The 72,089-nt window shown below is 42.0% G+C and overlaps 1 protein-coding gene and 1 pseudogene across 2 annotated transcripts; both read right to left on the reverse strand.

The window, feature by feature from the left end:
* Nucleotides 1–7,608: 7,608 nt before the first annotated feature.
* LOC123430519 (peroxygenase-like) lies at nt 7,609–9,346 on the reverse strand. Of its 2 annotated transcripts, none has more exons than XM_045114385.1 (6): nt 9,079–9,346; nt 8,820–8,975; nt 8,642–8,727; nt 8,428–8,522; nt 8,068–8,193; nt 7,609–7,924 (listed from the first exon to the last, which is right to left on the reverse strand). In XM_045114385.1, exons 1-6 carry the CDS (start codon nt 9,191–9,193, stop codon nt 7,771–7,773), a joined length of 732 nt encoding a protein of 243 aa, XP_044970320.1. In that variant the 5' UTR covers nt 9,194–9,346; the 3' UTR covers nt 7,609–7,770. The 2 variants fall into 2 exon arrangements, with proteins under 2 accessions (XP_044970320.1, XP_044970321.1); XM_045114386.1 differs by having other exon boundaries at nt 7,855–7,946.
* A 5,395-nt stretch (nt 9,347–14,741) lies between these two features.
* Nucleotides 14,742–49,373, reverse strand: LOC123428643 (annotated as a pseudogene).
* Between the last annotated feature and the right edge of the window lie 22,716 nt (nt 49,374–72,089).

Here is a 72,089-nt window from a genome sequence, read left to right on the forward strand (position 1 = left end):
ACTTTTCCAAGTTCACATATACGCAAACATTTCACATAGTTGGTTCTCTACACAAATTCAGGTTCACAACATGTCACATATAACACGTACAGGATTCCAGGTCCACACATGTATCAGGCAAATATCTTTAAAGTTCCCAAAATGAAACATGATATGGAAAGTTATCGCATGAGAATCACAAACTAAGCCTTCTTTTGCTTCATGTGCTCATTGCGGGGCTAGTAGGGTTGATTTTTTTGCTGCGTGTGCTTATTGCAAGGCTGTCAAGTGGCACCATAGGAAGGTCCGGAGTAATTTTAGCAACCTCTTTACTTTTTATTTTGGCATTTACCTTCACAGCAGGATGTGTTTTCTTATTGGAGACAGCATGTTTGCCACAAATGGGTTGTGTTCTTGATCTAGACATCCACATACATCAAATACAATAGCCCAAGTTAACAATAGAACAATGCCTAACATGGCAATAGGCCAGTTTAACAATAGAACGATGCCTAAGAGGACATACACAAAGCTTTTTGCTCCTCCGGATCTAGATTTACCACCTTTCCCTTTTTCCCTTAGTTGTTATCTCCAAGATTTGGCTATTGTGAGAAGAATACAACTAGAAAAAAATCAAACTGAGTGTAAAATTTCTCATTGATTTCATTTACATGAGTGTAAAATTGCAAACCTTGGTGGAAAACACATGGCTGATGGAGCATTATCCTCGCAAAGCACCATTGACGATTGAGCTGATTTGGTGGTCTTTGTCCTCTTCTTCCCTGGTCCTCTACATGAGCAACACAAAAGTAGTTAACATGTATGGTTTTTACAAAAAATAATGCAAGTGAAGCAAGTTATACAATTAAATTTATTACCTCACTGCTAAAATAGAAGTAATGTCATTTGGGTTACCCTTCTTGCATTTCTGCCAATGATGCCCATTGTCCTTACAAATAGGGCATAAGTGTTGGCCGCTTTTTCTTTTGTTCTCACCGCAACCTTTATACCTCTCGGTTATAGGCCTACTCGATGTGGCTTTTAGTAGTGGTGGAAACATGAATAATCCATGGTCAGATTTAGGCCACTGGTTCTTGTCAACCATGGCAGGGATTAGTTGGTCATAAGCCGCTCTAAATTTGTCAATGGAATAACACGAGTCCACATAGTTCTATATATGTGCATCCGTAAGAGATGTGCTAAATGATATAGCATGTTTGCAAGGAAGGCCAAAAACTTGCCATTGTCTACAAAAACATTCCCTTTCAAGCAAGTCGACCACAAACCTAAAGCCGTTGCCTCCCAATACGGTCACTTTAGCAATTTCTTGTGAGCTTTCTACCACCTCCAAGTTTAAGCCTCTCGTCTTTGCATTCAACTTCTTAATTATGTGGAGAAGAATCAGCCCAACTAACTTTTTTGCTACTTTCCTCCTTCGGTTCCACATGATCATAACCAACTGCCTAAGCTTATCAAAGAAGTCATCCAAGTTCAAGGACTTGTGGTGCTTAATCCAATTATTGAAGCACTTAGCCAAGTTGTTTGTAACATAATCCACCTTGGAAATTGTTGCGAATTGACTCCTAGAACACAATCTAGTGTGCCACCTTGGAAAAGCATTTGATATCCTTCCTAGCTTTTTTTGGGTTGCCAAGCAATTTGATTTTTAGCAAATAAGTTGAATTTGGATCCATCCTACAAAAATACAAGATCAATTATGTATGAACATAGTGTTGCATTTGACGTTGCTGCACCATCCGAGGATAAGAGTGGTACTTACCCTTCTAGCCATGTCGGTGAAGATGCATCTCGGGCTGCTGCACCATCCGAGGCCGCTGCACCATCGTCGCTGCCCTCTAGTGCCGCAACTTGACCGTCCTCCGCCGCCCCGTCATGCCTGCTGCCCTACAGTGGTACATCTTGACCATCCTCCGCCGCCCCGCGATGGCTGCTGCCCTCCAGCACCGCAGCTTCACTGTCGGGACCCCGATCCTAAGCCATAGGAATCCAGCCTGTAACACATTGCATTCCTTTGTGGTCTCACGCACGGTTAACCCCACGGCTGCCACCTTACCTTAGCCGGGACCGTGTGCGCCTTTTGACTCACGTATGCATTAGTGTCGCTAGCATTCCAATGTAAAGAACCCGGGTCGACATATCTAGTCATAAACTCAAGTGGCATCGTCTGTACAGAGACAGGCATACATAACCCAACAAAGCAGGTGTCGGTCATCAGCGAGTGTAGACGAGTCGTAGCAAGCTACAAGGACTCCATTACACCGCGTGACATTTCCTCGTAGGGACAGACACAACAGCTAAGAAGGATACATGCCGGTCAACCAATGTGTCCGGAGCAGTAGCGAACTACCAAGGCTCGGTGGAATCACAAAGAGGCATTTCTCTGTATAGAGAGCTACTAAGGCATACAACTAGGTGTCGAATCCCATACATATCACAGTGCATCACACGTACGCATGACATACTAGATATGCATAGATACAACAATGGCATCACAACATAACCATACAACATCACGACATTTATTTAGAAGACTCGGAGGAGTCTTGCATAATATGTTCATACAAGCAGGGGTCACACGACCCAACACTCAAAGTCATACAAACAAAGTCTTACAAACCAACGGAAGCATAAAAGATGTCTGAGTACAGACAGTTGAAAGGGTAAGGCGTAAAGCCTGACTATCTACAGATCCCTTCTGAAAGGGGCCAGGTCGTAGTTGGGACACCAGCTACTCGTCATCATCGATGTCTAGAAAGAACCCACTTGTTGGCTCGTGGGTATCCTCTGCAACAATTATTAAGCAAACATGAGTACAAGAGTACTCAGCAAGACTTTGGAACACATCTATCTACTCATGCTCAGGTATCAATAAAGGGGGTTGCGGTGTTTCATGCAGCAAGCCAGCTTTGACTCTTGGCTAGACTAAACTACAATTTTAAATAGTTTTAACAACTTTGATAAGGCGTACACGAGTCCACTACCACCACGTCAATACACCATCATGAACTCCTTCCCGTCTCCCTACGGAAACGCCAAACATGATACTCACGCTTATCTTGATACTTTTATGAGTAGTCATTAAAGTTATCTATGAACAAAATATGTCTCCAAGTAGTCCATATCTGCGGACGCGGCTATTCGAATAGATCATAACCCTGCATGGGTGTACTTCTTCACACACGTTCTCGCCACTTATCGCCATGTACACGTCATGCACCTCGGCAACCTTCAAGCGGAAGCCCGGCGAGGGAGTCGGCCACGACTGTTAACCACGCTAATACCTAGTCCAGGTTTATCGCCTATTTGAGAGTGAACCCGCACGGAAGTCCGGCCGAGATTTCCGCCACGGCCTCAAACGATGTGCGCAGGGTTCCCAAGCCCACCATCCGGGTTCCACTTGGTACACCGTGCCACTGCCAACCGCATCATAGCCCACCTCTAAGGTCAGCACCATGCACGGCCTCCAGCATGACTATAAACACCAGAAACTACTTGCAACTCCTAGACCGAGTACTAGGCTATTAATAAGTCGAGCGGGTCATATTTCAGGGCCCAGCATGTGGTAGTAACTAGTATTGGATTACATACACAGAACTCAGTTCCTAAGGACGGTTCCAATGAAACAACCCACCATGTACTCCTACATAGCCTTTCACCGGTACCTTTACCAAATCAGGTTCAACACACAACCTTTATTAGTAGAACACATTCTCACGATCATGTTCATCACCCAGATGACAGACCAAACACAACTCTAAGCATAGCATGCATAGCAGGATAAGACGCATCATGGCTCCAGCAACTACCTGGTATGCTAGGTTGCAAGGTTTAGCTATTTACTGTGACAAGGACATGTCATGCAAAGGAATGGGTTCAGCTAACGCGGTAAAAGCATTTGAAGCATTTTGACCTAATGCAATAAATAAGAGCAGGAGCGAGAACATGGGATTTTATCGGAATGATCAAAATTGTTGCTTGCCTTGTTGCTCAGCCGAGGGGTAATATCCGTCAGTCGGATATTCGGACGTATCCGGAGGGGCAGAGCCTACCGAAATAATAACAATCAATCAATAACATTCATATGCAAAAATATGATGCATGATCATGGCATGAACTCAATTGTAGCATGGGTTAAAGTGGCTATCAAACTTATAGGATGATGTTGATTTAAATTTAAATTCAAATACTATTTAAATTGGAATATTTATCAAATTCCTTTAATTAATTTGACCTGATGCTGTTTCATAACTTTGTTTTTCATGCATGAAAGTAGCACCATTGTGTTCATTGAATTTTTCTGTTCATTTTGCATATATTATTTTTCAAATTTGGAGGTATAATCAATTTTCTATGAATTTTCAAAGTTTTTCACTTATTTTGGAATTATATTAAATCAGAGATAGTATTTACTGTGTCATAATGACATCATCATGGTCAACAGGTGCCAGCCATGTCAAAACTGACCAGAAGGGCCCACTGGTCAGTGTCTCGGGGCTAATCTCGCGCTGACCAGAGGCTAAGTGGGGTTTGACCACTCTGGGGCCCACTGGTCAGTGGCACTTAGGGAGGATTAGGCCCTAATGATCCCTCCATGTCGGCCCCCACCGGAATCTCGCCGGCGGCGACCAAAACCGCGGCGGATCCCCGCCGGAGTTGCTCTATATTGCGCTGCAGGCCTCAGACTCGGGATCTGAGAGCACTAGGACGAGCCCCAGGCTCGACAGCATCTAACAGAAGCATCGGGAGGGGCTAAGGGTGGCCGGAGGGCACCGGCGACGAGTCATGGCAGCGGCCGGAGCTCCGTTTGATGACCACGGGGCTAGAGCGTAGGAAAGAGAGGGGTAGATGGGGGAAACACTCCGGAGCTCACTGCGGTGTCGAAGGGAGGCTCAGGCTGCTCGGGGAGGCGCTGGATCCGACGAATCCACGGCGACTTGCTAGCGGCCGAAGGTGGAAGACGACGGTGACCAGGGTGAAGCAGGGCTCGGGGGCTCTTCTCCTTTAGCGGGGACGTCGTACTCGTCAAGGCGGAGCGGATGGCGCGCTCAGAGGCGAGGGAGGACGGCCGGAGCGATGGCTAGCTCAAGCTCGAGCTCGCTCCAATGGCGGCCGAGAGAGAGACACACAGGGGGCGAGTGAGGAGGGGGAGAGGATGGGAACGGGTCTGGGGAGGCTTATCTAACCTCCCCAGCGCATCAGAGGGAACCAGGCACGCACGTAGGTGCGTGGTCGCGCCGGGAGAAGCAGCAGCCACCTCCTGCTCCGACTCGCGAAGGAGGAAGAAGACAACGGCGTTCCTGTGCTGGGCCAAGGTGAGCGACAGGTAAGCTTTTCTCTTTTTCTTTCTTTTCTGTTTTATGTTTTATTCTTTCTGGCATTTGTTTCATTTATCTTTGGCTCCAAAATATTCTCAAATTAGTTTAAATAATGATGGGGTATTATTTGGAATATTTCCAACCCTAGATAAAGTTTTCAACATTTTATGAGAATCTGAAATATTTGAAATCAAATATATAATTGATTTCAGTGACTTTTATATTTAAAATAAAATGCAAAAAGCATTTTGAAAATATATTTCACCCCTCATATTTTGTTTCTAATACTTATCAGAAAAGATGAACTTTTATGAAGGCCATTTTGGGTTTATTGATTTGTCACCTAGTTTGAATTGTTTTGAATATACAGTTGCTAGGGTTTTCTCTTGTTTTCATTTCTTTCTTTTGATTTGATTTCATTTTTTTGGATGCAATGAATAAAACATGAGCACAATCTTGCTAAACTCTATTAAGGATTCAGGGATGTGACATTCATCGTCCTTCGTCGCCTGGCCATGGCCGCTGCCCTCCAGCGCTGTAGCTTGACCATCAGTCGTCATCCTGCCATGGTCGCCGCTCGCCTCCACGCCATGGCCGCCCGACCTGGAGACCGGTGTCGCGCCGTCCACAGCCTCCTCCACCGCGTCGTCCACACTCTCATCCACTGCGCCGTCCATCCCACCAGCTGTAGCAGGGTCAGTCGCGCCCTCCACCACCGCGTCGTCCATCCCAGCAGTCGTAGCAGGGGCGGCCGGAACCTAGGTTAGGACAAGGTGAAGGGGATCGGGAGAGGGAATCAAGTTCGGGAGATGTGGATCGGTATCGAGAGAAGTTAAGAGGATATTTCTTAACCGAGGGATAAAAGGACTTTCAAGCCGCAGTTAACGGTGGAACCAGCAAAAATGACGAAAATGTTAAGGAAGGAAGAAAATAAAGTTATGGTGTTAAAAAAGAAAAAATGAAAAAAATATGGTCGAAAAGGGAACAGATTTTAAGAAAGGGACAAAAAAGAATTATCTCTAGCAACAGGGCCCAACAACAGGCTTGTGTCGTGGCAGAATTTGTTCTGGGCGTGATGTTGGGTGCGGCAAAGACAAAATGGACTTAAAAAATGAAAGAAAAAAATACAAAGACACAAGAGAAGGAAGTTTTCAACGGGAGGGTCCACAATGTCGGATGATGCATGTTAGATGTGACGTATCACATCTAAATGTGACATACTCGGACCTTATAATCTCTTCTTCTTAATAATAAAGCGTCCACTGCTTCTGTCGTCCATCGTGTCACTTTTACAAAAAAAAATCCCCTGACATTTTCTAAAATCAACCCGCAGTTCGGATTTAAGTCAGAAAACGAACCGTTTTTTACATCTTACATAAAACCCCCTATATTTAATCGAAACTAACCTGCAGTCTCGGTCCGGTGCAGTCCAAAATATAAGTTGGTTTTAAGTTACCCCTAAAATTAACTAAAATTACCCACCAATACCACCTTTAAGTCATAGAAAACGTTTCAAACAGGAAACTCTCCGGACTGGGTCGGCCCATGTATGCACCTCTTATATTACGCTCTGGGCATTGGAAAAAGATGCACACCTGTTTGGGCTGGCCCATGCGTGGGCGCCTATTTTTTTGTTTTTTTATATATATTTTTATTTTCAGTTTCATTTGCTTTTTGTACTTTAAATGATTCAGAACTTCAAATAACTTTTTTCAATTTTAAGAAACTGAGTATTTCGAAATAAAATATTCAAAAAAGCCATAAATTTTTTGAGAATTCAAAAACTACTCAGGAGTTTTAAAACATGTTTGCATATACAAAAAAATGTTTAAATTTTGAGAAAACGTCCATAAAATAAAAAAAACTCAATGATTTTAAACAAAAGTCCGTGTAAAAATCTTAAAAACAGTTTGTGCCTCTGTTTTTAGTTTCGTTTTTTATTTTCATTTTTCTGTTCCATTTTTTAATTTAAATAATTTAGAACTTTGAAAAACTTTTGCAATTTATAAAACTGAGAATTTTGAAATAAAAGTTTTAAGAAAACATAAAATGTTTGTGAATTCAAAAAATGCTCGGGATTTTTGCAAAAATATTCGCATATTCAGAAAAATGTTCATAATTTGGAGAACAATGTTGGTGAAAACAATAAAGTCCATGATTCTCAAAAAAAAGTTTATGTATTATTTTTCGATGGCAATTGAAAAAAAGTTTGCTAATTCAAAAAATGGTCATGCATTTTAAAAATGTCCTAAAATTTTAAAGACATAATATGACCAGCATCATTAGTGATTTGAATTGTTTTTCTCCCGTCGCAACGCATGAACCCTTTTGCTATTGATTAAAAAGCGTACAACTTTATTCTCTTAACTTCGTATCAGTTCCCTCTTATTTCATAGACATACATTAGGTAATTCATCAATCTGATCGTACTCATGAAGACGACAATGTTGCACCTCTAGTGCTGCTTCTCGTGGGCTTTCCTCCTTTGCTGGGCGACGAACTCGAACAGGCTACCATCGAAGCAACGGCGAACAGCTTCTCTGGAGACGAAGCCCTCCTCGTCCTTGGCAAGCACGTACAACAGTATCCACTCTCCCTTGCTCACTAACCTGAACACGCATCAGTTCACATCTAAAAATAAGAAGAATAAAAAGAGTGGAACAGCGTCTTCAGTTGAGGAATCTTTTGCCTCCGTTTAAGGAGAAAATAGCGAGTGCAGATGGAACAGAAATGGGAGTTCCTAAGTGCTCACCATCCAAAGAAATCGTACTGCAGCCGGTTGCCTTCAGTCATCCTCCAGATGTCGCCGAAGCTGAGCTTGTCCGGCGCCGTGCGGGCATACTTGCTGAAGATGCTCTCGAAATTTACCGGCATGAACCTATATTTCTTTCACAGTCGTAATTAACGTACAATTCCTCTTTTAGAACTGAAATATGGTGCAACAACGTTTTGAACTACTCCCTCCGTCCCAAAATTCTTGTCTTAAATTTATCTAGATTTGAATGTATCTAAATACTAAAACGTGACTAGATACATATCTAATTAAATCTAAGACAAAAAATTTGGGACTGAGGGAGTACTAGTAAGCAAGTTTGGAGTGTGGGTTAATCACCTTCCCTCCGTGTCGTAAGTGGAGGAGTCGCTGCCATGCTTATCCCTGTGGATGTTCTTGATGTGTATGGGGAACAAGGGAGATGGTATCCAGCTCTGTGTACACCAAATCATGAAAAGCAAAGATGAATAAGAGGTCGGTGAAATTTTTAAAGAACAAAAATGATGCCCGATCTGTAAACTTTTATAAGATGTTTTAGGCCCTTTGTACTTACAGGTAGAGTTGGGAAGCTCAGACCGATATTTATGCCAATTGCCGCTATAAAACACAGGACCATGTTGAAGCCCAGCGACCGCATTCCTAGAATTCGTGCAGACCTCCATAAGCTACACATATCCAGTTAAACCATCAACGGGTAAGTGCACATGGTGATGGTACGCATGCGTCGTTACCTCTGTAAGTCTCCCAGGGATAAACGATGCCGTCGCCGTCCAGGTCGAAGAAGGACACATGCTGCTGCAGCACGCTCTTGTGCCCGTGCTCGTGCCCGTCCCCGCTCTCTCCTTCAGGATGGTACACATCGGGCACGACCAGAGCTCGAGCCAAGTCTGCATCACATGGATCCATGCCCTGTTGGTTATGCTTTCTGTCTTGCTGGTGAAACCAGTGCAGAACGCACGTACGGACGGAAGAAACGGGGCAGGCACTCACAGGGTTTTGGAACGTGGGTCTCCAGGTCTGCCCGGACCGGCCGCTCGGCCGTCACCGGCGCGGCCTCCGCCACCGTCGACATTGCATCGCTGGGCGCCTTGGCTTCCTCCGCCATGACCCACTCTGCGCGTGCGTACCACACTTTGCTGCTCAATCTCGCGAGTCGAGATCGAAGGTGGCAAATCCTCCGCGCGGCCTGCACTTCTTGTATAGACGCCAAGGAAGGAGAAGCACCCACGGTGCGAGCGTGTGAAGGGAGCGAGAAGTGAAAGGTGTGTACGATTGTCATAGCAGTGAGGTGTCACCTTATGATTTGGCACCGAGAACCTTCCCCGTGGCGGCTTGTGCAGCGAGATCGCTCTCAGGATCCGTTGTCCGTCCATGTCATATCATTGTCCATTGAACCATACGGTCCCATCTCCGTCGTGCTGTGCCACATATAGTTTGCGGTTAATCTGCTTGATACGGAAACGTTAAGCGCCTCTGGTTTTCGCCCGCGTGCGCTTTGTAAACATTTGTGTTTTCTTTTTCGGAACTAGGACATGACCTGTGCGTTGCAACGGGACAAAGAAAGATTACTTCCTCTGTCTCATAATATAAAAATGGGATGAAGTAGAATCACGCACTCTTTCTCATTCCTTCCTCTAGCAGATCCTTATCTATGATTTTTGTGGACATGTAGAAATAGAACATTAGGTCAAGTGGTGTATATTAGTCTACTACACTTATTTTAGCTGCCAGTTTCTTGGAAGATTATTGAAAAAAAGGTTTTCTTACGAATGGCAATTTTATTTTGATCTTATTTAGAATTTATAAGATAGAGTTGTCATATTTGTTTGCATGTTTGCCTATTAAAATTATATTTATAATGGAGCGAAATATCTTAGTTATCTAAACATCTTAATAACCTCGACGAGCCAAAACAATCACGTAGATATTTTAGCTTACAAGCGATTTTGTTATATCTGATATTCATTAAAGACAATGTATCCACCGAACAGGCTTCTTCCCACGGGCTCTGGGCTCCCTCCAGCCATCTCGGCTGACTCCCTTTCCGATGCGACGACGACAGCTTCGTCCCGTCGGCATAGGTGGCCATATCTCTCTCCCTTTCCGATGTGACGACGACCATGGGTTGCGCCTAGCAGCAGCTTCGTCCGCCGGCGACATCCCTTTGCTGTCCGCGCCGGACTGCCCCCGCCTCTGGCCGGGAGCGACATATTTTTGACTTCATTTGCCTTTCGCATTTGCCTTTTGCATCGGACAGGCCTCCCTCTTCCGGTTTCCTTCTCTTCCTTGTACAATTCCCCTTCCTTCTCGTTATGTGTTTGTTGGGCTAGTTGTTGATATTACAGATAATTTTCGTAGGTATATAAATTGGTAGGATTTCATGTAAGTAATCGAGGTGGGATTATTGTGAGGACGCGTGCGAAACTGGGTAAGGTAAAAAATGTGTTTTTTAACTTATAAAAGGAATGTGGGTTGATTGTCAAGAAACAGAGGGGCCTTTTTGCAAAAACGTCGATGACGTACGGCAGAAGCGATTGGCGATTTATTATTAGGGAGAGATTAGATGTGCTTTTGTAAATGGAAGTTTTTCTGGTTCTTTGTTACTCTTTGTCTATCTTTTTTTTTCCTTTTCTTTGAAACGGGACGTTTTATTACTTAAAAGATTTAAGCATTACATCCGGCCTCTGCATAGTTAAAATGCACACAGACAAACAATGTCCTCTCCCTTTAAAACGAAAAATAAAAAGGCGGAATACAATGAAACATGTAGAATCTGTATAATGCCTAAAGCGGAGGGGGGCGCAGTCCTAAGATCATGCCGCCACCCATGTTGGATAAAAGTATCCCTCGTCGTATCCTCCAATCATGTACACACCTCCGTAAACAGGTCTCGATTCTCCACCGTTGTAGAGAGGACCATAAACGAAGAGTCCCAATACATCTGTAGATAACCTGCATAAGAGAATTACTTTTATCGTTAAAAACATTATCATTTCTACATAGCCAAAGCGACCAAATAACGGCAAGCGCTCCCACCCTGAGAAGAGTTCTAAACCTGTGATCAACCTCATGTAGCCAATTACCAAATACATTAGAAAAGTTTGAAGGATACAAACCAGAAGCTATTTGGATGACTGACCATATAGAATGAGCAAATTTGCAATGGAAGAATAAATGTTTTATTGTCTCATCATGGTGACAAAAAACACACTGCGGATTTCCATGCCAATTCCTCTTCATAAGATTATCCTTAGTAAGAATGACTCCGCCACAAAGATAGCATGCAAAGATTTTATTCTTAAGTGGTATCTTCATCTTCCAGATCTTCTTGTTATTATCAACTAGCACATCAAGTTGGATTAACACTTTATACATAGACTCCACCGAGAATTGACCATTCTCATGTAGGATCCATCAAAAAACATCGGACCCATATGCCAATTGACTCTCTGTCTATCTATATCTAGTACTCATTGTGTAAACAAATATAAGACGTTTTAGTTCATTAATTTGTTGATCTAAAACGTCTTGTATTTTTATAGCGGGAGTAGAGTGTGAATTGCAAAAAAGCACCACATTTGGGGCATCGATTGCAGAGAACCACGAGGTGACTAATCATTTGCAAAAAACATCGTGTATTCAGTAAACATTTTGCAGTATGCACTGATTGGACGATTTGCTGATTTTGACCATTTTTTCGACAGTTGGGGCCCGTTTTCACCCTACGTGGCCTAACGGCTGGGCAACGGCGTCGTCAGGTGGAAATCACTTGGCCGCCTCTTGTCGGACAGACCGACCGACCGCGTTACGCCACTCCACACTCCTCTCCCTCGGGCTCCCTTAATGGCGAAACCTGGCGACGCCCGCGGCGGAGGCACTTCCGCTGGCGATGCTCCAGGCGGTGGTGATGGAGATCCACCAGAGTTCTGCAGGATCTCGAATCCTTCGGCGGTGTGGTGTAAGACATCCATCCTCTCTCCCTCCATTCTCTTTTCCCCGATTTGATTTCTAGGGCTAGGAATTAATTGTTCAAGAGTTGTTGGTATTAGGTTTACTGAATGTTTAACACTGGTTTTAACTAAATATAGGTTGGATGATGAAGAATGGGAAGCGAGGTTCCATTTCTTGGACAGAGATAATTTGGAAAGAACAATTTTCTTATGTGACATAACCCATTGGAATCTGATTGCACTAATAGAGATAACATGTTGTAGCTCAAGAGATTTCATGTATTATGTCAGAGATCGAGGAGTTGGGGTGTCACGAATGGAAGAATTAACTGATGATGACAAGGTGGAAGAAATGTTGGATGACAGAACTAGTAAAGAAAATAATGTGGTTAACATTACAGTTATGAGAAGTGATGCACCAACAACAGCTGACATGAACATTCATCATCTTTATGAAGAGCAGGTCCCTTTGTCTGAATTTGGTGTACCACTTTTCTATGAGGTAGATACTAGAGGAGTTCTTTTCCCTAGTCCAGTGAAGCCCCAACCACAGCCGGTCCAGGTCACGAACACCCAGGAGAGTTCATGTTTGTTGAAGCTTAAGGGTCCAAGTGAACAGAGTTTGCATTGGACTATGGATCTGAGAGGCATGAGTACTTCATGGAGATAGGCCAAGAGCAAGAGAAGATTGAGCAGATGATGGAGAAGAAGAGGAATGAAGAGATTCAGAACTTCAAGACCAATCAGAAACAAAAATAGAAGTACAAGGCAGCAAAAAAGAAAAACTCCACATGTGCTTGCTGAAGAATTAACTAACAGTGATAGTGAGAATGAAATTTTAGCAGATGATGACATAATAGCTAGGCTCGAGGCAATGAAGAGGCAAGGAGTGGACCCTCTTAATCACTATGAAGGAGACACTAATGTAGAAGAGCTTTATGAACTAGATGAGGAGGAGGGGGAGGATGAAGCATGAGAGAAGGAGTCAGGACAGGAGGAGCAAGCAGAAGAGGGCAGGAGAGGAGGAAGCATTGTAGGAGGAAGTAGTGCAGGAGGAAGCAACAACACAGGAGGAAGTCAGAAGAAGGGTCCAACAACCAGATCACATGGATGTGTGGATCAAATCATAGAGAAAGATTGGATACCTTCATCTGATGAGGAGAGCAACCCATGTGACTTATGTCGGGATGATAATGATGGTGCTCAACTTCCAACATTTAGGCAACCAAATGGTAGAATGAGTAGGGCCAGAAAGCAGAAGACTAGGATTTGGTATGATGAGAATAGGGAGAACCCACAAGAACAATTCATGGAGAATATTTGTTTCCTAGATGTCCAACAATTCAGGAGGGCACTTCTTAGATGTCACAACTCACAAAATAGGAACTACTCTTTTCATAAAAATTGCTCAGATAGAGTCATTGTAGTTTGTAGTACAGAAGATTGTCCTTTTTTCATTGTTGATTCTCAAATTGCACATGAGAGAACATTTTGCATAAAGAAGATGAACTTGTACCACAATTGTGCTACCATTGGACCCTGTGCCAGGGCGTGGTCTATGGCAAAAGACTGGGACCCCTGACATAGAGCCACCTGTTTTAAAACACAAGCTAGGAAAGAAGCTGACAAAGAGGAGAAGGAATCAGTATGAGAAGCCAGCTCCCAAGGACACTTCTAGCATGACATCAATCACTTGTAGTAATTGCAATTTGAGTGGGCATAGGCACACTAGCTGCCACAAAAATCTTAAGCCAGCCCTTGCAATGAGAAGGAACTAACACGAGGTAAATTTTCCAAAGACCCAAAACATGAGTTTATGCTAACATTTCTTATACTATGTTCTAATCTTTGTATGTTGTGACTACAGGAAAGCAGAAGAGTTGATGCATCAGTCTCAAGGCCATCTCCATCAGCTCCAGCACCATCCAGGGCAAGAAGTACAACTCCACCAGCAACTAGGGCAGCTCCATCAGCTCCTGCTACAACCAGGAGAGCAAGTACTTATACTGCTCCCGCTACTTCTAGGCCAACTCCATCTACTGTTGCTGCTTCTAGGCCAACTGCATCTACTGCTGCTGCTTCTACTCGAGGATCATCTATTGCTGCTGCTTCTAGGCCAACCGCATCTACTGCTACTACTTCTACTCCAGGATCATCTAGTGCTGCTGCTCAGCAATGGGCAAAGAAAAGCTTCATACGACAAAGAGCTTTAGGTACTGGAAGGCTAAGAAAACCATCTTATAAGATGTCTGAGTGGTTCAATTGTTCTCTGGACAACAAGAAGAAGTAATTCATGATGGTGATGTTGAAAACAACTTTGAGTTTGTGATGTTCAAAACAACTTTGAGTTTGTGTTGTTGATACTAGTTTAATTCAGCCTATTTTGGCTAGTTTGTGATGGCACTATGTGAGTTACCTAATTATTGCAGATGATCAAGACTATGATGATGATTTATGTTGTTTATGATTCTAGTTATAATGATGATGATGATGTCATTTAGACTTTCCAGCGCAAATTTCATCACACACAAACAATAAAATAACACTACAAGGAGACCTTAGTTTAACAGATTCGAAGTTAACACATTACAAGCCATAGTTCAATGCTACAAAAGTAACCTAGTTCAACACATTACAAGGAGTACTTCATTACAAATTTAACAACTAAAGATAATGAATCACATGGTCATATGACAGCACAAATTATTCTTCATCACAAATACCCTTGATATCCTTCAGCTTCCTCTTGTTATTTTCACCTGCTTTCTTCAGGTCAGTAATGCAACACTCCATAACACTCTTCTCAATGCTCCACTTCTCCTTCTCTTTCATCAACTCAGCAATGCAAACATCTAGCTTCTCCTTCTCTCTCTTCAGGTTAGCCCAACACCACTTCAGGGTCCTGTTATCAGTGCTCATATTTTCCTTATCTTTAATATGATTGTGCTTCATATTTCTAATGCAATTTTCTTGAGCAACATGAATGAACTTCAACTGGTCAAAAACTACCTTCAGTTTGTTGATCTTAGCATCCTTTTCCATGCTTCTCTCACCATCATTTTTGTGATTTACCTCTGGCCTCTTAGAATCATTGTGGCGATTTACCTGTGGGAGATTATCTTGGGAATCCAAGAGGTTGTTCACATCTTAAACAAGCTTGTCATAAGTCTCCTGCAACTCATTTTGTTGCTCTATAATATTGTACAAAGCAGCTAAATGTTCTAGGCATGCAATCCTATTTTCATGCTTGCTATCCCTCATACATAAACCGCAATTTATGGAGAGCATTCTGCATATGATCTGGCCACTCCTCATCTACCCACTGCACTAATACACAATTCTTAACTCCCTTCAATACAAAATAAATAGTTCAAACAAGCTGTCACAGGTTAAAGATTCGGTTAAGTTAAAGTTACAGTTAAGTTAAAGAAAAAAATTAAGGTGCAGATTCAGTTAGATCAAGTCAACTAAACAACAGATGATCTGAGCATCTTCATTCTTAGAATAAACAACAATTATTGTTGGCATTTCCATTTCATCCCTAAAATGAACAATGAACAGTAACTAGGAACAATGAACAGATTAGTGGTGATCATTGTAATGATGATAGTGGGCTTATTGTTGATGATCCTTCATCACTATCTTATTGCAATGCTTCATCTTTGGACTTTAACACTTCGAGCACTCTATGTTTCACATGGTTGTGTTAATAGTCCATGCATATCATGTAGAAATTGCTTGACCAAATCTCATGATGATATGCTTGCTATATCTTGTTGCCATGATAAAATTTATATATCTCCGCGAGTTGTTATGTTAACAATTTAGAGGAAATCCATCACTCCATGGAAAAAGATGTGGCCTTGAATGATGCTTCAAGGGATCCTACAACATCGTCTATTGTTTCTCACTTTTGCCTTATGGCTAAGTCTTCAAAGATATCTCCTACATTAAATCCCAATATATCTCATGATGATGATGTTGATGATAATATGGGTGAGGATAATGATGAAGATAGCGATAATATTACTTCCTTCAAAATTAAGGGGGAAATGATTTTTAAAGATCTTCATAAGAATAAAATTTCTCGTTCCAACTTCATGGAAATCATGTCTATTTCCATTGAGGGCAAGAAATATATTGAGGAGTTGGAAGCTCATCTCGAGGAGCATGAGGCCACCATTGAGGAAATGGAAGGTCATGAGCATGACTACACTAATGAGATAGCAAAGCTATCCCAAGCTCTTGAAAATTAACAAACCACCAAGGAATCTCTTGAGGAGACATTTGCTTTAGAATTATCAGTTGCACATGCTAAACTCTTTGAGAACTTTGAGCACCTCGAAAATGGCTCAAGGGCCATTAAGAGTTCGCTCATCAAACTTACCGAGTATCATGCTCAACTTGAAGCTTCATATGTAAAAGAACATGCCAAATTGCCTTCTCCTCTTGTTGTTAATAATGATGATTGTGCTACTAACTCTATTTCTTGTGAAGCATCCATATTAAAGCAGAATGTTGAGTTGACAGCTCAACTTGAGTTGCTATCTAGCAATTATGGGAAATTGGAAGAAAGTCATGTAATCCTCACAAGCTCTCATGATGATCTTCTAGTATCCCATAATGTGCTACAACTAGCTCATGAGGATATTAGCACTACATTTAGTCAAAATGCTTTCTTGACATGTGTTAGTCCTTGTAATTTATCTACTCATAATGTTGCTACAGCGTGTGATGAATTACTTTCCTTGCCTTGTTGCTCTAACGATGAAGCTTATACTTCCTATAGTACTTGTGTTAACACTAACCATGTAGAGGAAATGAAAGAGCTCAAGGCCCAAGTCACTTCGTTGAAGAAAGACTTGGAAAAGAGTCATGAAGGGATGTCCACACTCACAACATCTTGTGTGGGAAAAATTACCAAATGACAAACGTGGACTTGGATTCAACTCCAATAAGAAGAAAAGTCCAAGAGCAACACGAAGGAGGGCCAAGAACAAATCAAGAACTCGGTCAAGATTGTTTGCTTCAAGTGCAAGATTGAAGGACACCGTGTTAGATCTTGCCCATTAAAGAACAAGCCCCATAGTCACACGCAACAAGGGAAGCGGCCACAAGTTCAATCTCATGATCAAGTACAAGTTGAAGAAAGTCCTCTTCCAAAGAAGACTCAAGTTAATGCTTCTCATGTTGAGAAATCAGTTGAGAAGAAAGTAAAGGGTAAATTTTGCTACTTATGTCGTGAGAAGGGTCACTTTTCTTATTCCTGCACGAAAGGTAACTTGTCCAACCCAATCATTATTGATGATATCTACTCTCTTGGGAAGGATAAGGTTGGCGATGTGTTTGCCAAGTTTGTTGGTACTCAAAGTGATGTCAAGAAAAGTACCATTTGGACTGTCAATCCTATTATGACTCACCTCTTAGGACCCAACTTGGTTGGGTACCAACAAGCTCAAACTTGATCAATAGGTGATGTTGGAGGGCATTGGAGACTTGGCTACATTATGAAGAATTAAGGGGTCTTCATCATTCATCTTGTCTCAAACCAAGTCATTTTGGACTATCAAGTTTCTATCTTATAACCAATGTGCCTCCTTGCGGTAACTTGTACTTAAATTGTTTACATTGTTAGTTACTTGCCCCTTTACATGTTGTGGTTTTGTACCTTGCATGCGTTTGTATATGTTGTGCTTCCAACTTGCTTATCTTGAATAATCAATTATGTGTATGTTGGTTTGCACATCATGCACATTTGAGTCTTGTGTTGACCCTTGTTGCATCTTGTTTGTATCTTTGATGGCTCTTTTGAGAGATTAATGGATTGTCCCAGTTTGGGGGAGTGATGTGCTTTGTGCACTTCACAATCCTAAAAATATGTGTACATGAGGAATACTGAAAGGACGTGGATGTCGCCTAGAGGGGGTGAATAGGTGCTTTAAAATAATTACGGTTTAGGCTTGAACAAATACAGAATAAAACTAACGTTTAATTTTTCAAGCACAAAACCTAAAACAACTAGGCTCAACTATGTGCACCAACAACTTATGCTAAGTAAGATAAACAATTAAGTGATAGCAAGACATATAACAGGAAATGATATGGATATCACAAAGTAAAGTACATAAGTAAATGGTTCGGGTAAGACATAACCGAGGCACGCGGAGATGATGATGTATCCTGAAGTTCACACCCTTGCGGATGCTAATCTCCGTTGGAGCGGTGTGGAGGTACAATGCTCCCCAAGAATCCACTAAGGCCACCATAATTTCCTCACACCCTCGCACAATGCAAGATGTCGTGATTCCACTAAGGGACCCTTGAGGGCGGTCACTGAACCCGTACAAACAAGGTTGGGGCAATCTCCACAACTTAATTGGAGGCTCCCAACAACACCATGAAGCTTCACCACAATGGAATATGGCTTCGAGGTGACCACAAATGCTCGGGGCAACCTTCATAACTTAATTGGAGACCCCGACTCTTGCCCGGAGCTTTACACCACAATGATTGAGCTCCGAGGCACCATCAAGCTTCTAGGGGTACCAAGTACCCAAGGGTAATAAGCTTCTCAACTTCTCACTTCCACGTACCACCGTGGAGAACTGAAACCAATGCACCAAATGCAATGGCAAGAACACACGAAGTGGACAAGTCCCTCACACTCAAATCCCCCCACAACAACAAAAGCTATGGAGAAATATGAGAGGAAGAACAAGGAGCTCACAAAGAACTCCAAGATCAAGATCCAAGGAGTTCCCCTCACATAGAGGAGAAAGTGATTGGTGGAGATGTGGATCTAGATCTACTCTCTCTTTTCCCTCAAGAACTAGCAAGAATCATTTTAGGGATTGAGAGATAGCAAGCTCAAAGAAGGTCAACAATGGAGGAAGAACATGAGCTAAAGAGATAAATAGGTCCAAGGGGGAAGAAGACCTCCTTTATATAGTGGGAGAAGGAATCAAACCGTTACCCCCACTTACAGCCTGCGCACAGTGATGACCCACAAGTGTAGGGGATCTATTGTAGTCCTTTCGATAAGTAGGAGTGTCGAACCCGACGAGGAGCAGAAGGAACGGACAAGTGGTTTTCAGCAAGGTATTCTCTGCAAGCACTGAAATTATCGGTAATAGATAGTAGTGTGATAAGATGATTCGTGGCAAGTAGCAAGTAACAATAGTAACAAAGGTGCAACAAGATGGCCCAATCCCTTTTGTAGCAAGGTACAAGCCTGGACAAACTCTTATATGAGGTGAAGCGCTCCCGAGGACACATGGGAATCTCTGTCAAGCTAGTTTTCATCATGTTCATATGATTCGCGTTCGCTACTTTGATAGTTTGATATGTGGTACTTGGACAAACATCCCACTTATGATTAACCCCTCTCGCAAGCATCCGCAAATACGAAAGACGAATTAAGACGAAGTCTAACCATAGCATTAAACTAGTGGATCCAAATCAGCCCCTTACGAAGCAACGCATAAACTAGGGTTTAAGCTTCTGTCACTCTAGCAACCCATAATCTGCTTATTACTTCCCAATGCCTTCCTCTAGGCCCAAATAATGGTGAAGTGTTATGTAGTCGACATTCACATAACACCACTAGAGGAAAAACAACATACAACGCATCAAAATATCGAACGAATACCAAATTCACATGACTACTTATATCATGACTTATCCCATGTCCTCAGGAACAAAAGTGACTACTCACAAAGCATAATTATGTTCATGACCAGAGAGGTATTGAATAGCATCAAGGATCTGAACATATAATCTTCCACCGAGTAATCCAACTAGCATCAACTACAAAGACTAACTAACACTACTAGCAACCTTACAAGTACCAATCGGAGTCGCGAGACGGAGATTGGTTACAAGAGATGAACTAGGGTTTGGATATGAGATGGTGCTGATGAAGATGTTGATGGTGATGAGTCCCCTCCGATGAGAGGAGTGTTGGTGATGACGATGGCGATGATTTCCCCCTCTGGGAGGGAAGTATCCCCGGCAGGACGGCCCTGTCGGAGCTCTAGATTGGTTCTGCTCAAGTTCCACCTCGTGGCGGCGACGATTCCTCCCGAAAGCCTCCTCCTGATTTTTTCTGCAACGAAACCCTCCTTATAGAAAAAGATGGGAGCCACACGCGCAACATGGGCCCACAAGCCACCTTGGCGCGACCAGGGGGTAGGCCGCGCATGGCAGGCTTGTGGCCTCCTCGTGGCTCCCCTCTGGTACTTCTTCCGCCCAGTATTTTTTATAAAATCCAAAATAATTCCTCGTTGATTTTCACGTCTTTTGGAGTTGCGCAGAAAAGGTATCTCAAACTTGCTCCTTTTTCAGACCAGAATTCCAGCTGCCGGCATTCTCCCTCTTCATGTAAACCTTATCAAATAAGAGAGAAAAGGCATAAGTATTGTATCGTGAAGTGTAATAACAGCCCATAATGCGATAAATATCAACATAAAAGCATCATGAAAAATGGACGTATCAACTCCCCCAAGCTTAGACCTCGCTTGTCCTCAAGCGGAAGCCGAGATCAATAAATATGCCCACATGTTTAGAGATAGAGGTGTCGATAAAACAAAATACGGACATGCAGGCATCATGATCATAATTAGAACAACAATAACGTCATATAATATCTTATGCTAAAGTGATAATTCCATCACAAAGTAAAGTATGGATCAAGAACCTTATTGAGAATTAACAACCAATAGCCTTTAGTCATTGAAGCAATTTCAATTTATCATAACATCGGAAAGAGTCAAATAAGAGCTTGTAAAGCAAATCCACATACTCAATCATCCTTTCGTCTTCTACAATTGCTAAAAATCACGTGGTACTCATGAGGTCAAAGTTTCAGTTGGACACAGAGAAAGATAGGGGCTTATAGTTTCGCCTCCCAACTACTTACCTCAAGGGTAATGTCAACAATTATAATTCATGGATACTTACTTCCAAGTTGACATATGAATATAGATCTTTCCCTAGCACATGATGTTAGCCCACATAAAGGGGAAATAAGGAATTGGTCTCGATCACCATGACTCTTTTAAGGACAAAAAGTAAAGGTACAAGATAGGCCCTTCGCAGAGGGAAGTAGAGGTTGTCATGCACTTTTGAGGTTTGGATGCGTGACCTCTTAGTGTGGAGGAACGTCACTTTATATTGCCTCCTGTGATAAAGAACTTTATTATGCAGTCTGTCGCTTTTAGGTCTTCCTCATCACAGGTTCGTACAAAGCTTATTTTCCATACACTAATAGATCATACATATTTAGGGAGCAACTTTTATTGCTTGCACCGATGACAACTTACTTGAGAGATCTTATTCAATCCGTAGGTAGGTATGGTGGACTCTCAAGGCAAAATTGGGTTGAAGGTTTATGGATGCACAAGTAGTATCTCTACTTAGTGCGGAAGTTTTTGCTGATATGAGGTGGAAGCAAGCATCACATGCTAAGGGATCTCTAGTCATATAACATTGTTCGGAACCAAGCAAACATAATTCAATATGTTGTCTTCCTTGTCCAACATCTACTTCTAAGCATGTAATAGTATAATGAGTGTTCATAATCATAGACGGTGTCAAAGATGATATATTTATATGTGCACCTCTCTTTCTTTATTACTTCCTATTAATTGCAACAATGACCAAGGTCTACCTTTGTCCACCCACAACAAGTTTCAATCAACATTCTTTTTATACGTGAAGCCATCACTTCCCATAAGATCATTACATGATCTTTCATGATTTTGTTATTTTATCATTCTTTTCTTTAGATCATGGCATGAAGCAAGGCCCTTAATTAAAACACTCTTTATTATACGACTCACGAACTCGAATACATTGGGGTGACACAAAGAAAAACTCAAGCCTAGAACACTTAGAACTTTATTCTACTAGAAAAAGATAAAACCAAAAAGGAACGAACTAAGAAAAAGGTAAAGGCAAAAGATGTGATGGTGATACGATACCGGGGCAACTCCCCCGAGCTTGGCACAAGACAAGAGGAGTGCCCATACCCGTGCTTAATTGTCTTCCTTCGAAGGTGATGGTGGTGGATTTGTTGCAACCTGGGTTTGATCCTCCGTCTTCCAAGGCATAGGTGCTCCATCATGGAAAGATAATCGAGTCTCCGGAATCCTCAAATCTGCAGCCAACCGTATAGATTTAAATCTATACTCATACTCACAGTTTTTGTTCTACAGGTCATAGATCTAGGCTTGGAGGTGATCAATTCTGTCATAGAGCCTGGAGAGGTGCTTGCCGGTTTCATTGGTATCGATCTTGTGCTTGTTGGTGAACTCCGTGATCATCATGTGGTTGGCGTTGAGTCCGCGTTCCACCATCCCTTGGCACTTGAAGACTTGCTGCTCCATTGCTTCGAGCCTCGCCTCCACGCTTCCGGTCTTCTTGGGCCCCTCAACATCATAGATGTGCAGCACCCCCTCACGCATCTCGATAGATTGAGGGTGTTGCAACACTCCCGCGAGGTAGGGATTGATGATCTTCTCGAAGAACTTGTCCTTCAGACCTTTCGGGAGAATATATAATGAATTTTCTCGACCAAAAGGAGTACTCCGCAAGAAAATGGAGTCCGGGAGGCACACGAGGTGCTCACAAGCCCCCCAGGCGTGGCCAGGGGGTAGGTCGCGCCTGGCAGGCTTGTTGCCTCCTCGTGCGCTCTCCACACTACTTTAAAATTTTCTATTTTTCTAAAAATTCCAAAACGGAGAAAAAATCCTAATGGAAAAGTTTTGGAGTCGGTTTACTTACCGAATCACATACCTCTTCGTTTTTGGAGTCTGAAACAGGCTGATAAATATCCCTTATGTACTCCTCTAGAGTTATGGTATTAATAACATTGCTTTCAACATTTATGGGAGTACCTGAGATATAATGCTTGATTCTTTGCCCATTTACCACTCTCGGAAAATTACCTTCCGTGTTGTTGAGCTTGATGGCACCGGAACGATATACTTCCTCAACAATGTAAGGACCTTCCCATTTAGAGAGAATCTTGCGTGCAAAAAATCTTAAACGAGAATTGTATAGCAAGACATAATCACCTACATTGAACTCACGTTTTTGTATACTTTTATCATGCCACCTCTTAACTTTTCCTTTAAACAACTTGGCATTTTCATATGTCTGAGTTCTCTATTCATCAAGTGAGCCAATATCAAATAACCTCTTCTCACTAGCAAGTTTGAAATCAAAGTTGAGCTCTTTGATTGCCCAATAAGCCTTATGCTCTAGCTCAAGAGGTAAATGACATGCTTTACCGTAAACCATTTTGTACGGAGACATGCCCATGGGATTCTTATAAGCACTTCTATAAGCCAACAGTGCATCATCAAGCTTCTTAGACCAATTCTTTCTAGACCTATTAACAGTCTTTTGCAGAATTAGTTTAATCTCTCTATTACTTAGCTCTACTTGACCAGTGGACTGAGGATGATAGGGAGATGCAATTCTATGGTTGACATCATACTTAGCAAGCGTTTTACGGAAAGCACCATGAATAAAATGTGAACCACCATCAGTCATTAAATATCCAGGGACTCCAAATCTAGGGAAAATAACTTCTGTAAGCATCCTAATAGAGGTGTTGTGATCAGCACTACTAGTTGGGATAGCTTCTACCCACTTAGTAACGTAATCAACAGCAACTAGGATATGAGTATACCCGTTGGAATTTGGAAAATATCCCATATAATCATAACCCCAAACGTCAAATGGTTCAATGACAAGTGAATAATTCATAGGCATTACCTATTCTTCGACATTCATCACAAGACAAGACAAACTTACGGGCATCCTTGAAGAGAGTAGGTCAATAGAAACCGGATTGCAATACCTTGTGTGCAGTTCTATCTCCCGCCTGGTGTCCTCCGTAAGCCTCGGAGTGACACTTCTGTAGGATCTGTCCCTGTTCATGCTCAGATACACAATGTCTAATAACACCATCTACTCCTTCCTTATAAAGGTGAGGATGATCGCAGGAGTAATTTCTCAAATCAAAGAAGAACTTCTTCTTTTGCTGGTATGTGAAACTAGGTGGTATATATTTGTCAACAATATAATTTGCATAATCAGCATACCACTGTGTACTACGTGAAGCATTAATGAGATTCAGTTGCTCATGAGGAAAGCTATCATCAATAGGTTGTGGGTCATCAAGAACATTCTCCAACCTAGACAAGTTATCTGCTACGGGGTTCTCAGCACCCTTCCTATCAACAACATGCAAATCAAATTCTTGTAGCAAGAGAACCCATCTGATAAGTCTAGGTTTAGCATCTTTCTTTTCCATGACATACTTAATAGCAGCATGATCAGTGTGAATAGTAACTTTGGAATCAACAATGTAAGATCTGAACTTTTCACATGCAAACACGACTGCTAAAAATTCCTTTTCAGTAGTAGCATAGTTTCTTTGGGCACTGTCTATAGTTTTACTAGCATAATGAATAACATTCAACTTATTATCAACTCTTTGTCCTAGAACAACACCAATAGCATAATCACTAGCATCACACATAATTTCAAAAGGTAAGTTCCAATCAGGTGGTTGAACAATAGGTGTAGTTATCAAGGCATGCTTAAGTATTTCAAAGGCTTCCTCACAATCATCGTCAAAAACAAAAGGAATATCCTTTTGCAAGAGATTCGTAAGAGGCCTAGAAATCTTAGAAAAGTCCTTAATGAACCTTCTATAGAAACTAGCATGACCAAGGAAACTTCTTATACCTTTAATGTTTGTAGGGCATGGCATTTTCTCGATCGCTTCAACCTTAGCCTTATCGACTTCAATACCTATTTTAGAAATTTTATGTCCTAAGATGATGCCTTCATTAACCATAAAGTGGCACTTCCCCTAATTCAAGACAAGGTTGGTATCTTTACATCCCTGCAAAACTCGATCAAGGTTGCTGAGGCAATCATCAAAAGAAGACCCATAAACGGAGAAGTCATCCATGAAAACCTCAACAATCTTTTCACAAAAGTCAGAGAATATAGCCATCATACATCTTTGAAAGGTAGCAGGTGCATTACGGATACGTCTCCAACATATCTATTATTTTTTATGGTTCCATGCTATTATCTTGTCAAACTTTGGATGTTTTGTATGCCTCTTATATCTTTTTTGGGACTAACTTATTAACTCAGTGCCAAGTGCCAGTTCCAGTTTTTTCCGTGTTTTTGACCCTTTTCTGAGGAGAATTTTAAACGGTGTCCAAACGGAATAAAACTTTTGAAAAGATTTTTTCCGGAACAGAAGATACCCAGGGGACGTGAGAACCAAGGCAGAGGACACCACGGGAGGCCACAAGCCCCCTAGGCGCGGCCAGGGGGCCGCGCCTAGAAGGCTTGTGGGCCCCCTGTGGCCCGTGTGCCCTACCTCTTCCGCCTATAAATTCCCGAAAAATCCAAAACTCCGCGAGAGATCCACGAAAATACTTTTCCGCCGCCGCAAGCTTCTGTCTCCACAAGATCCCATCCAGGGCACGTTCTGGTGCCCTGCCGGAGGGGGGATTCGGATAGGGAGGGTTCATCAACACCATGGCCTCTCCGATGATGCGTGAGTAGTTCACCATAGACCTTCGGGTCCATAGCTAGTAGCTAGATGGCTTCTTCTCTCTCTTGGATCTTCAATACAAAGTTCTCCATGATCTTCATGGAGATCTATCCGATGTAATCTTCTTTTGCGGTGTGTTTGTCGAGATCCGATGAATTGTGGATTTATGATCAAATTATCTATGAATCTTATTTGAGTTTCTTCCGATCCCTCTTATGCATGATTTCATATCCTTGTAATTCTCTTCGAGTTGTGGGTTTTGTCTGGCCAACTAGATCTATGATTCTTGCAATGGGAGAAGTGCTTGGTTTTGGGTTCATACCGTGCGGTGACCTCACCCAGTGACAGAAGGGGTAGCGAGGCACGCATCATGTTGTTACCATCAAGGGTAAAAAGATGGGGTTTACATCATTGGTTTGAGTTTATCCCTCTACATCATGTCATCTTGCTTAAGGCGTTACTGTTTTCGTCATGAACTCAATACACTAGATGCATGCTGGATAGCGGTCGATGTGTGGAATAATAGTAGTAGATGCAGAAAGTATCGGTCTACTTGTCTCGGACGTGATGCCTATATGTATGATCATTGCCTTAGATATCGTCATGACTTTGCGCGGTTCTATCAATTGCTCGACAGTAATTTGTTCACCCACCGTAATATTTGCTATTTTGAGAGAAGCCTCTAGTGAACACTATGGCCATCGGGTCTACTTCACATCATATTTCCACCCTTACACTTTTACTTCGTTGCACTTTCCGCCTTTAGATCTCACTTTGCAATCAATCTTGAAGGGATTGACAACCCCTTTATAGCGTTGGGTGCAAGCTTGTTTGTGTTTGCGCAGGTACTCTGGACACTTAGCTTTATTCTCCTACTGGATTGATACCTTGGTTCTCAAACTGAGGGAAATACTTACTGCTACTGTGCTGCATCACCCTTTCCTCTTCAAGGGAAAAACCAACGCAAGCTCAAGAGGCAGCAGAAGGATTTCTGGCGCCGTTACCGGGGAGGATCAAGTCAAGAATAATCTCCCGTCAACGTGTCAATCTCTGGCACCAGGGATTATTCTAGGTGAAAGCTCATCCAAGTAAGTGTCGCAAACTCATCTCTTGCATTTACTTTTTTGCCTTTCGTTTTCCTCTCCCTCACTTCTGAAAAACAAAAATTTACAAAAATATTTGCCTTTTTCATTCGCCCTTTTCTGTCGCTTGCTTTCTGTTCGCTTGTGTGCTTGTTTGCTTGCTGAAGTCACCATGACTGAAAACACCAAACTTTGTGACTTCTCGAATACTAATAATAATTATTTTATTAGTACCTCGATTGCTCCCGCCACTAGTGCGGAATCATACGAAATCAATGCTGCTTTGCTGAATCTTCTTATGAAAGAGCAATTCTCCGGCCTTCCTAGTGAAGATGCCGCATCCCATCTTAATGCCTTCATTGAGCTTTGCGATATGCAAAATAATAAAGATGTGGATAATGATGTGATTAAATTGAAGCTTTTTTCGTTCTCGTTGCGAGATCGAGCAAAAACTTGGTTTTCATCTTTTCCCAAAAATAGTATTGATTCTTGGAACAAGTGCAAAGATGCTTATATATCCAAGTATTTTCCGCCGGCTAAGATTATCTCTCTCCGTAATGATATCATGAATTTTAAGCAACTTGATCATGAACATGTTGCACAATCTTGGGAGAGAATGAAATTGATGATTAGAAATTGTCCCGCTCATGGCTTGAGTCTTTGGATGATTATACAAATCTTCTACGCTGGTTTGAATTTTTCTTCTAGAAATATCTTGGACTCCGCCTGAGGTGGAACGTTCATGGAAATCACATTAGGAGAAGCCACAAAACTCCTAGACAGTATCATGACAAACTACTCTCAGTGGCACACTGAAAGTTCACCTACTAGTAAGAAGGTACATGCTATAGAAGAAATTAACTCATTTAGTGCTAAGATGGATGAGTTAATGAATTTGGTTGCTAGTAAAAGTGCTCCTTTAGATCCTAATGATATGCTCTTGTCTTCCTTGATTGAGAGTAGCAATGCGAGCTTGGACGTTAATTTTGTTGGTAGGAATAATTTTGGCAACAACAATGCTTTTAGAGGAAACTATGTTCCTAGGCCTTTTCCTAGTAATCCCTCTAATAACTTTGGCAACTCCTACAACAATACTCATGGAAATTACAATAAATTACCCTCTGATCTAGAGAGTAATATCAAAGAGTTTATCAACTCGCAAAAGATTTTCAATGCGTCCATAGAGGAAAAACTACTCAAAATTGATGATTTGGCTAGGAGCGTTGATAGAATGTCTATTGATATTGATGCTTTGAAAGTTGGATGTGCTCCTCCCAAGATCAACATGGATGAAACTTTGAAAGCTATGCGTGTTTCCATGAATGAGAGCAAAGAAAGAACCGCCCAAATTCGTGCTAGACATGAATGGCTTAAAAAGGCGTGTTCTCGTGATGAGAATCACGAAGATCTTAAAGTGCTTGGTGTGACTCCCATTCAATCCTTGTTTTCTAGTGTCAAACCTAATGATGATGGGGCTGGATATGAATCCACTTTGGTTAAAAACGCCCCAATGATTCGGAGTCCATCTATCTTGATGCTAAAAGCATTGAAAGTGGAGTAGAAGATATCAAAACTTTGAGTAGTAATGAAACTACTACTTTGGATTTCAAGAAATTCAATTATGATAGTTGCTCTTTGATTGAATGTATTTCCTTGATGCAATCCATGCTAAACTTTCCACACGCTTATAGCCAAAACAAGGCCTTTACCGATCATATCGTCGATGCTATGATAAAATCTCTTGAAGAGAAACTTGAGTTGGAAGTTTATATTCCTAGAAAGCTTCATGATGATGGGAACCTACTATCAAAATAAAAATCAAAAACTATGAATGCAATGCTTTGTGTGATTTGGGTGCTAGTGTTTCCGTGATTCCAAAGTCTTTATGTGATGTTCTAGGCTTTAATGAGATTGAGGAGTGTTCTCTTAATTTGCATCTTGCGGATTCTACTGTCAAGAAACCCATGGGAAGGATCAATGATGTTCTTATTATTGCAAATAGGAACTATGTACCTGTGGATTTCATTGTGCTTGATATTGATTGCAATCCTACATGCCCTATCATTCTTGGTAGACCTTTCCTAAGAACTATTGGTGCTCTCATCGATATGAAGGAAGGGAATATTAGGTTTCAATTTCCTTTAAAGAAGGGCATGGAGCATTTTCCTAGAAAGAAAATAAGATTGCCTTATGAATCCATGATGAGGTCTACTTATGGTTTGAGCACCAAAGACGACGATACGTGATTCTATTGCCTTATGCCTAGATAAGGGCGTTAAACAATAGCGCTTGTTGGGAGGCAACCCAATGAATTTATCTTTTTCTTTCTGTTTTGTTGCGTCCACACCATCATAATTCAGTTATGATTGTGTTTTTTGTGTTTATTTTTGTGTTTGATCCAAGCAAAACCTTTATGAATAGTTTGGTGATGGTTGTTTGATCCTGCTGGAAAAGACAAAAACTTTTAGCTCACGAAATTATTTTTCATTTTTATTCAGAAAGAGCTTTTGAGTTGATTCTTTTTTCTGCTAGTTGATATGCCTTTTTCCCAGGCTTTATTAAGTTTTCGGAATTTTTGAGGTACCATAAGTATACAAAGTATACAGATTGCTACAGACTGGTCTATTTTTGACAAATTCTGTTTTTGACAGATTCTGTTTTTGTTGTGTTGGTTGCTTGTTTTGATGAAACTATGGATAGTATCGGGGGGTACTAACCATGGAAAAGTGAGAATACAGTAATCTAACACCAATATAAATAGAAATCAAGATTTCTACAGTACCTAAAGAGGTGGTAGTTTATTTTCTTGTGCTAATGATATCACGAGTTTCTGTTTAAATTTTGTGTTGTGAAGTTTTGAAGTTTTGGGTGATGTTCTCATGGACAAAGGGATAAAGAGTGGAAAGAGCTCAAACTTGGGGATTCCCAAGGCATCCCAAGCCAAATTCAAAGACACCAAAAAACCTAAGCTTGGGGATGCCCCGTGAAGGCATCCCCTCTTTCGTCTTCAATCCATCGGTAAAATTACTTGGAGCTATATTTTTATTCACCACATGATATGTGTTTTGCTTGGAGCGTCTTGTATCATAGGAGTATTTTCATTTTGTTGTGTCACAATCATCCTTGCTGCACACCTTTTGAGAGAGACATGCACTCATCGTGAATTTGCTAGAATACTCATTGTGATTCACATATATCTTTTGAGCTAGACAATTTTGCTCTATGTGCTTCACTTAGATCTTTTAGAGCACGGCGGTGCGTAACTTGGTAGTTGGCTTGTGCTATAAAGTAGTCCCAAAGGTGATAGGTACCCAAAGAGGATACAGTAAAACTTCCATCTTCATGTGCATTGAGTAGAAAGAGAAGTTTGATTCCTCTCAATTAGTTTTGAGACGTGGATTTGGTAATATTAAGAGTTATGTTAGTAGGGTGTTATGAATCTAGAAATACTTGTGTTGAAGTTAGTGATTCCCGTAACATGCACGTATGGTGAACCGCTATGTTAGGAAGTCGGAGCATAATTAATCTATTGATTGTCATCCTTTGTGTTGTGGTCGGGATCGCGCGATGGTTTACACCTACCAACCCTTCCCCTAGGAGTATGCGTTTAGCACTTTGTTTCGATTACTAATAAAAACTTTCGCAACATGTATGTGAGTTCTTCATGACTAATGTGAGTCCATGGTATAGATGCACTTTCACCTTCCATCATTGCTAGCCTCTCTAGTACCGCGCAATTTTTGTCGGTGCACAAACCCACCATATGCCTTCCTCAAAACAGCCACCATACCTGCCTACTATGGCATTTTCATAGCCATTCCGAGATATATTGCCATGCAACTCCCACCGTTCCGTCTCATGACTTGTGTCGTCACTCTCATATTGTCATTGCATGATCGTAAGATAGCTAGCGAGATGTTTCAACGTCATACGCCAAGCTAGATCATTGCACATCCCGGTACACTGCCGGAGGCATTTCCTATAGAGTCATCATCGTTCTAAGCTTTGAGGTGTGAGTAACTAAAAGTGTGATGTTCATCATTATTAGAGCATTGTCCCATGTGAGGTAATAAAAAAAGAGGCCAAAGTTGCCCACACAAAAAAAAGATATGGAAAGAGGCCAAAGAGCCAAAACAAAAAAAAAAGAAAAAAAGAGAGAAAAAGAGAGAAGGGACAATGCTACTATCTCTTTCCATACTTGTGCTTCATATTAGCACCATGCTCTTCATGATTGAGAGCCTCTCGTTTTGTCACCACCATATACTAGTGGGAATCTTTACTATATAACTTGGCTTTTATATTCCAATGATGGGCTCCCTCAAAATTGCCCTAGGTCTTCGTGAGCAAGCAAGTTGGATGCACACCCACTAGTTCTCCTTTTGAGCTTCACATTCTTATAGCTCTAGTGCATCATTTGTATGGCAATCCCTACTCATTCACATTGATATCTATTAATGGGAATCTCCATAGTCCTTTGATACGCCGAGTCAATGTGACCATCTCCTCCTTTTTGTCTCACAACCTCCACCAAACTCTATTCCACCATAGTGCTATATCCATGGCTCACGCTCATGTATTGCGTGAGAGTTGAAAAAGGTTCGAGAAAGTAAGAGTGCAAAAATAATTACTTGGCCAATACCAAGGTTGTGCATGATTTATATTAGTTGTGTGGGGATGATGGAGCATAGCCAGACTATATGATTTTGTAGGGATAACTTTCTTTGGCCTTGTTATTTCGAAAGTTCATGATTACCTTGCTAGTTTGCTTGAAGTATTATTGTTTTTCATGTCAATAGAAAATTATTGTTTTGAATCTTACGATCTGAACATTCACGTCACATGAAATAAGTTACAAAGGACAACTATGCCAGGTAGCATTCCACATCAAAAATTCAGTTTTTATCACTTCCTACTCGAGGACGAGTAGGAGTTAAGCTTGGGGATGCTTGATACGTCTCCAACGTATCTATAATTTTTTATGGTTCCATGCTATTATCTTGTCAAACTTTGGATGTTTTGTATGCCTTTTATATCTTTTTTGGGACTAACTTATTAACTCAGTGCCAAGTGCTAGTTCCTGTTTTTTTTCGTGTTTTTGACCCTTTTCAGAGGAGAATTTTAAACGGTGTCCAAACGGAATAAAACTTCCGAAGAGATTTTTTCCGGAACAGAAGATACGCAATGGACGTGAGAACCAAGGCAGAGACCACCAGGGGAGGCCACATGCCCCCTAGGCGCGGCCAGGGGGCCCGCGCCTAGCAGGCTTGTGGCCCCGTGTGGCTCGTCTGCCCTACCTCTTCCGCCTATAAATTCCCGAAAAATCCAAAACTACGCGAGAGATCCACGAAAATACTTTTCTGCCGCCGCAAAATTCTGTCTCCGCAAGATCCCATCTGGGCACGTTGTTGAGGCATCGTTTATGCCTAAGTAATTTTGGTGATTGATGACAGTACCATACAGGAGTAATCGTGTGTGTCAAGGTTTCAGGTAACACTCGTCAACGGCACAAGAATACACGTCTCCTCTCTTCTGGAACGGAAGCACGACGCTCTCTACGATTCTCTTTATTTGAGTCATAGGAAAGCCGTACTATTAAGAGGGGATCCGTAGTGGAAAGGTTTGGGTGGAATCTATCTTTACACACGCACACTTCACATTCTCCCCTTCCTTGTTTGGAGCGGCCCTCACCTATTTCGTCTTGAGTTTTTCTGCAAAATGGTCCACGGCGGTAGTACCGCTGGCTCCAGCGGTAGTACCGCTGGACTGCTAGCGGTAGTACCGCTGCACCCAGCGGTAGTACCGCCCCTGGTCAGTGGTAGTACCGCTCCAGGTGTTTTGTTCCACCTACCTAGCGGTAGTTTGTGGACGGACTCTTTTGCGAAGACTTTCCCGGTGGTAGTAGTGCTCGTGCACTACCAAGGGGCCGGCGGTAGTACCGCTGGTGTCAGCGGTAGTACCGCTGGAGGCTCAGCGGTAGTACCGCTGGTGTCAGCGGTAGTACCGCTACAGCCAGCGGTAGTACCACCAGGCAGCGGTAGTACCGCTCAGGCTCAGCGGTAGTACCGCTGGTTCTGGGGCAGAGAGTGGGAAAACGGTCTGATTTTTCCCCCCACTATATAAAGGGTTCTTCTAGCTGAGGAACCCTATCTCTTACCTCTCTAAGCTCCATTGTTGCTCCACAAGCTCTAAAGTGCCCGATCTCTCTCCCTAGCCAATCAAACTTGTTGATTCTTTAGGGATTGGTTGAGAAGGCCTAGATCCACACTTCCACCAAGAGAAAAGTTGATCCCCCCTCCAATCCCTTGCGGATCTTGTTACTCTTGGGTGTTTGAGCATCCTAGACGGTTGAGGTCACCTCGAAGCCATATTCCATTGTGGTGAAGCTTCGTGGTTTAGTTGGGAGCCTCCAAGCTATGTGTGGAGTTGCCCCAACCTTGTTTGTAAAGGTTCGGTCGCCGCCTTCAAGGGCACCTATAGTGGAATCACGGTACCTTGCATCGTGCGAGGGCGTGAGGAGAATACGGTGGCCTTAGTGGCTTTTTGGGGAGCATTGTGCCTCCACACCGCTCCAACGGAGACGTACTTCCTGTCAAAGGGAAGGAACTTCGGTAACACATCCTCGTCTCCATCGGTTCCACTTGTGGTTATCTCTAACCTTTACTTTGTATTTGCTTTTGCTTGTGACTATATCTTACTTGTCTTAATAGCTCTTGTTGTTAGCTTCTATAGGGGTCACCTCTTTGTCATATTATTTGTGAACCCGTACAGTGTTTACCTTAACTTGTTAAGATTAATTAAAAAGTGGTCGTTGTCTATTCACCCCCCCCCCTCTAGCCAACCATATCGATCCTTTCACACGTTCTGGTGCCCTGCCGGAGGGGGATTCGGATATGGAGGGCTTCTTCATCAACACCATGGCCTCTCCGATGATGCGTGAGTAGTTCACCATAGACCTTCGGGTCCATAGCTAGTAGCTAGATGGCTTCTTCTCTCTCTTGGATCTTCAATACAAAGTTCTCCATGATCTTCATGGAGATCTATCCGATGTAATCTTCTTTTGCGGTGTGTTTGTCGAGATCCGATGAATTGTGGATTTATGATCAGATTATCTATGAATCTTATTTGAGTTTCTTCTGATCTCTTATATGCATGATTTCATATCCTTGTAATTCTCTTCGAGTTGTGGGTTTTGTTTGGCCAACTTGATCTATGATTCTTGCAATGGGAGAAGTGCTTGGTTTTGGGTTCATACCATGCGGTGACCTTACCCAGTGACAGAAGGGGTAGCGAGGCACGCATCATGTTGTTGCCATCAAGGGTAAAAAGATGGGGTTTACATCATTGGTTTGAGTTTATCCCTCTACATCATGTCATCTTGCTTAAGGCGTTATTGTTTTCCTCATGAACTCAATACACTAGATGCATGCTGGATAGCGGTCGATGTGTGGAGTAATAGTAGTAGATGCAGAAAGTATCGGTCTACTTGTCTCGGACGTTATGCCTATATGTATATTCATTGCCTTAGATATCGTCATGACTTTGCGCGGTTCTATCAATTGCTCGACAGTAATTTGTTCACCCACCGTGATATTTGCTATTTTGAGAGAAGCCTCTAGTGAACACTATGGCCCTGGGGTCTACTTCACATCATATTTCCAGCCTTACACTTTTACTTCGTTGCACTTTCCGCCTTCAGATCTCACTTTGCAATCAATCTTGAAGGGATTGACAACCCCTTTATAGCGTTGGGTGCAAGCTTGTTTGTGTTTGCGCAGGTACTGTGGACACTTGGCTTGATTCTCCTACTGGATTGATACCTTGGTTCTCAAACTGAGGGAACTACTTAGTGCTACTATGCTGCATCACCTTGTCCTCTTCAAGGGAAAAACCAACGCAAGCTCAAGAGGCAGCAATTACATAAGTTAAAAGGCATACGTCTGTAAGCAAAGGTACCGAAAGGGCAGGTAAAAGTGGTTTTCTCCTGATCAGATTGTGCAACTCGTATTTGGGAGAAACCAGAATAACCATCTAGAAAGCAGAAGTGTGTGTGTTTAGACAATCTCTCTAGCATTTGGTCGATAAAAGGCAAAGGGTAATGATCTTTCCTAGTGGCTTTACTCAATTTCCTAAAATCAATCACCATCCTATAGCCAGTAATAATCCTCTGTGGGATCAATTCATCTTTATCATTAGGGACAACGATAATACCTCCCTTCTTAGGGACGCAATGCACCAGACTTACCCAATCACTATGAGCAACAGGACAGATAATACCTGCTTCCAGGAGCTTTAGTATTTCTTTTCTTACTACCTCTTTCATCTTAGGATTTAATCTTCGTTGATGATCGACAACTGGTTTGGAATCAGGATCAGTTTTAATTTTGTGCTGGCATAGAGTGGGACTAATGCCCTTAAGATCATCAAGAGTATATTCAATAGCAGCATGGTGCTTCCTCGGAGTTTTCAATAATTTCTTTTCTTCATGCTCTGAAAAGCTAGCACTAATAATAACAGGATATATCTCTTTTTCATCAAGATAAGCATACTTAAGAGTATCAGGTAACTGTTTAAGCTCGAACACAGGATCACCCTTTGGTGGGGGTGGATCTCCAAACAGTTCAATAGGCAAATTATTCTTAAGGATAGGATGTTGTTCAAAGATAAGTCTATCTATCTCATTCCTTTCATCCATATGCATATCATTTCATGCTCAAGCAAGTATTGCTCTGAAGGATCAGTAGGAGGCACAACAATAGAAGCTAGGGTAATAATTTCATCCTTACTAGACAATTATTTTTCATGAGGTTGTCTACCAAACTTCGAGAAATTGAATTCATGTGACACACCTTCAAAGCCGACAGGACAGTTTGCTTCTCACAGTCAATATGAGCATTGACAGTACTGAGGAAAGGTCTGCCAAATATGATGGGACAAAAGCTATCTTGTGTGGTAGCAAGAACGAGAAAATCAGCAGGATACTTAGTTTTACCACACAAGACTTCAACATCTCTAACAATTCCCAAAGGGAAGATAGTATCTCTATTGGCAAGCTAAATAGTGACATCAATAGGTTCCATCTCGACAGGTGCAATCTCGTCTTTAATTTCATCATATAAACATTGAGGTATTGCGCTAACACTAGCACCCATGTCACATAAACCATGATAACAATGATCTCCTATCTTAACAGAAACAACAGGCGTGACAACAACATGCCTATGTTTGTCTCTAGCATGAGGTTTAGCAATTCTAGCAGCATCTTCACAGAAGTGAATATCATGGCCATCAACATTGTCGGACAGGAGATCTTTGATAATAGCAATTCTAGGTTCAACTTTAATTTGCTCAGGGGGTGTAGGTGTTCTAATGTGGCCCCTTCGTATCACAGTTGAAGCTTTAGAATGGTCCTTTATTCTAACAGGGAAAGGTGGTTTCTCAATGTAAGCACTAGGAACAATAGGATCATTATAAGCAATGACTTTCTCTTCAACTGGATTGGGTTTAACCACATTGACTTCTAAGGGAGGATGATACTTAAACCACTTCTCTTTAGGGAGATTAATATGAGCAGCAAATGATTCACATAATGAGGCTACTATCTCAGAGTCAAGTCCATGTTTAGCGCTAAAATCACAAAAAGTATTTGTTTCAACAAAGGATTTAATGCAATCAAACTTAAGATTCATACCTGACTCCTTACCTTCATCAAACTCCCAATCTTCAGAGTTGTGTTTAATTCTTTCCAATAAATTCCATTTGAAGTCAATATCTCTCTTCATAAAAGAACCTGTATAAGAAGTGTCAAGCATGGTGCGATTATCATGAGAAAGTCGAGCATAAAAGTTCTGAATAATAATTTCTCTCGAGAGCTCATGGTTGGGGCATGAATATAACATTGACTTAAGCCTCCCCCAAGCTTGACCGATACTTTCTCTATCACGAGGCCAAAAGTTATAGATATAATTCCGATCACGATGTACCAAATGCATAGGATAAAACTTTTGATGAAATTCCAATTTCAATCTGTTGTAGTTCCATGATCCAGTATCATCACATAGCCTATACCATGTCAATGCTTTATCCCTCAAAGATAAGGGAAATACCTTCGTCTTGAACTCATCCTCGGGCAAACCTGCAAGCTTAAATAAACCACAAACTTCATCTACCTAGATTATATGCAAGTCGAGATGTGATGTTCCATCTCCTGTAAAAGGATTATCCAACAGTTTCTCTAGCATACCCGAAGGAATTTCATAACAAATATTTTCAGTAGGTGCAGTAGGTTGAGGAGAAACTCCTTGTGCTTCCGTTCGAGGTGAAGATGCCCCGAACAAGATCCTCAAAGGATTAGTTTCCATTGTGACAAGTGACAATAAATTTCAGCACACTATATAAATGTTTCCTTACCAAATTCCACTTACCAAAGGCACTTCACTCCCCGGCAACAGCGCCAAAAAAGAGTCCTGATGACCCACAAGTGTAGGGGATCTATCGTAGTCCTTTCAATAAGTAGGAGTGTCGAACCCGACGAGGAGCAGAAGGAACTGACAAGTGGTTTTTAGCACGGTATTCTCTGCAAGCACTAAAATTATCGGTAACAGATAGTTGTGTGATAAGATGATTTGTGGCAAGTAGCAAGTAACAATAGTAACAAATTTGCAGCAAGATTTCCCAATCCCTTTTGTAGCAAGGGACAAGCCTGGACAAACTCTTATATGAGGTGAAACGCTCCCGAGGACACATGGGAATTTCTGTCAAGCTAGTTTTCATCATGTTCATATGATTCGCGTTCGCTACTTTGATAGTTTGATATGTGGGTCGACCAGTGCTTGGGTGCTGACCTTACTTGGAAAAACATCCCACTTATGATTAACCCCTCTCGCAAGCATCGTGCAACTACGAAAGAAGAATTAAGACGAAGTCTAACCATAGCATTAAACTAATGGATCCAAATCAGCCCCTTACGAAGCAACGCATAAACTAGGGTTTAAGCTTCTGTCACTCTAGCAACCCATAATCTACTTGTTACTTCCCAATGCCTTCCTCTAGGCGCAAATAATGGTGAAGTGTTATGTAGTCGACGTTCACTTAACACCACTAGAGGGAAAATAACATACAACGCATCAAAATATCGAACGAATACCAAATTCACATGACTACTTATATCATGACTTATCCCATGTCCTCAGGAACAAAAGTGACTACTCACAAAGCATAATTATGTTCATGACCAGAGAGGTATTGAATAGCATCAAGGATCTGAACATATAATCTTCCACCGAGTAATCCAACTAGCATCAACTACAAAGAGTAATTAACACTACTAGCAACCTTACAAGTACCAATCGGAGTCGCGAGACGGAGATTGGTTACAAGAGATGAACTAGGGTTTGGAGATGAGATGGTGCTGATGAAGATGTTGATGGTGATGAGTCCCCTCCGATGAGAGGAGTGTTTGTGATGACGATGGCGACGATTTCCCCCTCCGGGAGGGAAGTTTCCCCGACAGGACGGCCCTGCCACCTAGGTTTCGCCTCGTGGCGGCGGCGATTCCTCCCAAAAGCCTCCTCCTAGTTTTTTCGGGAACAAAACCCTCCTTATAGCAAAAGATGGGAGCCAGAAGGGCAACAGGGGGCCCACAAGCCACCTAGGTGCGGCCAGGGGGGTAGGTCGCGCCTGGTAGGCTTGTGGCCTCCTGGTGGCTCCCCTCTGGTACTTCTTCCACCCAGTATTTTTTATAAAATCCAAAATAATTCCTCCTTGATTTTCACGGCTTTTGGAGTTGCGCAGAATAGGTATCTCAAACTTGCTCCTTTTTCAGACCAGAATTCCAACTGCCGGCATTCTCCCTCTTCATGTAAACCTTATAAAATAAGAGAGAAAAGGCATAAGTATTGTACCATGAAGTGTAATAACAGCCCATAAAGCGATAAATATCAACATAAAAGCATGATGCAAAATGGACGTATCACACAGCGGTACTACCGCTGGTGAGGCATGGTACTACCGCTGCCTCTAACGGTACTACCGCTGACGAGGAGCGGTACTACCGCTGCCCCTAGCGGTACTACCGCTCGCAAGGAGTGGTACTACCGCTTGGCGCACATGGTACTACCGCTAGGGAAGGAGCGGTACTACGCACAGCCACGATAGTAAAGATATTACTCTCGGGCCTACCACCGCTTGGAAAAGTATTCGCAAGAAGTCCAACGTGGTACAACCGCTTAGAGAGAGGTACTACCGTCCCGAAGCGGTACTACTGCCCACCTGGAGCGGTACTACTGCTCGCAACTAAAACATCCATAACTTTCGCATACGAGCTCCGAATCTAGCAAACCAAAGCTTGTTGGATTCAGGATCACAAGGACAATCTTAAGAACATGCAGATATGAAAAAGCCAATGATATAGAGATATGGATCTCTATGAATGAAGAACCGGCAAAAACTCCAACATCGAAAACATCATAGAAGATGCATATGGACTCCGTTTTCGATGAACTCGAGCTTGTCATGAAGATGACCATAATCTCTAAAACTCGCCAAGAGAAAAACCAAACAAGAACTAATAAGTATGATGCAAGGATGCAAATGGTTTGAGCTCTCAACGAACGATACAATCAAGCTACTCCCTCGAGGGACCCCCTTGATAGTACGGGAATCTAACCTACAACAGAAAACCTATCAAGGGCAAACCTATACCTTGCACCTCATCCTCTTGAGCTAGATGACGATGATCTTGGCTTCCTCGAGATGGACCACCTTTCTTGATTGTGTTGGCTTGATGAAGACTAGTTGATTGTTCCCCCATACGCAATATGGGTGAGCCCCTCTTCAGCATATCTTCACAAGTCCATTGGCACCACAATGGACGGCAAGCTTCAAGCAAGATATCTTCGTGCTGATCCACTTGAACTTGCACACCGCAATCTTGATGACGATCACCACTTTATGTCATCCTCCATGGGTCGTATGAGATCTTCCTCTTGACGCAAGCCCATGGAAACACACCTAACCCCACATAGAACTCTCACGAAGACCATGGGTTAGTACACAAATACGTAATGGACAATGCTTACCATACCATGGGATCTCTTGATCCCTCTCGGTACATCTTGTACGCTTTGTGTGTTGATCATCTTGATTTACTCTTTGTCTGACGATCTTGATCAACCTTGTGACTCTATGACCATTCTTTGGATAATACCTTGAATACCACCTTGGTCATCATATAAACTCCTTGAACCCGACAGATGGACTTCAAGAAGTGCCCATGGACAAATCCTATAAATATAACTTCAGACAACCATTAGTCCATAGGGATTGTCATCAATTACCAAAACCACATATGGAGAAATATGCTCTAACAAATACCACTTCGTATTGATATTACAAGATTATCTAGTCTCTATGTGGTATGTCTTACTCATGAGAAATTCAAATTCCAAATGGTCCATTAATTATATCTTGTTGGTTTTTATTTGCCACGTGTTAATATTTTGGGTTATCACATTATGGGGGAGTAATATGCTATGTGCATATTACAAGCCTAGAAAATGTGTACATTTGAGGTATTTCCACTTAGTGTTGATATTGTAAATTATCTTGTTCCTAGGTGGCATGTTAGGTCTAAAAGTGCCATTTTCTTGTGTTTTAGGAGTAAATATGATGTTGGATATATTTGCAATCTGCCAATGGGAATTATTTCCAAATAATTCTTATCCTTTGACAATTGGTATTCCCTTCATGTGGTAGAAATTGCTAATCATCTTTACAATGGAATTTTTGTATCGTTTGTCTTCCTTTCCCCATGTGGATCTTTTTGAGCATGTCTAGTGTTTCTATAGATGTAGAGAAAGTGATTATCCAATCTTGTGCATTTTTTATTCAAATGCAAATTCTATATAATGCACATCTCTTGGGGGAGCTATCCTATTTTCTTTAGAACACTCTTTTTATGTGTTTATCATAAAATCTTTTGATCCCCATCAAGTGTGTGTTGGTGGGAGGCAAGTCTATCTCTTTGTGGTGCTTTGTGTCATTATGAAAATTTATCGAGTGTTTGGTTTGTTTGGAACCTAGCTCTCTTTCGGGAACTTTATACCTCTTATTTGCTTTCCTTCAATTGGTATCTTGTTTCCTTTTATTTGGTATGTGTCAATGGATATCACATTCATTGATGTATCTTTTAGTTGATATCCTTCAAGTGATAATTTGTCGTTTGGTATCTTATCTTCACTTGATACCTTTTCTTTTGGTATCTTATCAACTATGTGTTGATTTGATTCTTGAAAGCCTTGAGCATGCATATTTACTACATGTACTTTCTTTGGCATGCTTTCTTTCTTTGACCCAATATATAGGGGAAACTCCACCATGTCATAAATTGGCTAAAGTGTGCATCAAATTAAATTTCATATCCATATGCACATATTTATGTATAGTTTGTACTACGTGTTGTTGGTGCTCTGATTCTTTGGTCCTAATGAGTTTGGGCACCATTTTGTTTTGTGTTGTTGTTCTAGGAACAATTGGAGATGCATCGAATTCTAGGCTCTCATACAAGGAAGGTGTTGACACCATGTGCTTATTGGAGCCAAGCTAGTATTATCGATGAACCATTATCTACTACAACAATCCAATGCTATCTGGGTAACAAGTATCTACTTCATGCATACATTTCTTGCATTCAACCTTTTGTAGGTTGCATCATGGCATGAATTTCTTGTTTCGTTCTTGTGATACTTGTTTCCTTTATCAAAGCATCTCAACGATGATGTCTTATTGCTAGTTGTGATGTATTTGATGTTCATGTGTTGGAAGTTCGTTTATGTAGAATAATAAAATATTAGGCCATGTGCTATGCTTTCAAGCAAAGATCTTATTGGTATATTTATGACTTCCTTTTGGATATCTTGTTCGTTCCTTATTGTAACTATTTTGCGTGCACATCCTTCTTTGCGGATATATATCATCATGATTGACTTCTACCTAGAATGTTTACGCACGAGAGAAGTTACATCTCTAGTTGATATCCTCTTTTCTTTCACGTCCACTGTTGCATTTCCTTTTTCAATTTTTGGTGGTTTCGTGAAAGGATTTGTCTTGAGTGCGGATCTTATATCCTTTCATCTTGACGCACTCTTTGGTGGTGAAGATTATTTATCCTCATGCTTGTCTTGACGAGGGTTTTCCATTTCGATTGGTATCTCTCCTCTTGACAAGGATATTATTTCCTATCTTCACCATGGGTTGTCACAAGCGTTGGTTCTCAATTTGTTTATTAGTAAGCTTGTGAACCCATTTGCTAGTAGTGTGTGTGTGGGAAGGGTATGTCTTGCACTTTGTGCCTCATTTCATCAAGACTATGTTGATGCTTAATGCTCATCCTTATATTATTATTCTTAAAGTGCTTTGCCATGACTCACACACATCATTTTGGTTGAGACTATTCTTAAGTTTGCCTCTTTTACATGTTGCTCAACCATATGTTTGGTGCAAGTGCTATGCTTATTGGCTTATCTACTTGCTTGCACTTGTCGTGTGTTTTATTGATTTTGGGGAAGTAATGATCTTATTTTTTTGCACTTCTATCAAATACAAAATAAAAATCTTAATAGTGCACAAATCATGGGGAGAGTATCTTAGTTTTGATAAAACACTCCTTTTCCCATATCATAATATCTTTTATTCATGTGGCTCATAGGACGATGTGATTTTTTGTTTCTATTGGTATCTTTTGATTGCTTGCTTCACTCTTTGGTATGTATCTATGACATATCATCCTTTTTGCAATCTTTGGATGCTCAATATGGTTTGTCTTCCTCCAACTATTTATCATAGGATATGTGTATTTCATTGCACTCATATTTTGAGAAATGCACAATTTTTGGAGGAATACCTATTATATTGGCTTTCTAAGCTTTTTGTCCATTTTGGCAATCGATTCCAATGAGGGAGAAGTCTAGAGAGTTTAGTTTGGAGATATTAAGAGAGTTTTGCTTTTGTTGCTTAAGCATTTGCATCTCATACACATGCATTATTGCTTTGCATGTGTGTGCTTGGTTATGCTTATTTCCTTATATAAACTATCTTGAAAGTGATTGTCATCCATTACCAAAATGGGGGAGTTTGTTAGAGCATATTTCTCCATATGTGGTTTTGGTAATTGATGATAATCCGTATGGACTAATGGTTTCCTTGAGTTATATTTGAAGCATTTGTCTGTAGGCACTTCTTGAGGTCTATCTGTTGGTTTCAAGGAGTTTGTATGATGACCAAGGTGGTATTCAAGGTTTTATCCAAAGATTGGTCATAAAGGCACAAGGTTGATCAAGACTAAGTCAAAGAGTGAATCAAGTTGATTGACACACAAAGCATACAAGATGTACCGAGAGGGTCAAGTGATCTCATGGTATGGTAAGCATTGTCCATTACGCTTTGTGTACTAAACCATGGTCTACCTAAGAGTTATATGTGGGGTTAGGTATATTTCCATGGGCTTGTGTCAAGAGGAAGATCTAATATGACCCATTGAGGATGACATCAAGTGGTGATCGTCATCAAGATTGCTGTGTGCAAGTGTAACATCCCAAATTTTGGAATGTTAAAATAATTATTAGATTGTTTGTTTGTTTGCTTGCGTGATTGAAACTTGTGTGAAATTTGAAACTTTTCAAAAACTTTTGAATGAGAGGGAATAAAATGACTTTCCCCTTCTCCGGTAAATTCAAATTCATCCAATTAAAAGCAATGAGAGAAGATGACATGACCTCTTCAACTATAAAGAATTTGAACGGAGTTTTTCATTTGAATTCTTTCAAATATTTGCCCTTGCTTCTATATTTTTCTTCCCCGAGAAATACCCCAAAAATAATTCTTGCCAAGCAAGAAAGAGAGGAGGAACATGACCCTCCAAACCGGGGATATTCCTTTGAAATATTTGGACCATAAAACCCAAGGTTTATTTGAAAAATATTTGCAAAAAGAAAATAAACCAATTTAGGGATTTTCTAAAAAACATTTTTTTGAAGTATTTATTTTGGTACTGGAAAAATGCCCATCTTTTTGGATTTATTTTTCTGAAAATTTTAATATATTATACCCCTATATTCCGAGGATATTCTATTTCTTTTTAATCGTATTAATTCCTGTTTTAATAAAAAGGGAAAGAGATCTCTTATTTTAGGAATGTACTTGGGCCACATTAGGAAACGCATCAGGCCCAGATACCCCTTCTTCTTCCTCCTCTCGTTCCCTTCCTTCCCAAGCAATGGCAGAAGCTTCCTAGAAGCTTCCCTCCCCCGATTCGCGAGATATGTTGCCTCCCCTCGCCTCCCACCACCCCTATAAGAGAGCCCCGACTCTCCTCGTTCCATTTTTCCCCATCACCTCGCCTTCTCCCTGCTCGTACCCACGGCGCCACCATCCTCATCTTCCTGTCAAGAACGGAGTACAGTAGGTCTCGTGGCGCTTCCCCATCACCCTTGCCGAGCCTCTCCAGCGCCCACCCCCTGCCATGCTACTCCTCCGCCGATTCCCCACCCCGCCGGCAACCTCCCCACCTCACCGGAGCAACTACCTCGCCGGAGTTCTTCCTCTCTCTCACCCATGGTGAGATTCACAAAATCCCGTGTTGCAGTTTTTTCAGAAAATTGCAATTTTAAAAAATTCATATCCATTAGGCTATAACTCCGAACTAGGTGATTCTTTTTGCGTTGGATCACAAATTGTATGTAGTTTCTGCAGATATATAATTTGTCTATGTTTGGATTTATTAAATTTGAATTAGATCAGATTTGAATTAAAGCTTGTTTTGCTTATTCCGGGAGTTTAAAAATAGCTTTTAATTTGATTCTTTTTGCTGCTGCTTCCTATTGACCATATATTTCAGTAGTTTAAGTTTCCATTTTTTTTAAATATTTTTACTTAGGGTTTTAAGCAAAACAGATTCTGTTTTAGCCTTTTTTGTTTTCTTGTTCTTTTGTATTAATTGTTCTTAATTTGTTTTTTTTTTAATTGTGACAAGTTATATTTTGTTTTCTGATATTTACCAGTAACTTTCAACAACGACAAAATTTTATTTTATTTATTCTTATTTGGTTGCATGGAATCAATTCTAGTTCTATACTAACTTGCGATTTGATTGCATTGCTAGTTTGATTTCCTATTTTGAAAATACTTATAAAATAATATTGTTTTGTAAATTTTACTTCTGTTATCTTAGTTATTTTATATTTTGTTTTTTGTTATTTTTTCCATTTTAGTGTTTTATTTTCAGTTAGAACAAAAACTATATAGTGTTTGATGTAGTAGAAGACTCCCTAGTCTTATTTGAAGTTTCCTTCGGATTCTCATTTCACTCTCTCCTTTGTTTTGATTGCTAGAATGATTGCTAGTATGAGTGCTTATGTGAATGATATGTTTGTTATATAGATTTCATCGGAGAGTGACGAGTAGTCTATCAAGTTATTTCTCGAGAAATTCTTCTTCGTCAACATCACCAGGCAAGTCATTTGATCATGTATCACCTATGTTTTATGCATCGTAGTTCTACCATCCTATGCCCAATTGCATGCTGACTAGGTACTTGGAAATTACGGTTACATATTGTAGTATCATGTGGTAGGCACGCAACAACCCCGTTACCTGGCCCGGGACGACAAATTTCATATTGCTATGCTTGAGTAGACGGGATTCTGGTTGAGAGTTTATCATGAGTGATGCGAGAATAATTTAATAACCAAGACCGGTTAAGTCAAGAATTTTCAAGACCTCGTGATGCAATGCAACTCTGGGTGAAGGACGGTTGATCGGCTCCCTGGAGAAACCAGTGGATGACCCGGGATGCTGGAGACGGCCATGACATCCTGCGGAAAGCTTCACCCAGGCTCAAAGAGACGGACGGATATTTTCAAGACCCAAGGCTTACCTGCACAGCCACAAGTCATTATGGGCTCTGCCTTGGTTGGACAACGCGGCGACTCTGGACAGGCGGTGCTAGCAGATGTAGAAGAACGGTAGGAATGGATGGGCACCGACAGGGATTCAGAGGGACCCGTTGAAAGACCATGTTTTGATCATCCGGTCTTCAAACACCCTGACGTGCGAGGACATACACAGAGGCGATCAAATCTTGTGTGGAACGTGTGCAAAACTCTGTAGAGTACTCAAACCTAATCGATTAGCCGTGTCCACGGTCATGGACATCTTGAGCCAAAGGAACTGAAGTTATCTGAAATTCTCAACACAAATAATAATATTGATGTGGGTATTATTGACAACATGGGTACGAGAATTGGTTGGTGGAACCATCTCGTTAACAACCAACAATGTAGTAACATTTTGCTTTTATCCCTCTCTTGATGTAGGAGAAAACTTGCTTTTCGCTAAAAACTTATAGCCCCACCTGCCATATATGCATATAGTATAGATGATTAATTTTCCCCCTCTCTTTGATGACTTGCCGGCATATTCTATATGCTGACCTACACGGCTGCAACGTCTTATGTTGCAGATATTTTTCTTCGACGAGTAAGAGTACGATTCAGGGTTACGGTCTACACTCAACTTGCCGTTGGTGTTTATTGGGACTCCACCCCCTTGACTGCTTCCGCTGAGATATTTAAGGTATATATCAGTTTTACGCTATTTCCATGTGATTGCACTTTGATATATACATTGATGTACTGTGTGTGCCAGCATACTGATCCAGGGATGGCACAGATACACAGAGGCTTGACTCGTCTTGAGTCGGGTCGCTACAACAAGTTCAAGTGGAGCATCATGAAGAGATCATGCTTGAAGCTTGCCGTCCATTTGTAGTGGCAATGGAATTGTGAAGATGTGCTTAAAAGTGGCTCACCCATAGTGGAGTATGGGGGAGCAATCTACTAGTCTTCATCGAGCCGGCGCAACCAAGAAAGGTGGTCCATCATGAGGAGGACAACATCGCCATCATCTAGCTCAAGTGGACTACGCGCAAGGCAAAATTTTGTCCTTGATAGGTTTTCTATTTTACCGGTCTCACTTTGTTAGTTGGAAGACCCGGTTATTGGATGGATTGTCGTACTATCAAGGGGGGCTCTCAAGTGACTAGCTTGATCGCATCGTTCGTTGAGAGCTCAAACCATTGCATTCTTGGAATCATAATCATTCTTGGTTCTTGATTGGTTTTCCATTATGTGGGTTCTTGAGCTTCTGGTCATCTTCATGACAAGCTTGAGTTCATCATAAACAGAGTTCATGTGCATCTTCCATGATGTTTTCGATGTTGGAGTTTTTGTTGGTTCTTCTTTCACAGAGGTTTCACATATCTATATCATTGGCATTTTTATAACTGCATGTTCTTGTCGCTGTTTGAATAGTACTTGTTGTGTGCTATCAAACAAGCTTAAGTTTGCTCAATTCGGAGCTCGCATGCGAAAGTTATAACATTTTTCATGCCATGACAGGTTTTCTCTCTCGAGCAAAGTACCGCTGGGGAAAGAGCGATAGTACCTCCCAGGCGTACTGTCGCCCTCCCCTATCGGCCTCTCTTCCGCTAATTTTCCCTTTCTGGCATATTGGGCGTCGTTGCCTACTTTAAGCGGAAGTACCGCTAGGGGCAGAGCGGTAGTACCGCTCCGACGGTACTGCCTCCCTCCCTTGTCGGCCCCTCTTTCTCTTATGTCTCCTCTCTAGATTCTGAGATGTCGTTGCTCTTTTTAAGCAGAAGTATCGCTGTTGTCCTAGCAGTAGTACCACTCCAGCGGAAGTACCGCTCGGCCAAGCGATAGTGCCGCTTGTGCACGACCAATGCTCATAACGGTTGGATTTCGGAACACCTATTTAAGGGGTCTTCTTACCCAATGATTTTCCATCAGTTGAGCTCGTGTATACCCCCATTGTTGACCTTCTTTGAGCTTTCTAACTATCAATACCTCCAATGATTCTTGCTAGTTCTTGAGGGGAACCCCTTGGATATTGATCTTGGAGTTCTTTGTGAGCTCCTTGTTCTTCCTCTCATATTCCTCCATAACTTTTGTTGTTGTGGAGGAATTTCAGTGTGACGGACTTTACCACTTTGTGTGTTCTTGCAATTGCATTAGTTGCATCGGTTTGAGTTCTCTACGATGATACGTGGAAGTGAAAAGTTGAGAAGCTTATTACTCTTGGGTGCTTGGTACCCTAGAGCTTGTTCTTCTTGGGTGCTTTGGCATAAAGCTCAGGTCAAGCGTCGGGGTCTCAAATTAGGTTGTGGAGATTGCCCCGGACAGTTGAGGTCATCTCGGAGCCACAATCCATTGTTGTGAAGCTTCTTGGTGCTGTTGGGAGCCTCCAATTAAGTTGTGGAGATTTCCCCCACCTTGTTTGTATGGGTTCGGTGACCACCCTCAAAGGTACCTTAGTGGAATCACGGCATCTTGCATTGTGCGAGGGCGCGAGGAGATTACGGTGGCCTTATTGGCTTCTTGGACAGTATTGTGCCTCCACACAGCTCCAAACAGAAATTAGCATCCGCAAGGGTGTGAACCACGAGATACATCATCGTCTCTGCGTGCCTGTGTTATCTCTTACCCGAGCACTTTACTTATGCACTTTACTTTGTGATAGCCGTACTATTTCCTATTATATGTCTTGCTATCACTTAGTTGTTTATCTTGCTTAGCATAAGTTGTTGGTGCACATAGGTGAGCGTAGTTGTTTTAGGTTTTGTGCTTGACTAATTAAACATTACTTTTATTCCGCATTAGTTCAAGCCTAAACCGTAATTTTAAAGCGCCTATTCACCCCCTCTAGGCGACATCCACATCCTTTCACTCCGGCCACGCCGATGGCAGGGATGTCCTCGGTCAAAATCATCTTCATAGGTAATTTCTATGATCCCCGCGATTAAAAGCAAAATAGATCATGCTATGTTAGACATCTTGCCATATTTTTTTATGAATAGGAAAAAAGAGAAAAGATACAAAACATATCATGGTGTGTTTCACGATGTTGGTCTTGGTAAAACGATGCACAAATGTCCTCCCCAAGTAGTGCACACTTGATGGTAGGATCGCGGCGAGTTTTTTTTCATCCTCATTAAGCTATTTCATTATTTGAGAGGAAATTACACAATTGTATGGATCATCATCGTCATCATCTTCCTCATTCTCATCCTCATGCTCTTGGTTGCTATCGTCATCCTCGCTAGCATCATCATCATCATCCTCAGAATCTTCAGCATCATCCTCGTCACGCTCATCATCTTGGTCAGAGGAATACTTAATCCTTAACTTGTTGACCGTTTTCTTCAAGTAAAAGCATCTGTACTCTCCCCGGTGAGCTTATTATTTGAAATGTACTTGGTCCATCTGTCTCCTCCTATGACGGTTTTATCCTTTTGTTTACAAACATCAATTTTGAACAATTGCCCTTCACCATCCAAAAAGTTGAAACTATCACCAATTAAATTATTGAATTGGACCCGTAAGTTGCATGGGATACCCTATGGAACAATTAAAAATAATGCAATTAGTAACTAATAGTACAACAGATCAGCAACTGGTTAGAATTGAATAATGAAGAGAACATTGTTACCATAGAATTTTTTTAATTCATCCTCAAGAAGACCCTGAATTCTACTACATGTGATAAACTATCGCTACATGGATTTTTGCAGACATTGCACACCTTAAGCTCCATGATCGCCTCCTTCAAAAAGTTAAACAATGTTATCATTGGTGCGTCATAGCAATATATATTACTAAGCAGGCTTATCACGAAGTCACAAACACATCTAGTATGCCATAGCAAGATTCATAAGTACTACATTAAGGCTCAAACATCTAAAGCACGGAGTTACACGACTAGGCACAATAGAGAGATCAACTCCTAATCTAATTCTCGTCATCCTTCTTGGTGAGATCATCCCAGTCTATCAGGTCATCCTTGGCATCCTTCTGGTTGCGTGCGGTGATCAGCAACGCCTCGTTAATGTCATACATATGTGAATCCTCCCAAAGATACTGTTCCACCAAGGGATCGGTGCTCTGACGTTCACGGGCCATGAGGAGCGCCTCACCCTTCACATGCTCCTCCTCCTCGGCCATGGAGACATTCCTCATGTTAGGAGGCGCTATCTCACTCACATGCCAAGCATCCCGAGGAAAGTTAAGATGGCCACTTCTTTGCCCTAGTACTCGAGTGCATTGGCATCGTAAGCGCGCGCCGCTTCCTTGGCGATGTTTAACGTGTCGAGCTATTGTTTCTTGCCAGTGATGAGATTCCGGATTTGTGCGCCCAACTTCCCCGAGGGCCTCTAGACAAGACCACGGTACCTTCCATTGTCAGTCGTTTCTGGAACCGAAGAATTCTTCAAGAACACAATCTGTATTAAAAATAAACAAAAAATTGGGCAAGACCACGGTACCTTCCATTGTCACTCGTTTCTGGAACCGCAGAATTCTTCAACAACACAATCTGTGTCAAAAAATCTCCATAAAATGGCACAACTACTACAACACGTTCTGAAATCTTGAGCGTTCTAACAAAATTTTAACACTTATAGTATGAATCCCTATAAAGAAATGAATACAACTACTATATGGCACAATATAAATATCAACTTTGTTTTAAAAAGATTGATTCCATGTTATAAATTGATATTGTCCTATCAACTTTATTTGTTCATAACTTAAAAAACACTTTATTTGGTGATAGATCCTACCTTTATCTTAATGCGCTCATATAAGATAATACTTTCACCTACGACAAAGTGGCTGCATGCTAATACTTTGATCTTAATGTCTTCTCTCAAGGCTAATACTTTCACCTACAGTTCAGTGGCTGCGTGTGATCAATGTTCGATATCTGCCCTTACTAAAAAAAATTGAACTAGTTGAATTATATACTCTAACCCTAGCCACATGTGTGTGCGTGTGCATGGCTATTGTTGTGGTTGTCGTATGCGTGGCGACGCAACCGCATGTGGCAATGAGGAAAGAAGGAGAGAGAGAGAGAGGCAGGGAAGGTACGGATGGCAATTTATTACCTATCGAGTGGACGATGACGAGGCGGATCTGAGCGACGGCGACGGGGCGAATCGAAGCGACAACGGCAGCGGACGGGGACATCGACGATGGCAGCAGACGGTGACATGCGAGACTGAGAGTGGGAGAGAGTGAAGTGTGCCCCCGCCGATGATGGAGAGTGAGAGTGAAAGAGAGTTAAGTGAACTGTGTGAGAGAGAGGAGCATGCACATGTAGTCGGGTGAGTTATCGTGTGCGACGGGCGTGCCAATGCAACAGGCCCGCCACTATTGATTTGGGGTGGCGGGCAGAAAATCGATTTTGAGTTGTGGCGTGGAGCAACACGCGCTTGCGAGTGCAATCTTCCTGATCAGTGGCGGCTGGCTACTAACCCGCCACTTCAAACATTCAGCACGTGGCCATACTCAGTGGTGCTGATTTTTGGCGGATAGTACAAAACACCTGCCACTACAAGAGTACAAGCTCTCACGGTCACTTCTTGGCTAATTTTTTTTTAATATTTTTTTTATTCTTTTTGAAAAATAATGCGCCCATTTGAATATTTTCAAAAGTGTGCCTTCCTCGGCCCTGGCATGACCGACAGGATGCTGTCGGCATCGGGGCGGCCGACAGGGGGCCGGTCGGCCCAGTGGCGGCCGATAAGCGCCTCTCGGCCACGTGGAGGCCGACTACTGGCCAGGCCACGTCGATAGGCTAGTCGGCCCTGCCTGTCGGCCCTAGCGTAGCTGATAGGGCTATCGGCCTGGGGGAGGCCGACTAGTGGCCAGCCAGCCGACCCAGTCCCTCCTCCTCTCTTACTCCTTCCTCCTTTCTTCCTCCTTCCTCTTCCTTCCTTCTCCTTTCTACCTTATCTCCTTTCTTTCTTTCTCCTCGTACCTTCTCCCCCACCCAAAAAATCTGCCATTTCCACTTTTTAAACCGTACATTTGTTGTGTAAGGAGGAGGGCATCCGAACTATCCTTCTCACTCGCGATGGGGTAGTTTGTGGCGCTTGTTTTGAAGCTATTTTTGGTGGTAGTGGTGGAGGTTGAGGTGGAGTTTGTAGTGGTGGTGGTGGGGTGGTGTTGGTGGTGTGGGCGTAGTTGGTTGTTTTGGTGGAGTTGGAGGTGGTGGTGTGGGATTAATCTCGGTGTTCGTCAAGAGTCGTTCGTCGTTCTTTGTTTCTGCGCACGCTTCAAGGGTAAAATATTTTTGTTGTTTAAATAGTTTTAGGTGCTCTGGTAGATTAGTATAAATTTAGTTGTTTAACTGGTTGTAGGTGCTCCGGTAGATTAGTATAAATTTAGTTGTTTAACTAGTTTTAGGTGCTCCGGTAGATTACTATGAATTTAGTTGTTTAACTAGTTTTAGGTGCTCCGGTAGATTAGTATAAATTTAGTTGTCTAACTAGTTTTAGGTGCTCCGGTAGATTAGTATAAATTAAGTTTAATAAATGAAGTAGTTTAAATATTTTTAGGTTCTCCGATAGATTTGGAAAATATATTTCGGTTTGTCGTTCTTCTAATTTTTTTCCTTGTTGAATAATATGTTAGGTCAGCAGAGATGTCTGATTTAGTGACGTTATGTTTGCACTATGGTCGTGGTACCGTTCAAACAAATGAGATGGGAGCTGATCTTAGTGAGTTTCAGTACACAGAGGTGCAGGTATCCTCCCCTAAAACATGGTCTGTTACTCAGTTGACAGAATGGCTTGCGCAATGTTTAGGGTTCAATACTGAAACACACACCGTCAGTGTTCATGCATTATGGACCCGGTCCACTGGTAATATTTTCTGGTATTTGAAGCATATAGAGCGGGACGACCAGTGGGTGCGCTTGTTACAATCTTGCGAGCGTAGGAGATGTCATCCTCTAGCCTTACTTCTCCCCGTGCTAAAGCCGGTTACTGAACCTGAAGTGGAACGTAGCTCTGAATATGGTGAGAGCGGTGTAGGGATGCATGATTCACAGTCAATTCATGCGTCCCATGCTGGGGATGATTTTTACGAAGCAGGCCAGAGTAGTCACGCAGAAGGGGGAGATGCGGATGATTATCTCAGCGGTGAGGCGGATGCCGACGAGATAGATGGGCACATGCAAAACGAGATGCATGAAGAAGATATAGCGGGTGATATTTCCGATGAATCCGCCGAATTAGATGGAGAAGAGCACGCACATGAAGTGCCTATTCCTGCATCATGGAATCAGGACTTCTCATCTGCAATGTTGGTGAACGACGGTCATGATTCTTCCTGGCAGTATCACCAGAACAACATTGCAACAGGTGCCCTCTACCCGAACAAACAAGCTCTGAAGGATGCCATCCTTAATTGCGCAATGTACACTCAAAGGTTATTTGTTGCTCAAGTATCTTGTCCGGATAAGTTGACAATGGTTTGCAGAAATCAGGGTTGTCCCGCATGGGTGTATGGCTATCTCCCTAAGTACGATACAAGCTGGGTCATAAGTGACTTAGTTAGTCATAATTGTGTTATTCCATGCATCCCTCAAGATCATCCCAACCTTACTTCCACTGTGATAGCTCGCTTGCTTTACAGCGAGATTGTGGAGTGCAAGGCGATGGAAGTGAAGTCTATCCAGAAAAAAGTCTTCGTCAGGTTAAAGTACAACATATCATATGGCAAGGCTTGGAGGGGTAAGCAGAAGGCACTGGAGACCAGATTTGGTTCATATTTTGATGCATATGACTCTGTTGTTCGGCTCGTGCACACACTGCAGAACCGGAATCCTGGCACGTATGTTGACATCCAAGAGTTGTACCTGCCAGAGTTCCCAATGGGTAGGGTGTTGCATCGGATGTTCTTCTCTTTCGGTGCCTGCATTGAAGCTTTCAGACATTGTCGACCGGTGATATGTGTTGATGGCACATTTCTCACTGGCAAGTACAAGGGTCAGATCCTCACAGCCATAGGTCAAGATGGGCAAAATCAAGTCGTCCCACTTGCATTTTCTTTTGTGGAGAGCGAGAACATCGAGAGTTGGACATGGTTCTTCAGGCAGTTGAAAATAGTTGTTGTGCAAGATAAGCAGAATGTGTGCATCCTTCATGATAGGCATACAGGTATACTCAGCGTGATCAAGACATTGTCAAACCCTTATCCCGGTGAACAAACTCCTTGGCAGGACATTCAGAGTCGTTGGTGCATGCGCCATCTAGGGGCAAATTTCTTCTCGCAATTTAGAAATAAGAACCTCATGAATCTATTCAAGAAACTCTAGAAGCAGAACCAACAATGGAAATATGAGCTGATACGTAACAGAATAAATGTTTGCACACAGAGACATGTTAGGGACAGGAGAGCTGCAAGAGATGCTGCTGTCAAGGCACATGTTGAAGCAGTAGCTGCACAATTAGCAACTAGAGCTGCTACCGTGGAGGAAGAGCCGGTTGGGCTTCGTGACTTGCCAGGATTTGACCCTCCTGGTACAAGGAGAATGCTAGCGAGGACGATTAAAACCTTCGATCAGTGGATAGAGCATGAGCAATTGGAGAGGTGGTCTCTCTTGCATGACACACATGGAGCCAGGTACGGTGTCATGACTACCAACCTGGCTGAAAAATATAATTTTGTCCTAAGAGGGAACAGAGCTTTGCCACTTACAACGATCGTTGAGGGCATTTTCTATGGCATAGTGAAGTATTTCAGGGAAAGGCGTCAAATTGCTGCGGAGCATATGACAAACAATCCGAACACACGTTACTGTTAAAGGGTTATGAAGTACATGGATGAAAAGACGAAGAAAGCCCGATCACACAGTGTTGTCGCCATTGGAAATCTAGAGCGAAGGTTCGAGGTTCGCTTAGCTAACAACAAATTCGGATGTGCAAATGAGATGAGAACACACGAGGTGAAAATTGGAAATGAATTGTGGCCAATGTGCGAATGCACATGCAACAAACCAAAGTTGCTTCACCTACCTTGCTCGCATGTACTTGCTGCTTGCGGGCTCATAGGTCTTGACGCAATCTCTTTTGTGTCTCCGTATTTTCTGAAAGAGGCTGTCCTCAATACCTGGACAGGTGAGTTGATGGGTTTCCGATCAATGGGTAACTTCAACACTATTGAGCCTGCTCAAAGGCGATACATTCCACATCCTGCGCATATGCATACAAGTAGAGGGAGGCGGCAGAGTCAGCGCATCCGGAATGACATGGATGAATCTAAGGCCGGCGGGCGCACCGTGCAATGCATTCTATGTAATGAATTTGGGCATAGGGATCCTGATTGTCCCACCTTCGTCACTGCAAGGGGCACTAGGCGTGGACGAGGCAGCCGAGGAAGAAGAGGAGGAAGAGGGAGGGCAAGAGGAGGAGGAAGAGTTTAAAATTTGTACTATCACTATGTTTTAATTTTGGACTAGCACTATGTTTTAAGTTTGTACTATCACTATGTTTTAATTTTGTACGAGCACTATGTTTTAAGTTTGTACTATCACTATGTTTTAAGTTTGTACGAGCACTATGTTTTAAGTTTGTACTCTCACTACGTTTTAATTTTGTACTATGTGTTGCACTACGTTTTGTATTGTATAGCAATGGAGGGAATGTATCTTCTTAATCCGGACCTTGATAGTAAGCATCGTGCTTCGCTATTAACTGAGCAGAAGCTCGTACCACTAGTCACTCGTACTTCTAAGGTGGACTGGAGTATACATCCGCTGTGGGTTGAAAGGTAAAAATGTTTTTATTTTAAACTTTAATCATTGTATTAAATATGCATTGTAAGTAACATAAATTTTATGATTGGTGGATATGCAGACTCAAATGGGCCGGGCTTTTACCGTTCGCACGTCTAGTTGAGGCCACTGAGACTTCGCGGCACCTCAGCATTGACTCTTCTTTGCTCACTTGCTTAGTGGACCGATGGAGGCCTGAGACCCACACTTTCCACTTCAGATGGGGTGAGATGGCTCCTACTCTGGAAGATGTCTCAATGTTGCTCGGACTTCCGTTGGCGGGAAATGCGATAGGACCGTTGGAGGACCCGCCAGATTGGCAACAAACTTTGGCAACACGTTTGTTCAATATATATGATGGGGCTCCAATACTGGCGTCAGAGGCACACGGACCTAAGTATGACTGGTTACAACATTTCAGGGTTAGTTCCTACCACGCATATCTATCAAAGGTAAATGTTTCAAGTTGCAATATTTCCAGGTTATTCACAAGTCCGTTTGTCCTTACATGATTGCAGACCGAGAGATTTCTAGGTTATTCACAAGTCCCTTTGAGTGCTATACAGATTACTCGTATCCTCGAGGCGTACCTATTGTGGCTTCTCGGGAAGGTGATGTTCACAGAGAACCATGTCACTACTTTGAGTGTGCGTTACATCCCCATTGCACTGGAAATCGCGACTGCTGAGTCAGCTGAACAGATCCCACCGAAGAGTTGGGGATCTGCGGTATTAGCTGCTACCTACCGAGGTATGTGCAACGCTTGTCAGCTTTCCATGGCCAAGTTGGCCATTCTTGGTTGCCCACTGTTTTTACAACTGTGGTCCTGGGAGAGGTTCCCTATTGGACGACCAAACATAGATGTGGACCACAGTTATCATGCGGGCAACATGCTTGACGGTGATGACATCGACTTGCCAACTTTCGGCCTGTGTTGGACGTGTCGCAAGGTATGTCCCCTTGTATAATGTTATCCACCTTCTTAGTTTACACTATTGTTGAAACTAACTTATGTCTTGCGCAGAAACGGTATCCTAGTGAACAGACTAGGCGAGCCTACACTGCACTAAATGAGTAGTTTGATACGTACACGGGAGTTATTTGGCAACCGTACACGGAAGCAGCCAGAATTTCTAGATATCCCGGTGGTATTTCTGTGCTATGCACGAGAGATCGGGGTTACTGTATGACGAAATCGAAGATTATCTTTGATGTCTTTGTTGAGGAGATGGCGCAGCAGCGCATTATGAGACAGTTCGGTCTTCGGCAGTTGGCTCCTCCGCCCAACACAGAGAACCTGCTGTTAGTAGTAGTCCAGAGGTATGTTATACTAACTATATATTACATTTTGTTTCTCTATGGCCTATGGTTAAACATCATCATAAGTTACAGGATGACAAGGAAGGGAACCAATAGGACACGGGCTCAGTGGCTACAAAGGCTTGAAGAGTATGTTTTAGAATGGGAAACTGCCACTGAACGTAGGTGGCATCAACAAGAAGCATTTGATCTCGCTGAATACAATGCATATTTTGAGGGGTACATGAGAGGAACACGATTACGCATTGTTCAGCACTCCAATACGGATGAGATTCCGGACCCGCATACGTCTGATACGTACCCGGCGTATGATACTTCTGGCTCCAGGCAGTATGCGGTAATATTTATTCTCTTTACTTATGTTTTAACTATGTTAAAAGTTGTTGTTACTTGCTTCATCATCGGTACTTATTATTCTTAATGACAATTTCAGGGTGAGTTGGCATACAGTCTTCATACTGACGTGATGAACTTTGATCGACAATTGTCATCCGCACCTCTTATGGTACCTCGGTCTCAGATTCAACCATGGCTCAAGAGGCTCGAGAAGAGGATAAGAGATATCTATAAAGCTATCATGTGCACGCGCACTTCGGATGTTGTGCATCACCAGCCGCAGCCTACGCCAGTGCCGCGTCCCTCCGTGCATCGACATCAGCCACGTCCACGTCTACAAGGAGTGGAACCGACGCCACATCCACCCCCACCTGACCAGCCTGGCAGTTCAGCGTGGCATCAGCCACAGCACCATGCTTCGTCATCGAGCTTCATGTTTCAGGAAACTCCGCAACATCACAATCCTACTCCTGGTTTCATGTTTCATCCACATCCAACAGGTATGGTCCCTCCTGCATATCATGATGTGTCGGCGTCCGGATCCGGGTTAGGGAGTGAACCAGATGAGCCACCATCACAGCAAAACATGTGGTTGGACATGTTTTCGACTCCTCCACCATGGCCCACACGGGATACACAGTATGACCAGGGTGGATCCGAGATTCCTCCTCATAACATTAGGCCCCCCACAGGTGGGGATGGAGTACACCCCCCACACCCCCAGAGCACCAACCGAGACGTCTTGAGTGAAGCAAACTCTTTGCCCTGCTATGTATCACTTCAGACTTATGTGTATTTTATGTATGAGACTTATGTGTATTTTATCTATGAGACTTATGTGTATTTTATCTATGAGACTTATGTGTATTTTATCTATGAGACATATTCCTATCTATTTCTATGCTCAGTTGGTTCATCGTGGATAACACATATACTACCAATAACTTGAGATTACAAACAAAGTAAGATTCCGGAGATACATAAAATAAGATACATGAAATAAGATACATAAAATAAGATACATTAAGATGCATAGTTCATACAAGAACTACATAAAGTCATCATCATCTTTCGATGATGCAGAGCTCTGGCCCTTCGACGAAGCGGTACTCTTGGCACTCGTTGATGCTGCCCTCTTGTCCTTGCTACTCGGCATGAAGATATCGTCTTCGTCCTCGCTATCGTCAATCCATAAAAAGGGATGTTTTACTCCACCTCCACCGCGTATGTGCTGCCCTTTCTTCTTCCACCTTTCATTCAACCGCAGAAGTTCCTTCCGAATCTCCTCATATATCCTTGCAGGCCACCCCTTCCTAGCTAATGCATGAGCAACCTCATTCAGTAGCGTGTCACTACTGATGAGTTCGTCCCATGAAACTATTCTATTGTCTATCTTGAAATTGCTAGCCAAGCATAGAAGACACTCCAACATACCACTGTGAAAACTACGATCGAAAGGATGATGAGACATTTTGAGCACACTCCTTACCAACCTTGCTATGGAGAGGGTTTTATAGGTGCTGAAGAGCGGGAAATAAATGGCGGGAAAGCGAGGCGGGAACAAAATGGCGGGAAAGCTAGGCGGGAACAAAATGGCGGGAAAGCAAGGCGGGAACAAAAATGCTCAATTGGTTCTTCGTGGATAACACATATACTACCAATAACTTGAGATTACAGACAAACTAAGATAGATCTTGCCGGAATTAAAATACAACTTGCTGAAATTAAGATACAACGTGCTGACACAACTTGCTGAAATTAAGATACAACTTGCTGAAATTATAATAAATCTACTAAGTCCAGCGTGGATATTTTCCTTTTCCATCACCGGCTTCTTCTCCTGCTTTGGCCGCACGAGCCCTTTCTCTCTTTCTCTCCCTCTCAGCTTCACGGTCCTGTTCCCGCTGTCTGTAAACCTCCTCCAACCGAAGTTTCTCTTCTTGGTTCTTCCTTATCATCTCATCAATAAAATCCCTCTGCTCCACATAGTAATCTTCCCACTCTTTCTTCTGCTCTGCTTTCTCCTCTGCTTCAGCCTTCGCGCGACGCTCTTCCAAGTCCAAGCTAGCCCATGCACGGCGACCTCTTTCACGAATCTCAGTCACCGCCCAGTCCGGCATTTCCGTGTCAATCCAACGATAGTACATGCAGAGAGGAGGAGGAGACTACAAAATATATATATAAATATCAAGTAAACAATAATATCAACAACATATTTACTCTGGATAACTTGAGCATACCGGAGGCCTGAGGTACGCAGGCGCACATGAAAAACTTCATGCCCAACCAATCTGAAAAATCCATCACCTCCTTCACCTTGCAGAGATCACCGCACCAACATCGAACTGCTTCCACACCCCGATGCAAACTCGCACTCTGCATTTTCTTAGGCCTGATGCTCTGATCCGAGCAAGGCAAACTCATATTCACTGGATGATGGAGGATGGAAGGCAGTGCTAGTGTTCTCAAGTGAGGCTGGATGATGGAGGAAGGCTGTCCAATGCCTCCTTTTATAGACTTAGATGACCAGGAATATGGCGGGAAAAAGAGGAGGGAAATGAGGCGGGAAAGATTTGGCGGGAAATAAGAGAAATAGTTGGCGGGAAACGAAACGGGCAAAATTTGGCGGGAAAGGTGGTGCGAAAAATTAGGAGCGCAAAAATCTAACGTTCAAAATACACATAAGTTTCTTACATAAAATATCATCGCGAGTGAGACGGATAGTTTGGATGCCCTCCTCCTTACACAACATAAAATATCATCGCGAGTGAGACGTTCAAAACAGTTCATGTAAGCTAGTCCTTTCATCCTAGTTGTTATCTGTTCATGCCCAAATTTAATCTTTTTTTTGCGAATGTTCAAAATCTATTTTGTTATCTGTTCAAGAAGTAGGAAATTGTAATTTTAGTTCCATGTGTCTATTGCTATTTATCCAAGAAAAGGAGTACATCATTTTAGTACCATTTTTTCATTGTTTGAATTCTTCTTAGAATTAATAGAATGATTATTCCAAAGAGGAAAAAAGATGACACTTCCCTCCAAAACAGCAAAAATAAATAAGGGGAGAAATAAGGAGAAGAAATAGAGGAGGGAGAAGAAATAGAGAAAGGAGGGAGAGGGGGAGGGGCTGGCGCTGCGACTAATCGGCCAGGGCCAGGCCGAGTGGCCTATCGGCTTCCCCAAAGCCGAGTGGACACTAATCGGCCACGTGGAAGCCGAGAGCAGCCTGTCGGCTAGGGCGAGGCCGACAGCACCCTGTCGGCTATGGCGAGGCCGAGAGCTCCCAGTCGGCCACGGCGTGGCCGAGGCAGGTATATATCTCGAAATTTTTGATTGGTGCATTATTTTTCAAAAAAATTAAAAAATGCAATATTTAAAAAAAAAATTAGCCACTTCTTGTCACCCGCCACAACTACTAGCAGTGGCGGGTGACAAAGGCACCCACCACACAATAGGGTTGACCTATAAGCCTTTTTCTAGTAATGTGACCACAATATAATTGACAAGATAACAAACTGGTCATGTGACAGAGATTTCATGAGTGTAAAGAACTATTGCTTTGCATTTGGTTCCTCAATCATCCACATTTTATGTGCAAGGTCTTCCTCTACCACGCCCATATCCACCTCGACATTGTGCACAGTAAAAGAGAATTCTTCCACCAATCCTCCATCCTGCATAAGCCGCATGTGGTACTTAAATGGACTAAAATCAGTGCAGCCCATTTATCACATGTTGTTTTTTCTTCAAAAAAGGGTAAAAAAGTCTGTACATTATAATCACAATAATACAAATAAAATTCAACTATTCTAGTGTTATAAATATGCTACATAAAATTATAAATTAACAAATATCATGTAACTTTAAAATATTCACGTATTATCTAAAAAATCTACACATAACTAAAATAATATATATGGAATATAACAAAGTTTTTGTGATATCAAATAACTAAAATTCTTTTTAAATTACAGTGTGTGGATTCTATTTTAAATAACTAAATTTTTAAATAATATAAACATATTTTTATAAATCATACATAAACATTTTGTACAATTTATAATATATTTTGTATTCATAAGTAAATATTGTGTTATTTAATAAACCATTTTCAATATTATCCATGAGTGTAAATTTTAAATATATACTAAGCAGTTTTATACACTCGTGAATTATATCTAAAGTAGTATTTTCTACATAATAAGTGAATACTCTAAAATTATAGGAGCATTTTTTAGTAAGTTTCTATTGCATACCTGTATAGATTTACTTTGTATGCACACGTATATTTGTGTGCCACAAATATGTATAATCCACATGGTATGGGGCCTGGTTTATAGATAGTTTTGTTCAAAAATATGTGCACATGCATATTTCTATACCTCGAGATAATTATTAATAACATATGAGTATCCAGATCTAATGTGTATTGTTATTATAATAATTACCTGAAATTTACATTTTGTAAAGAAAATAAAAATATTTGCCAAATGGGCCATATGCGCTAAACCCACCGGAGGACTCACAATACCGTGGAAAGTGCATAGGTTCGCAAATTAGACAATTCAATCAGAAAACCCAAATGAAATCACAATATAAAATGTTCAAATTATAACTTAAACCCGAATTTAAGTAATACCACAGCCATTTTCATGACAAAAAATCTTTAAATTTGAATAAATATTACAATACCAAACTATTCGCTCCAAAGGAAATGGAGCCGCCATTAGAGTGGAATCCCTTAGATATGAAGGAAATGAGCTCGCAAATCCTGGATTCCACAAAAAAAATCTGGAACGGTTGATATTAAGGGATCTGTTGGGGACGGCCAAACCTCTTTCATCCCGCAAACCAACAGTTATTTTACCGTTGGCTCAGTTTGCAACGAGTTAGCGAGCGCTCCCTCAGAAGCCTTACAGCGATTGCTCCCGCGCGCCATCATTTGACGCGTTTCCAGCCGCCGCCATGTGTCGTGTTCTGAGCGTTTCATTCGTATTTTGTTTTTTTTTCGCACGCGATTTCACCTTCCTTAAGTGATTTTTTTTTATTTTTTTGGTGTTACGGTTTTTCACCGGTCTTTCGTAACTTTTGGACGGAAAATAAAATTTCAATTTTTTTTCACGAAAAACGCATTTCTGTTTTTTTACGTGAAAAAAAACGTTTTCTCTTCTTTTTTTGCGAGAAGAATGGTTTTTGCTTTCGCGAAAGACACAATTTTACCTTTGCAAGAGGCACGGCCGTGCATCTCGGAAAGGAAAAAACGTGTTTTCTGATTTATTTTAGAGGCACGGTTTTGCCTTGGTGAGAGGCACACCTGTGCCTTTCGAAAAGGAAAAAACGTGTTTTTTTTCGAGAGGTACGGTTTTGCTTCCGCGAAAGGCATGGTTTTTTATTCGGTTTTTTCATGAGAAAACAAGTTCGTCAAAACCTATCAACATGGGATCTAGTTTTGAAGATCTTGACGCGAGAAAGCTAACGATGAAAACGGTTTGAAATTTAGACGCACGGTTTAAGAGATAAAATGTTTTGAAAATATGAATCTACGAAAAAGGAAAAACTCCCCGGTTGCGACAAGTGGCGCACTGCCACTTGTCGCAACCGCTAAAAGTCGAAGTAATCGTTGGAACTTGTATTCGCTAACTAGTGATTTCGGGAGATTACTCTGTTGCTGCTGTGTCATGGGCCAAAGTAGGGCGTGGGCCCATTCATGTCAATGAAGAGACACCCCCAATGGACGATCCAGATGGCTATTAACCTGAGATCTAACGGTTGTGAACGCTTGTCACTTGAGTGGGCTCAAGAGCCGGATAGCTAGCTACGCTTCAACTTGGAGGAGATTCATTGTAAAAAAAATGTGAATTCTTATCTAAATGAGAATTAGCTATGTCACATATAAATTGTCTATCACAAGACAAGGAAATGTAAAAATCGAGCAAACTGTTTTGATCGACCTCTAGGCCTACTTGTTTTTTTATGTATGTCTGGGCCTGAGCTTTACTCTGCGTGAGTGTGGATTTTTTTCATGATTTTGACCCATGGGATGAAAGTATTTCACGGAATGAACTCTGATTGAAACCATTTCACGATCTGACATTTTTTGAAACGCCAGAGCCCGTGGCGTTGCAGACGCACATAGAAACGCCAGTCTAATGTGGCGTTGCAGACGCACATAGAAACGCTAGTCTAATGTGGCGTTGCAGACCCACTCAAACGCCAGTCTAATGTGGCGTTGCAGGACACGAGTGAAACGCCATGGTCCATGGCGTTTCAGCAGTACACATGTTGCTGGCAGCATGCCGTGGGCTGGCTGGATGTCGTCGCTGCATTTCATAGTGGGTCTGCAACGCCAACACTGTTGGCGTTTCACAATCGGTCTGCAACGCCACACTAGACTGGCGTTGCAAGAAAGAAAGAACGCCACGGTAGACAGGTGTGTCACTGTAGGGCAGCAACGTCAGCACTGTGGCGTTTCACAGTGGGTCTGCAATGCCACTGTAGACTGGCGTTGCAAAAAAGAAAAAACGCCACGGTAGACAGACGTATCACTGTAGGACAGCAATGCCACGGTAGACAGGCGTTGCATAGTGGGACAGCAACGCCACGGCTTGTGGCGTTTCTAAAAAGGTCAGATCGTGAAATGGTTTCAGATCTGGTTCATTTTGTGCTCATGTTCAGAAAAAATGTTAAAACCGTGAAAAAATCCGGTGAGTGTGGGGCTATTTCTGTGTCGTTTTTTCACGTGGACTGCATGGAGAACAGGGACAGAGGGAGTCATTTCGGGGAGCTCCTATGCAACGCTGCACGCATCGGTTAGCGATCCAGTGCCTGCAGCGTTTCTAGCATGGGCCGGTCCACTAAAGTGTTGTCCAGTTTCTTTTCTTCTTTTTGATTTTTTTTGTTATCAAATTTTTTTAATTAAAAAGGTTTACATATTGAAATAATAAAAATATTCATTTGAAAAAATTCATATCTTTAAAAGAAAGTTTATTAATTTTGAAAAAAGTTCATCAATTTAGAAAAGTTAATTAAAATTTTATAAAGTTCAATAAATTCTAAAAAAGCTAATAATAATCTAAAACAAGTTCATGCATTTTTTTAAAAAGTTCATTGAACTGAAAAAAATGTTCATCCATTTTCAAAAAGATTTTCATGAAATTTCAAAAAAATTCATCAATATTCATAAACGTCCATGAATCATAAAAAGTATTCATTGATACTTTAAAAAAGTTCATCAATATTTAAATAAGTTCATAGATTTTTTTAGAAAAACATCACAAGCGTCTAAATGGGCCGGCAAAGTTCGAACGACACATGCGCCAGTTAACAAAAATGCACATAAACTAGCGCATGTGGCGCTAAATAGGAAATGCCACCTTTTCGTCTCATTATTCTGTTTTTTGGTTTTTAGTTTTTCATTTATTTATTTTTATAAATTGGTTTTGCTAGGATCTTGTGGCTGTAGTTTTCGTCCAAATTCCGAAGGTTGGTCTAATGGGAGTATCATAAGTACTATCATGCATGTTAATTAAGTAGACTTGATGAGGTGGCATAAAATTAAATGAAGAAAGAGAGGATTGAGTATCATATTGTGATACCGTATCATATTAAATATTATGCTACTATGTGTTAGGCAATAAACAAATTGTTCTGTGATACTAACACATGATATTATGCATTACGGATATAGTATCATGTACAAATATCTTATGCATGATACTAGTGTATGATACTTTCGATTACAACCAGCCTAATATCTCGTCACCGGTTGATGTATTCATGTATCATCACGTTCTGTTTGTCCACACTAGGCCCATTCGCGTCGTGCGGCCGTCTTTTGCCGTGCTTTTTTGCTTGCGCTCCTGTCGCCACTTAAATCTATTCTGCGTTGTAGAATGCGTAGAGACATGTTGTTGCATTTATTGATGCATATTTCCTTTTTTTTCCTTTCAAGTTGGTTGTTGAACTGACATGCTTCATGAAGAAGACCTGAATTTCTTTTGCCTTGATATGCTAGTAGACGTGACCAATTTGAGCCTTAGTTGTAAGTTCATCCTTAACACATAATTAGGGACACACCTTTCTTTGCCCTCGGTTGCAACTCCATCCTCCCATGTATTTCTTGTCGTATCAGTTGAAAGTCCAACCTCGATACACAACTGGCTGGATCCATTTTTTTTTCAGTTGCAAGTTCATCTTAAACACATAACTGAGGTCCCAAACTTTTTTGTCCCATTTGCAACCGCACCTTTTACATGCAACTAGGGACCATCTTTTTAGTTCCAGTTGCAAGTCCACTCTTGATATCCAGTCGGGTCCGACCAAATTTTCTCCGAGTTGCAAGTCCATCCTCGACACAAATGTGGGTTCGACTTTTTTTTCCTAGTTGCAACTTGACTCATGATATGCAATTGGGGCCCCCGAGTTTTTTTATCTCACTTAAAAGTCCACCATCAATGCATAATTGGGCCTGAACCTCAATTTTGTCCTAGGTGAAAGTTTACTCTTGACACACAACGGGAGGGCCTAACCTTTTTTTTCATAGTTGCAATTCCACCCTCAACGTGTTACTGGAGGGCTCGCCTTGAATTTTCTTGTGCTAGTTAAAATCCCACCCTTAATACGCAACTAGGATTGAACCCCATTATTTGTTCTAGTTGTATGTCCACCATCGACATGCAACTGGGAGGGCCATTTTTGTCCCAGTTGCGCTCCACCACCGACATGCAACTAAGGGGGTGACATACATCTTTTATGTGAATTGCAAGTCCATCATCGATAAGTAACTAGCCCTGTCCATTTGTTGGCCAAATTCCATGTCCATCCTCAATATGCAACAAGGGGGGCACGTTTCTTGTCCCTAGTTGCCCAACTCCATCCTTAACATGCACTTGGGGGCATTGCCCTTTTCATATCCTAGTTCCAAGTCCATTATCGATATGCAACTGGGTATGATACATTTTTGTCCAACTTGCAAGTTCAATTTCACCTCTGACTGCAACTCGGAGCCCCACCATTTTTTACCCCAGTTGCGGGTCCATCCTCAACATGCAACTCGGGGGCTCGGGATATGTTTGACCCAGTTACAATTGCATCCTCGACACAGAACTTGACTAGACTTCTTTTTGCTCCAATTGCAAATACACCATCACCATGTCGCTCGTCTTGACTTTATTAGCAGTCTTGCCAAATCTCATCTATATGAATTTTAGTCATGTCACATCTAAATTGTCAACCACGGGACTAAAAGGCTCCAAGATTCATGTACTTTTGAGATTGGTTTGCATAGCATCGCTGCGCCTGCATGGGGAACTGTTGTTTTGCCCCCATTTGAGTTGTCTTCATTTTTTATGTGTACTTCTTGCGATCAAGAATAGATGCACATGCACATATTTTTCGGCTTTTTAATTCATAACTAGGCGTGATGTTTTCTTTGTATCACAATGGGCATGAAAATTTTGTAGACTTGGTTTTTTAAGGCAATTTTGCCTTAGTTGGAAGTTCGCCCTCAACTTACAAGTGAGACCAACCATTCTTCTTCTCACCTCACTTACATGTCCACTATCAACTTGCAGCCGGGCCCTTTTTCAAACTCAGGTCCAAGTCTAACCTCAACCTGTAACAGGGGCCAAAATTTCTTTCGCCCGGTTGCAAGTCCACGGTCGACTCACAACTAGGCTTGATGTTTTTTTTCTTACTAACAAATTCATCCTTAACTTGCAAAAAATCTTTCAAAATGAAAGTTATCCTGCATTCATTAAGGAAAAAAGAGTTTCTTAGTTAATTAGGGAAAATCGAGCGAAAACTAGAATGGCCAGTTGATCATGGAAAATCGGGCGAAAACCATCACAACCGTTAAGCAGCACACACAAGATACCCCACACACACCACTCCAAGGAGGGCCTCATCGAGACAACACATGCGTCATTGTCATCACTTCTCTCCTGGAGATGTCATCGTCATCCCTAAATCCTGAGCAAATGACCCCCACTTCACGGTACGGGATCGTGGATTGAACACACATTGCAGAGTACGTGTGAAGATGTATGAAGATACGTGCGAGAACTCAACCACCCGCGACCAGACAACGTAGCTCTGACTCTTACGAAGAACTACGAAGGACAAAACCATACACGTCTGGCGTCACAGAATATCACCGAACGATTCACCTGCAACAAGTCATCGTATACCATGTGGCCCTGCCTCGACAACTTCGACTTCAGAGTAAAAAACAGACCGAGGCAAACCCATGAACATGCCAGAGAAGAGACGACTACCTCAACCATTGCCGCATTGCCAATATCGCACCGACCATCATCATTGACACAAAAACCTAGCCGCCACAACCGCCGCCATCCATCAATCTCACTTACTGATGCCGAGCTCCCAAGACGAAGATAACAAATCAAGGGTTTCCCTCAAAGAGGCGAAGATGGTCGGATCCGTGCGGGAGGGGTGCATAAATAAAGCAACGATGCCTTCAAGAAGGTCAACGACGACGGTCGCCGCCGCAATCGCTGGTCATGACACAAAGTCGAGACATGGTCTTGGCCCAATCTCGCATACCACCTCAATCGCACATCATCCTGCATCAGCGCAGACAAGAACACCAAACACCACTACCATCGAAGCTGCCCATTGACGAGGAAGAAGCTCCAAGATCCACCGTAGCCAACCACACCTCACAGATACCACCAACGACCAACCTTGAGAACGAGTCACCAAATCTATCAATGGTATTCCGTATGCCGAGCCACCAGGTGCAGCTAACATAGTGCGGAAAAGCCTAGCTATGGCGTGGCAAAAATAGCCTTGCTCGCATGGACACCCGACGTCACCAATTGCGCGCCACATTTAAAAAATAGTGATGGTGTTGGAGGCTACGCCAGCAGTATGTTACATGTTGTTGGCGTCCACATAGTCCAACACTAGCATTTGTTTTTTGGATAATAAAGAACAGTAATTCAGAAAAGGTACTAATCAATTAAACTTCACAAAAGGTAGTGATCAATTAAACATACTCATAAACTGAATAAGAGTTCAAAACTTAGTACTATTCAACTCCACATACTCATAAACTTCAGAGCTTAAAACTTCACAAAAGATAATGAAATAATTAAACTACTCTTCATCAAGGATTATCTTCAGCTGGCGAATTTTCTTCCGATTGCTCTCTTCATCATTTTTAAGTGAACAACTTGTGTCTGTAGCTCAACCGTTTATGTCCTTAGTAGTTTTTTATACTACTTCAGTTTATCCATCACCTCAGTCAAGTTATCCCTCTGCTCACTCAGTTTGTTCAACTTAACGAGGGCATTAGCACCCTGTGTGAGCAGACTATTCCTTTCATTTTTTACATACGCATTGTTTTCTTCCAGTTTTTGGATGTACTATTCTGAATGCTCTAAGTGCTGCTTATTCCACTTGTCCACGTCATACACTGATTTGTTGTTGCTTGTAGAATTGTCCATTTGGTCCTGTTTAAAATTATGCACACAAGAAAATTAAAACTTGTAGTAGCAATTATAAAGCACTGAAAACATCTAAACTTTGAAAGATTGAGACATATGCTATCAAATCGATCTAATATAAAGCACTGAAAACATATCTTAGAATTAATATGAACTCACCATCTTAATTAGAATGAAGATTTTAAAAATAACATGCATTCCATGTGTTTCTCGACATTTTTAGATTGTATTGTATATGAGAAACAAATATACTTGATAACATTCACATCTAGAATTCTGAAAGCTCATATGTGTACTGTTGGAATTATGCCCTAGAGGCAATAATAAATATAGTTATTATTATAATTCCTGTATCAAGATAATCGTTTATTATCCATGCTATAATTGTATTGAATGAAGACTTATATAAATGTGTGGATATATAGACAAAACACTGTCCCTAGCAAGCCTCTAGTTGGCTAGCTAGTTGATCAAAGATAGTCAGTGTCTTCTGATTATGAACAAGGTGTTGTTGCTTGATAACTGGATCACGTCATTAGGAGAATCACGTGATGGACTAGACCCAAACTAATAGACGTAGCATGTTGATCGTGTCATTTTGTTGCTACTGTTTTCTGCGTGTCAAGTATTTGTTCCTATGACCATGAGATCATATAACTCACTGACACCGGAGGAATACTTTGTGTGTATCAAACGTCGCAACGTAACTGGGTGACTATAAAGATGCTCTACAGGTATCTCCGAAGGTGTTCGTTGAGTTAGTATGGATCTAGACTAGGATTTGTCACTCCGTGTGACGGAGAGGTATCTCGGGGCCCACTCGGTAATACAACATCACACACAAGCCTTGCAAGCAATGTGACTTAGCGTAAGTTACGAGATCTTGTATTACGGAACGAGTAAAGAGACTTGCCGGTAAGCGAGATTGAAATAGGTATGCGGATACTGACGATCGAATCTCGGGCAAGTAACACACCGAAGGACAAAGGGAATGACATACGGGATTATATGAATCCTTGGCACTGAGGTTCAAACGATAAGATGTTCGTAGAATATGTAGGATCCAATATGGGCATCCAGGTCCCGCTATTGGATATTGACCGAGGAGTCTCTCGGGTCATGTCTACATAGTTCTCGAACCCGCAGGGTCTGCACACTTAAGGTTCGACGTTGTTTTATGTGTATTTGAGTTATATGGTTGGTTACCGAATGTTGTTCGGAGTCCCGGATGAGATCACGGATGTCACGAGGGTTTCCGGAATGGTCCAGAAACGATGATTGATATATAGGATGACCTCATTTGATTACCGGAAGGTTTTCGGAGTTACCGGGAATGTACCGGGAATGACGAATGGGTTCCGGGTGTTTACCGGGGGGGCAACCCACCCCGGGGAAGCCCATAGGCCTTGGGGGTGGCGCACCAGCCCTTAGTGGGCTGGTGGGACAGCCCAAGAAGGCCCTATGCGCCATAGGAAGAAAATCAAAGAGAAAAGAAAAAAAAAGAGGAGGTGGGAAAAAGGGGAAGGACTCCTCCTTCCAAACCTAGTTGGACTCGGTTTGGAAGGGGAGGGTTGCCCCCCTTGGCTCGGCCGATCCCCTTGGGAGTCCTTGGACCCCAAGGCAAGGCTCCCCCTCCTCCCCCTATATATACGGAGGTTTTAGGGCTGATTTGAGACAACTTTGCCACGGCAGCCCGACCACATATCTCTACGGTTTTACCTCTAGATCGCGTTTCTGCGGAGCTCGGGCGGAGCCCTGCTGAGATAAGATCATCACCAACCTCCGGAGCACCGTCACGCTGCCGGTGAACTCATCTACCTCTCCGTCTCTCTTGCTGGATCAAGAAGGCCGAGATCATCGTCGAGCTGTACGTGTGCTGAACGCGGAGGTGCCGTCCGTTCGGCACTAGATCGTGGGACTGATCGCGGGACGGTTCGCGGGGCGGATCGAGGGACATGAGAACGTTCCACTACATCAACCGCGTTTCTTAACGCTTCTGCTGTGCGGTCTACAAGGGTACGTAGATCGAATATCCCCTCTCATAGATGGAAATCACCATGATAGGTCTTCGTGCGCGTAGGGAAATTTTTGTTTCCCATGCGACGTTCCCCAACAGTGGCATCATGAGCTAGGTTCATGCGTAGATGTCTTCTCGAGTAGAACACAAAAGTTTTGTGGGCGGTGATGTGCGTTTTGCTGCCCTCCTTAGTATTTTCTTGATTCCGCGGTATTGTTGGATTGAAGCGGCTTGGACCGACATTACTCGTACGCTTACGAGAGACTGATTTCATCGCTACGAGTAACCCCGTTGCTCAAAGATGACTGGCAAGTGTCAGTTCCTCCAACTTTAGTTGAATCGGATTTGACCGAGGAGGTCCTTGGATGAGGTTAAATAGCAACTCATATATCTTCGTTGTGGTGTTTGCGTAAGTAAGATGCGATCCTACTAGATACCCATGGTCACCACGTAAAACATGCAACAACAAAATTAGAGGACGTCTAACTTGTTTTTGCAGGGTATGCTTGTGATGTGATATGGCCAATGATGTGATGTGATATATTGGATGTATGAGATGATCATGTTGTAATAGATAATATCGACTTGCACGTCGATGGTACGGCAACCGGCAGGAGCCATAGGGTTGTCTTTATACTAACGTTTGTGCTTGCAGATGCGTTTACTATTTTGCTAGGATGTAGCTTTAGTAGTAATAGCATGAGTAGCACGACAACCCCGATGGCGACACGTTGATGGAGATCATGGTGTGGCGCCGGTGACAAGAAGATTGTGCCGTTGCTTTGGTGATGGAGATCAAGGAGCACGTGATGATCGCCATATCATGTCACTTATGAATTGCATGTGATGTTAATCCTTTTATGCACCTTATTTTTCTTAGAACGACGGTAGCATTATGAGGTGATCTCTCACTAAAATTTCAAGACGAAATTGTGTTCTCCCCGACTGTGCACCGTTGCTACAGTTCGTCGTTTCGAGACACCACGTGATGATCGGGTGTGATAGACTCAACGTTCACATACAACGGGTGCAAAATAGTTGCGCACGCGGAACACTCGGGTTAAGCTTGACGAGCCTAGCACGTGCAGACATGGCCTCGGAACACATGAGACCGAAAGGTCGATCATGAATCATATAGATGATATGATTAGCATAGGGATGCTTACCACTGAAACTATACTCAACTCACGTGATGATCGGACTTGAGCTAGTGTAAGTGGATCATGAACCACTCAAATGACTAGAGAGATGTACTTTTTGAGTGGGAGTTTAGTGAGTAATTTGATTAAGTTAAACTCTAATTATCTTGAACATAGTCTAAGTCCACTTTGAATATATTTGTGTTGTAGATCATGGCTCACGCGACAGTCACCCTGAATTTTAATACGTTCCTAGAGAAAGCTAAGTTGAAAGATGTGTTGGAAATATGCCCTAGAGGCAATAATAAAATGGTTATTATCATTTTTCCTTGTTCATGATAATTGTCTATTGTTCATGCTATAATTGTATTAACAGGAAACAGTAATACATGTGTGGATAAATAGATCACAA

The sequence above is a fragment of the Hordeum vulgare genome, chromosome 2H (genome assembly GCF_904849725.1).
Source record: "Hordeum vulgare subsp. vulgare chromosome 2H, MorexV3_pseudomolecules_assembly, whole genome shotgun sequence".
In the NCBI taxonomy this organism is placed as follows: domain Eukaryota; kingdom Viridiplantae; phylum Streptophyta; class Magnoliopsida; order Poales; family Poaceae; genus Hordeum; species Hordeum vulgare.

Excerpts from the sequence above, each read along its gene's own strand:
- LOC123430519 (XM_045114385.1), bottom strand. The coding sequence starts at position 9,193 with ATGGCGGAGGAAGCCAAGGCGCCCAGCGATGCAATGTCGACGGTGGCG. Across the intron at positions 8,194-8,427 it reads ACTTACGACACGGAGGGAAG|GTTCATGCCGGTAAATTTCG; the intron begins GTGATTAACCCA and ends AAAGAAATATAG. Across the intron at positions 7,925-8,067 it reads CAGTACGATTTCTTTGGATG|GTTAGTGAGCAAGGGAGAGT; the intron begins GTGAGCACTTAG and ends ATGCGTGTTCAG.